The sequence below is a fragment of the Spinacia oleracea genome, chromosome 5, assembly GCF_020520425.1.
Source record: "Spinacia oleracea cultivar Varoflay chromosome 5, BTI_SOV_V1, whole genome shotgun sequence".
Taxonomy (NCBI): domain Eukaryota; kingdom Viridiplantae; phylum Streptophyta; class Magnoliopsida; order Caryophyllales; family Amaranthaceae; genus Spinacia; species Spinacia oleracea.
The window spans coordinates 109,134,793-109,206,881 of NC_079491.1; the positions used below are offsets into that span (position 1 = coordinate 109,134,793).

General features: G+C 40.0%; 1 protein-coding gene and 1 long non-coding RNA gene across 3 annotated transcripts; both read right to left on the bottom strand.

Moving 5' to 3' along the window:
- Positions 1 to 33,538: 33,538 nt before the first annotated feature.
- LOC110783806 (uncharacterized) lies at positions 33,539 to 53,721 on the bottom strand. Of its 2 annotated transcripts, XR_008920664.1 has the most exons (8): positions 53,395 to 53,721; positions 52,148 to 52,237; positions 51,929 to 52,009; positions 51,659 to 51,790; positions 51,329 to 51,547; positions 49,468 to 49,560; positions 47,799 to 48,174; positions 33,539 to 33,671 (listed from the first exon to the last, which is right to left on the bottom strand). XR_008920664.1 is itself a non-coding variant. In XM_021988185.2 (7 exons), exons 1-7 carry the CDS (start codon positions 53,602 to 53,604, stop codon positions 48,013 to 48,015), a joined length of 987 nt encoding a protein of 328 aa, XP_021843877.1. In that variant the 5' UTR covers positions 53,605 to 53,721; the 3' UTR covers positions 47,797 to 48,012. The 2 variants fall into 2 exon arrangements, 1 of the variants encoding a protein (XP_021843877.1); XM_021988185.2 differs by lacking the exon at positions 33,539 to 33,671 and having other exon boundaries at positions 47,797 to 48,174.
- A 5,718-nt stretch (positions 53,722 to 59,439) lies between these two features.
- LOC110783800 (uncharacterized) lies at positions 59,440 to 61,904 on the bottom strand. The gene is made up of 2 exons (XR_002532177.2): positions 61,591 to 61,904; positions 59,440 to 60,213 (listed from the first exon to the last, which is right to left on the bottom strand). It is a non-coding gene; the product is annotated as an uncharacterized lncRNA (long non-coding RNA).
- Between the last annotated feature and the right edge of the window lie 10,185 nt (positions 61,905 to 72,089).

Below are 72,089 nucleotides of genomic sequence, written 5' to 3' on the forward strand. Positions count from 1 at the left end.
TGATGAGGATTGGAAGAGGAGAGCAGCGCAGCGAAGGAGGGGTAGCAAGAAAAAGACGAAAAGGAGAGGAGGAAGGGGGTCTGAATGTCTGATCCTCCGTATTTATTTTTACTTAGTTATTTTTTTTTTATGTTTTTATCTTTTTCTCTTTTTCTCTTTTTCTTTTACTCTTTTTCTTTTCTTTTCTCTTATCTCTATTTTCATTTTACTTTATTTTCTTTATTTTATTTTTCTGATTTATCTTACTATAAATACCTCATTTTGAGATTTTAGAAAGGAGGATGTAAATATTTTAGTTTTCTCTCAATTTTTTAGGGTTTAGGGTTTAACTTTTAGAGAGATAAAAATTAATGGAAAATTGGGGCTTTTGAATTCAAGTGTGGCAATTTTGTTCAAGATTTCCACAATCAATCAATGAGCATTTCTATCTCTCTCTTCATTTATTTGTTCATTTATTGCTTTATTTATTTATTGTTTTGATTAGTTTAATTATTTTTGTTTAGTTTAATGATTCATGTTTAGATTAGTTGTTGTTATTGTTTAGAATCATGTTTTTAGTTGTTAATTTCTTTAAATTTCTAATTTTTTTGATTATGGAGTAGTTTATTGATTAGGGTTTGGTGAAAACTAAACATTGAATGGTTTGGGTGTTTGTGATTGGAAATTAGGGATTTTCATGATTAAATTATTGCATCACTTCCGATACATGTTGCATTTAACTTGATCAATTAAGTATTCCATGATTGCTTGGAGTAGTCTAGTTGGGTTGGAAAGGGATTAAAGACCTAAGCTTGGCTATGTTGTTGAATTGGAATTTTGATTTACCCCGGGTGTGATAGGGTAGAACGGGAGTTCATCCTTGATGCTTAGGGAAATTGTTCGCGCATCGGGAGATGGTTGGAACTATTTGTGAATTCAACGCTTATTCATGTAGTGCTTGTGAATCTTCCCCGGTTTCAATTGTCTTATGTCCATTCCATGATTTGTTGGTGTTTGACCCATTCCCTAATCTCGTTTACTTTTGATTTCTTAGTTTAGTTCATTTAGTTTTAGTTGGTTAGTTGACTTTTCAAAACCTCATTCCGACCTAGCTTATCGATTGATTAGCTTAAATTAGCGCACCTTAGTCCTTGTGGATTCCGACCCTTGCTTACCGCTTTACTTATGTTTAGTGGTTAGTTTAGGTTATTTGTTTGATTAGGAGAGACTAGTAAACGACCTAGTTTTTTCCCTATATCAATAAGAATTTCAATCCTAGCAGGGTTGGTAATTCTTTTCCTAGTAAGACTCAAATTCCTTATTTCCTACCCTATATGAGGCTAGGCCCTCATAATTTTATACATTGAAAATCATATTCTTTACTTCCATTGTGTTCAAGGGAGAACATAGAACCTAACCCGAATACATAAAACCTTAAGTAAAATCCTAGTTGGTTAAACCTAAGGCGGATCCAAACGTGATGTGGACTTTCTACGGAGGGGCAACGTTTGGGGCTCTAAAGACTTGTTCTTGTTCGGTTTGGGAGCAGTTAGGGAAGGCACGCATCACATTGTTTGAACTGATTTGAAGTATGCCCATTCATTAGAACTTTGTAGGACACCGTCGAAATGCATTGATGTATCAACTGGATCCAATGTTGCGGAAATCCATATGCTCTTAGAATTCAGAGAAGGAAATCACAATGCACTCTATCATAGGCCTTGCTCATATCAATTTTTAGAGATGCAAGTGACAGGCTAAATCGCACTCCTATCAAAGATAAACCGAACGTTCACCAACTTAAAATATAGCAAGGGAAGCAGAGATCGTATCCCATCGTATCCACAGGGAAACAATGTTCTTTCTACTATCAATCGACAAGTCTAGACTATTGGTAACAAGGGATTAGGTTTGGTTTTAAATTAAAACTAAGGCAATAATCAAATTGGAAAATATAAATATTAAAGGAATCTAGGGCAACGGTTCACCACAAATGCAGACCGGGATTGGACAACGGACAACAACAATCTATCAACAATCATAACTAGGAAAACATGCATCTCTCAAATCTTATGAATTCCTTAGGAAAATATAACTAGCAGGCTCTCGCTATGTACTAGAAACAATTCTTATCTAATAGCCACAGACAAAAAACATCAGATTTATACATCTCGGCGCATAATCTAAGGTTAATCAAACTCAATCAAAATAGTCCGGCCGAACAGAATTGACGAACAATTAAAATAAGCTATAGAAATCACAATCAATTAATCAATAATCAAGTCCACATTCAATCCCAATCATGCATTCATGGATCCCCTAAACCCTAGAAATTAAACTACTCACTCATATTAATAATAAACATAACAATTAATATTATTGAAAACATGATTAAAAATAATAATAAAGCAAAGTAAGAATTAATACCTAAATGAAGAACGGAAGAATGAATGAAAAATTGAAGCTTTGATAAAAAAAAATAAAACTCAGTGTTTAACAATTTGAGAGCATAAACTAAGCTAAGAATAAAACTAAGTGCTGAAAATAAGATGTCCACTAAAAATAATAGGGCTTAGTATTTATAGTTTGTCCAAAATAACACTCAAAACAGGAAATAAACTCGCGAAAAAGCGCAGGAGGTTGACATCGCCCGATCAGGCGCTGCTCGACAAACAGGTCGATCGGGGGGAATTCCGCCCGATCGGGCGGATGAGAAATGCTCAATATAGCTTCCAGGATGGCCGCTCGATCCGGATCGGGCGAAGCCCTCCCGATCAGGCACGCGTTGAAACTTGCAGAACTCTTTTTCTTCGCTCGGTTTTCTCATTCCGCCCTCCACTCACAGGGCGATTTGCAAAATGCATCGTCCTTCACTCAAAGCACCAAGTTTAACTCTCGGGGCTCGAACATAGGCATTCTAGGCTCCCAAGGGTCGACCATAATCATCCCGAACCTACTCGGGATCTGTGTAGTGGCCTATATCACCGAGAAACGAGCCTAAAAAGGCAAATTTCTCATCAAACAGTCCTGAAACTCAAGGCACACTTACAACACATATTAGTACTAAAAACGGCTCCTAAGAGCTCATTTGATGCAGAAAAGTACTAAGGGACGGGGGTGAAAACTCTATATAAAATACACATATCAGCAAGGTAGCTTCCACCCCTACGATGACCATTGTAGACACCTACTTTTGTCCCCATTCCCGAAAGGGAAAGGTTCGATGATGAAAACATAAATATCCACTTGACAACGCATCTCCTATAAAATAAACGAATCTCAATTCCCCTTTTCATTTCACCCGAAACCTGATATTTATAGAAAATTGCTATTTATGGAAACCTGCTAAAAATAGTAACTGCCGTAAAGGGTAGCTTCTAAAAGTGGCAAGTCATAAAAGATAGAAACCTGTCAGAATTAGGTGTTGCACTCCAACATAAATCCTAAATGAGATAGAAAACTGCGAGAATCCTATTCCTAATATGATTCGGAAATAAGAGTTACGTATTAATTAAAATCCTAACGAGCCTAGAGTTCGTAACGGGCCCAGACGCATTCCGTCATGAAATTGATACGCACTAAAAGACTCGATTAAGTCTCAAACACTACGTATTTCAGGAATCCGAATCTGACTAAGAAAACAGCCCAGACCCTATTTTCAACGCCTGGCTCTGGGCGCCAAAATCTTCGGCGCCCAGGCCTGGGCGCTGAAAATACCTGGGAACGTGTTTTTTCCTAATTCTTTGTGGATTAGAACTCTGCAATTCTATCTTTCCACGAACTCTTCCCTATAAATACAGCCCCAAATTCGACGTGAAAAGAACACACACAACACACAATTATATTCTGAGTATTGACTCCAACCCTTAGCCTAAGCCTCACGCTGCGAAATTGTTCACGCGTTCTGTCGCAATCGATCCATAAATCGAACAGAACGTATCCTCTCCCATAATTGAGATTCGTTAAATAAAAAGGAGAAATAGAAAAGTCAAAGTGGTTAGTTTTCTGAGAACCGTGACGCACCTCTCAAGGGTGCGTCGTAATGTGCCCCTTTTCGATGATTTAACTGCTTTCCTCGCCCTTTTTATGAACTGTTAAACTAAGTAAATCTGATTGTTCTATCACGCCTAACAAATATAATATTTTTGGGAAATTGGATTATCATGCTAGGTCCCTTAATGCAATCTAAAATAGATAATCGCGATCGATCTAGTATTATATGTTGCATATTGCTAAAATCAACTCAGATTAGTTTAATAGTTAACGCATGTCCCTTCAATTATTTATGCTGAGCTAGTAAGGATATCCTGCCTCTGGAGATATCGACGAGCGAAGTACTCCTCTCGGTAGTTACAGTCCCCCGAACCCTCAATCTCTACCTTGCGGGTGTATGTTGAGAGATCCCCACACCAGGGATCACAAGGGAACCTACGGCCGTCGTGGTCAAACATAATTGCACTCCCTTTATGTCACGATAACCGGGTTTTGTCAGTTTTTCTCATTGTCGTTAAAAACTGAATGTCGACTCCTATATTACTAGTCAATTGGGTGTAAACTCACAGGAAATCCAATTACACTTGATTGAATAAAAAGAATCGTCACACCCACGAGGGATGAGGTCACGCATTAGCCTTGTGCTTTTTCGACCCCCTCACAGTGGCGACTCCACTGGGGATAGTGAAGGAAATACTCGTGCTTGTAGGTAATCAAAATAGCCGAAGGGTGAAACGATCCTACCCCGCGTTTATTTCCCTATCAAGTTGGGACGAACTGAAAATCAGCATATTAATGTGAACGGGCAGAACCGCATAACGAATCTCGGCTCCCTCGGGAGTTGGGACTAAGGATACCTTTTTCCGCCAATAGGGGGTGCATACGCCGCGCATGTTGCCCGCTCGGTACTTGTGCAGGTAGTACACCTATCCCGAACCCAATCGCTCGTTCATTAGGCCCCTCTCGCCTGCATGCCCCCTTGGCTTGCACTTGCGGGTTGGCCTCTTGGGCGAAATTCGTCTGTTGAAGACACTACCTCGACCGGGGCATGTGTTGGATCTACGATAGAAGCGGTACCAAGCCAGGCGCAAATAAACTACCCATAGAAGCCTATCATAAACTACGTGACATATTCAAATCCTTGTTTGTAATGTAGTTATGTGTAGCGAAATATGTGATTGTGTGTGACAAACTATCCTAGAAAACCAACGACCTTAAAAATTGCCCAAACATTCATAGACTAATTTGCCAAAGAATTATACTGAAACACGTGTTCCGCAAACCCGAATGATCGCCACAAAAATAAGCGACGCTCGGGATGGCCTGTAACGAATCCCACAAACGCTGCTACCCGTAAAGGACGTTATTAGGCAAGCACGCAAATCGAAGTCGCATAAACAGAAGACAGAAAACGAGAACTAGCCAGGGACGCATTTTCAACGCCCCTGGCTGGGCGCCAGAATTTCTCACGCCCTTCGCTGGGCGCTGAAGTTGCTGCTTGGCCTTCTGGTCAGGCGCAACAGCCTCGGTGCCCGTGCGAAAGGAAAATACGTAGCGCAAAAAATGTTCATGAAAAGAATTGCTACGAGGGCGTAAGAAAGCACTCGATTTCAATAGCGACTCGTGAAAAAATTAATAACTCTTTGCGTCGTTGTTAGGCCTCCTACGACGGCAATGCTCGACACTAAAAGTCGACCATGCAAATAGTTATGAATGTCACACGGGCATAGATTTTCGAAAATATAAAGAGTTCAAAGTGCACACATAGCAGTCCAAATATACTAGTCCGACTTAAGGGTAGTCATAGAATGTCTAAAAAACCGACTCACGAAACAAACTAATGTGTCTCCTACTCCACAACAATAATGCAGGGCCCCTGAGTACTTAGCCGTGATAGCCATCAAGGAACGCGATGGAAGAAGCATATCCCGAACATCTATACCTAGAGGTCGCACAAACCCAAGAGATGCATGCTCTGGGACACGACCCTTTACGTTCTCAAAGGCCACTCGCCCCAAAGAATCATGCTATGCCAAAAACGCTCCCCAACTCACATGCTTTCGGGCTATTGTTTGGGTTAGAAAAGAAAAGAGCGAAGAAAGAAACAGAAATTATGGCATTAGCTCTCCAAGATGAAGTGTTCGATCCTACTAAATTGATCGCTCCATCACCCTCAAAAGATGACCAAATCCAACGAGGGTGGCGCAAGACTTTCAAATGGACTAATGCTCGTGGGATGAAGTTCAAGATATCTGCGGGAGAGGGTCCGATGTACGAAGAATTAGAGTCTGAATCCGAGTCTGACTCCGAGTCCGAACCTAGAAAAATTGTAACCCCTCCCAAAAATAGTTTAGACCCGGAAATCTCTACTCCGGGAGATCTTTTTGATGTAATGCTTCATGACTTTAATAAGATAAACAAAACTTTTGAGTATGTGCCGCTTAAAAATCTGAGTAATAATGCAGAATGTCTCGCCACTAATAAGCACGAAAAAGAGCCAGAAGAGGAATATACCGAACTAATAAAAGCTGTAAGTGAACAAGAACTCAAAACTCCTATAATTGAGGACACAGAATCGGTAAATATTGGAACAGAAGAAAATCCTAAAATTATTAAAACTGGCCTCACCTTAACTCCCACTGAAAAGGCCGATCTAATCTCCACTTTGCGGGAATTCGAGGGTGTCTTTGCTTGGTCCTACAAAGACATGCCAGGAATAGATCGAGAAATCGCTGAGCATAAAATTCCGCTAGATCCCAAAATGACGCCAGTAAAAAAAAAGCTACGGCGGCTCAAACCAGAGATAGCCTTGAAAATAAAAGAAGAAGTCACTAAACAATTAGACGCCGGCTTTATAAAGGTCTCCAACTACCCAGAATGGGTGGCCAATATTGTCCCCGTAGCTAAAAAAGATGGACGAGTGCGAATGTGCGTAGACTTTCGAGACCTCAACAAAGCCAGTCCTAAAGATGACTTCCCTCTACCTCACATTGACATACTAGTAGACAACACCGCAGAGCACGCGCTCCTCTCCTTTATGGACGGGTACGCCGGATATAATCAAATACTTATGGCAGAAGAAGACATGGAAAAAACAACTTTCATTACCCCTTGGGGTACATATTGTTACACTGTAATGCCTTTTGGTTTGAAAAACGCGGGGGCCACCTATCAAAGAACAGCCACCACGTTACTCCATGACATGATACACAAAGAAATCGAGGTCTATGTGGACGACATGATCGTCAAATCTAAAGACCGGCATGGTCACCTCCCGGCACTTAAAAAGTTCTTCACCCGAATCTTGAAATATAACATGAGACTAAATCCACAAAAATGTGTGTTCGGGGTAACCTCGGGAAAATTGCTAGGATATGTTGTTAGTACGCGAGGAATCGAGATTGACCCATCTAAGATCAAAGCCATTACCGAAATGCCCCCACCAAAAACTGAAAAACAGATAAGGGGCTTCCTAGGAAAGCTTCAATACATTAGTAGGTTCATTTCCAAGCTTACTATGACTTGTGAGCCAATATTCAAAAAATTAAGAAAAGAAGAAAAGGTCGAATGGGATGAACAATGCCAAACTGCCTTCGATAAAATCAAAGAATACCTAAGCAAACCACCCGTCCTCTCCCCGCCTTTGCCTGGAATCCCTTTACGCCTATACCTAACCGTCACGGATACTGCAGCGGGAGCTACGCTCTCACAGTGTGTACATGGATCCGAGCGAGCCATTTACTACTTGAGAAAACCTGCCTCGCCCTCGTCTGGGCATCCAAAAAACTCAGACATTACCTATTGGCCCACACTGTTCATATAGTGTCACAACTAGACCCCTTAAAATACATGTTCGAAAAGACCGCCCTAAATGGTCGCCTATCCAGGTGGCTAGTCATGCTCTCAGAATTCGACCTAAAATTCATGCCAGAAAAAACAATCAAAGGAAGAGCGGTAGTCGAATTCCTGGCCGAGCATGCCACGAATGAGGAAACCACGGAAGCTTACCTCCTCCCCGACGAGGAACTTCTGATGATACGAGGCGACTATTGGACACTATACTTCGATGGCGCGTCCAACCGGAAAGGATGCGGCATCAGAGTTCTCCTAGTCAGTCCCGAAGGGGCCCATATACCAATTTCCGTCAAACTTGACTTCGAGGCCACAAACAACGCCGCCGAATACGAGGCCTGCATAGTTGGGCTAGAGGCCGCAGTTAGCCTCGAAGTCAAACATCTACAAGTCTTCGGGGATTCTTCCCTAATAATCAACCATATATCCAAAAGATGGAAGGTCCGAAGCACTAGTCTCTCAAAATATCAAGCTCACTTAGACCAAATAGTCGAGCAATTTGAAAAAATCGAGTATACGTACTTGCCAAGAGACGACAACCAATTCGCGGATGCACTAGCGAAGCTAGCTTCAATGCTCAACATCCCGAATGAATGGGACGGAATGACCCTTCGGGTCGAGCGAAGGAAAGAGCCGGCTTATTGCTGTGCCATAGAATCCGAACTTGAAAACACCGAAGAAGAACCATGGTACACGGACATCCTTCGTTACAAAACAAGTGGGGAATTCCCCCCAAACACCTCCCCGCGAGCACAAAAGGCCCTACGCCTCCTCGCTTCACAATATAGCATAATTCTGGGAGAACTGTACAAATACACGCCGAATAAAATCAAGTTACTTTGTGTCCACCAAAACCAAGCCCAAAGACTAATGGAAGAATACCATAACGGCGTGTGCGGACCCCATATGAACGGAAAAATGCTATCCCAAAAAATATCCCGCTCAGGGTACTATTGGACCACTATGGAAACCGATTGCCATCACTTTGTAAAAACTTGCCCAAAATGCCAAATCTTCAGTAACCTTAACCATTTGCCTCCCTCAGAACCATACACCTTCACTTTTCCATGGCCCTTTTCCACCTGGGGTATAGATATAATCGGCAAAGTAACACCAACAGGCGTAGGGGGACACGAGTACGTTTTAGTCGCAATTGATTACTTCACTAAATGGGTAGAGGCAGTCTCCTATGCAAAATTAACGGCCAAACATGTCGCTCGATTCCTAGAAAAGAACATATTCTGTCGATACGGGGTTCCACGTGAAATCATAAGTGACCAAGGTTCCCACTTTAGGGCTGAAGTCCAAGACCTGCTCGAAAAAATATCATGTCAAACACCATAAATCCTCTCCCTACAGGCCGCAAATGAACGGCGCGGTAGAGGCGGCCAACAAAAATATTAAAGTCATAATCGAAAAAATGGCCGAAAATTATAAGGATTGGCCCAACAAATTACACTTCGCATTATGGGGCTATCGAACCTCAATCCGCACCTCCATTGGAGTAACACCCTACTCCTTGGTATACGGAATGGAAGCAGTTCAACCGATCGAGTTGGAAATTCCCTCCCTCCGGATCGTCCTAGAAAGCAAGCTACCCGAAGCTGATTGGGTTCAAGCTAGGTACGACGAGCTCGTCCTTTTAGACGAACGGAGGTTGAGAGCTTTACATCACGTGCAAGTGTATCAAAAGCGCATCGCAAGGCAATTCAACAAAAGAGTCAAACCTCGAAATATCTAAGAAGGCGATTTTGTATTAAAAGAAGTCCGCGCACCTACTACGGACCCTCGAGGAAAATTCCGGCCTAACTGGACAGGACCATATTTTGTAAAGACCATCCTACCTGGCGGAGCAGTCCAACTAGCTGACATAGATGGAGCGGAATTCGCTAACCTCACGAACTTAGACCAATTGAAAAAGTACTATATTTAAAGTCCAGTCCGGAGTTAAGGCATCTAAAAAACACGTTAAGACTCATAAGCAAGCATTCTGTACATTACTCTAAGCAAACGGCATAAAACTCGATAAAGTAGGAAAAGTGAAGGACAAAACTTCAACGCCCAGGTCTGGGTGCTGTTATTTTTCACGCCCAGGCCTGGGCGCCGATATTTCTTTCGCACTTGAACGCGCGTCATTCTCTCTTGCCACCTATCCTCCCGATTCTGCAAGTGTTCGTACTCCTTTTTCGAACCATCAAAAGAACCACGAACACTTGGGGGGGGGGGGGGAAGCAGACGTGTAATGAACACCCTTTCAAATTATTTTTTTCAAAAGCTAGAACTACGCGCGACCTGATTCTGACAAGATACGTAGGCAATCCTTATCAAGGATTCGGTCCAATAAAAATTAAAAAATAATAAAGTCATGCAACGCATCAAGAAGAAAAGATATTGCAAGGGGCACTATACCCTAACCCATGCACGGGCAAGACCAAATAGAATGAAAAAAAAAGCCACAAGAATTTTCAGGAACAAGCCCAACAAAGGAGTATGGCACGAGTCGGCAAAAAACAAAAAATAGTGAACATGCATATGTAGTACCCCAAGTAGTCGGTTAGTCTAAAAATATGTGTGCACTCTTGTATGAACTCATTATTTTTACAAAAGTCTTTCCCTTTTCAAAATTTGTCGTTGGTTTAGAAAGCTAATATTACTATAATATGTTAAAACAAAGCCCACGGAAGGCTCAAAACATTCTTGCACCAAAAAACGCAAAAAAATATATATACATGCGGAATACAAGAATGAATATGCACAAAACAGGAGGTAAGCCTAAGACTCGTCATCGGCTCCATGTCTCCAAGCCTCGCCGATCCATCCACTCCACTCCCCGTGGTATGAGGGCCCCCAGCCAAAATCACCCCAAAAATGAGGCTGTGACTGCAACTCGGGGCTAGGCTCTCGGGCCACCGACACGGAACGTCGCCTACGCTCCGGCTCGGACCTCTCCCCGGAAGAACTCACCCCCGCGTCGGAACGGCGATGCCGTAGGGGCGAGTGCCGTGCCCTCTCTCTCTCACGACCGTGTCCCCCGCCCGAGGGACCCGCGTCGTCGGCCCCGGCACATCCAGCACCCGTCTACAAGAAAAGACAAAAAAAGGGAGTGAGTAACAGAAAGCCAAACAAAAGGTACAGATCAAAAGAAAAAAGATGGCACATTACCCGAGTAGAGTGGGGGCTCCTGCAAGAAAGTGCAGATCGGGCTCGAACCAACGCGGACTTCAACCGGTTGATCACCCCCACCATCGCATTGGCCGTACGGGCCGGAACCTGAAACAGGAATGTGAGTAACAAAAAAAGAAAAAAATATAAGAAGAGTGCACAAATAAAGGGTGCATACCGCCTGTACTCCCTCGGGGAGCGGAGCATGGAAAACCCGGTCTTCCGGGAAAGTCTCCACAATCTCGGATCCACTCTCTCCGGTATACGAGATCCGAGCATCGGGAAGCACCCATCCCCCCAACGAAGGGTCAGGACACTCCTGCACAAAACACAGTAGACATAAACACATGGGCACGAGCATGAAAACACTAAAATCATTACGAAAAGAGAGGGAAACTTACAGCGCCAGGCTCCGGGAGACGAAGAGAATCCTGGATAAACTGGTAATTGCTAGCTCCCTCTATCACCAACTCCGTCGCCGGCACGCCAGTCCTCGAGTGGACCCTCCACGACTCGCCTATCGAGCGATTAGACAGCATGGTCGCAGGCGGAGGCCTAGGCACCGAAAAAGCCCCGACCGTCTGCATACGTACCCGCTCTCCCAGGTACCAGACAGGGTCCCGGCGGCCAACGAACAAGACCCGCATCTGGCTCAGGGCATAACTATCCCTGACCGAAGCGTGAGTACCCCTAAAAGAGAGCCATGGGGTCCAAACCACCTGTTTTTGTACAAACACGGTCAGATCTCGCACATAGAAAATAAAAGAATGACGAAATACAAGATAGAGGATAAGATTCTGCACATGCTCAGGGTTCCCGTCCCGAATGAGATCCCACACGGCATCGGGCGGTGGACGCACTGTCAGCTTCTTCTTCCAACCCCAACGACGACCGGCAGGGTACTCCAAAGGCCTCTGCCCCTTTCGGGGAGCCAGCCAAGGTAAGTGCTCAAAGGCCCACAGCTGCAAAAAAAGAAAAGACAATAAAACATCAAGAAAAGAGGCCCGGTAAAAGCGAGAAAACAAAAGAAAGTCTAGGCACATACCTCGATCAAACGCGGCACTCCCGCTAATGTAATCACAAAGTGACGTCTACTCGGGTCCGAGTCGCGCACCGACAAACTCATCTGGCCGACAAGCGTCGCATAGCCCAAATCGCCCAAGCGATAGTCACCCAGTGTAGACACGTCCTCCACCATGCCTATCCACCTCGGGTCAAAGGTGTCAGTCGGACCCGATAGAAAAGTGGAAGTAATAAAATGGAGGTAGAACAGCAGAGCCTGTCTCAAAGGCGACTCCTCTACCCCATGATCTAAGGCCCACATCAGGTCAGCGAAAGGTATCCCACGGGGCTGGTACGAAGGTAATCTCCTACCCATCCACGAGCCCAGGAGCCTGGTACCCTCAGCAACAGTCGGCGATGGGCCATCCGACCTCAGACGAACGGGGTTCCCTGTAAAGGTCAAGCCCGTCAAAGCCGTGTAGTCCTCAGGAGTGATCGTCATCTCGCCCCAAGGAAAATGGAAGGTGTTGGTGGTATCCCACCACCACCTCATGAACTACCGCAGAAAGGACAGGGAGATGTTAAGCCGCAGTATCTCCCAGAAGGTCTCGACCACCGGAAACAGTGAGCTCGCCCTCACCAAGGCCTGGGCTTCCGAGCTCAGGAAGCTAAAAACGGTCTCACTCGTCGCTGCGCCATAGCCGCGAACCGTAGTCTCTCTCCTCGCGTGAAGGCGGGAAGTCACGTGGTGCTCTAGGTCGTAGTGTAGATCACGACCGTCGTAGAGCTCAGGGCCCACCCATAGGGGACCCGCGCCAGTAGACTGACGCGTCATGCCACGCTCCTCGTGGCCACCAGGAGGAGGTGACGACTCGTCAGGCATGTTGATCAATAATACAATAAGGCATTATACCTTTAACAAAACTGGCACTCACACCAATCACTAAGGGAGTGCATTCCGCTCATAAAATGGAGTCATACAATTTTTGTTCCCTAAGACATGATACTAAGTTCATATCGAGCAAAAAATTCCTTAAGTGAAATTTTTTAATTAACTCCAACAAGTATATAAATTATGACCCTAGGCACCTATTTATAGAGGTATGGAAAAGGAATTATAATCATACTAGGATTTGGATTTATTAATTAGAATCCAACTTGAACTCTAAACAATAAATTTAATCTATTAGGATTGGGATTTAATCAATACACGAATTCTGATAGGATTACGATTCGTTACGAACATGAGCATCGCACCACCCGCGCAGGCCTTGCGGCCCACACGAGCAGTCGCTGCTCGCAGCCCAACAGCAGGCTTAGCGTGCGCGCGCCAAGGCCTTGCTGGGCCTGGCGAGGCTGTGGCAGCTCCAAGTTGGGCGCTCGGCTTGCTGGGCGCGGGCCTGGCTTCGTGCTGGGCCTTCATCTAGCAAGCCTCATCCGATGCTAATTCGTACGATGCGCTTCCGATTAAATTCCCGGTTCCGGAATTCATTTCCGATACGAACAATATTTAATATTTCCGATTCCGGAATTAATTTCTGTTTCGAACAAATATTTAATATTTCCGTTTCCGGAATTATTTTCCGATTCCGATAATATTTCCGATTCCGACAATATTTCCGTTTCCGGCAATATTTCTGATTCCGGCAATATTTCCATTTCCAATAATATTTTCCGATACGTACTATGTTTCCGTTTCCGGCAACATCTACGACTTGGATAATATTTATATTTCTGATACGATCCATATTTCCGTTTCCGGTAATATCATCGTTTCCGGAGTATTCATTTCTTGCTTGTGACGATCTCAGCTCCCACTGAAACCAAGATCCGTCGATTCCGAATATCCATAGATGGAATATTTAATGCCATTAAATACTTGATCCGTTTACGTACTATTTGTGTGACCCTACGGGTTCAGTCAAGAGTAAGCTGTGGATTAATATCATTAATTCCACTTGAACTGAAGCGGCCTCTAGCTAGGCATTCAGCTCACTTGATCTCACTGAATTATTAACTTGTTAATTAATACTGAACCTCATTTATTAGACTTAATATTATGTGCATACTTGGACCAAGGGCATTATTTCCTTCAGTCTCCCACTTGTCCTTAGGGACAAGTGTGCATTTCCTAATTCCTTTGTCGCTCGATGCTTGCTCTTGAACATAAGGTAAGAGTTGTCATCCTTATTATGTCCAGAGGTGTTTCTCGGTTTCAGAGTTCAACTGATCAAATAAAACAGATAATCATAGCCTATGATTCATCTTAGCACGGCCATGCATTTCACAGTTTCTAGCTCTCCGAGTGGCCTTGTACAACTTTTAAGCATCTCATCCCGATTTATGGGAGGACAATCCCAATCTTGTGATCTTGAGATTAGACTTCGTTTGATAGGTGATTACCTGAGCGTTGCCTTTATAGCCTCCTTTTACGGTGCGACGGTTGGTCAACGTCAAAGCAACCAGTTCTCAAACAAGTAATTTCAAATCACTCAGGTATTGAGGATTTAGTGTCTAATAATTTTAATGAAATTTACTTATGACAGATTTTCATCTCTTACAGTAAAGTTTCATAGGTCTGTCCGATACTAGTCTTCCCAAAGTAAGTATCTATGCAAATGATTATGACATTGCCATGTCCACATAGTTCAAGAAACAGAACTACTAGTCATCTTGCATTCTAGTCGTCTAACGTTTTCTATGCGTCCAAGTTTATAGAAAACTCCGACCAGGGACCATTTTCAACCTTTGACATTCAAGTTCACTTGATAGACATTTCCTAGTCACAGGACTGGTCCTGACAGTCTATATTGAATATTTTGTCAAATTGAAGGGAATCATCATTTAATAAACCACAAATTAAATGGGAAAAATGAATTCTATTCATTTATGGTGAATGATTAACCAATAATGTTTTACAAAGAATTAAACTCTAAAACTTTAAAACATTAAATAAGGACATCAAAGCCATTCTCCAATATGCTTGATTCCCATAGCTGCAGTGTGCGAGTTGTGCTTCGCCTGCGGCAGAGGTTTAGTCAATGGATCTGATATGTTGTCATCAGTTCCAATCTTGCTTATCTCGAGTTCTTTTCTTTCAACGAACTCTCGTAGAAGGTGAAATCTACGAAGTACATGCTTGACTCTTTGGTGGTGTCTAGGCTCCTTTTCCTGTGCAATAGCTCCGTTATTATCACAATACAGGGCTATTGGTCCTTTAATGGAGGGGACTACACCAAGTTCACCTATGAACTTCCTTAGCCATATAGCTTCCTTTGCTGCTTCATGTGCAGCAATGTACTCCGCTTCAGTTGTAGAATCTGCAATGGTGCTTTGCTTAGCACTTTTCCAGCTTACTACACCTCTGTTGAGGCAGAAGACAAACCCAGATTGTGATCTGAAATCATCTTTGTCGGTTTGGAAACTTGCGTCCGTATAGCCTTTAACAATTAATTCATCATCTCCACTATAGACCAGGAAGTCATCTTTGTGCCTTTTCAGGTACTTCAGAATGTTCTTGGCAGCAGTCCAATGTGCCTCTCCTGGGTCTGACTGGTATCTGCTCGTAGCACTGAGTGCGTACGCAACATCCAGGCGTATACATATCATAGCATACATTATTGAACCAATGCATATGGAATCCTATGCATTCGTCTACGCTCATCAAGTGTTTTTGGGCACTGAGTCTTGCTTAGAGTCATTCCATGAGACATGGGTAGGTAGCCTCGCTTGGAGTCTGCCATCTTGAACCTATCAAGCACCTTATTGATATAAGTGCTTTGACTAAGTCCAATCATCTTTTTAGATCTGTCTCTGTAAATCTTGATTCCCAATATGTACTGTGCTTCTCCTAGATCCTTCATCGAAAAACATTTCCCAAGCCAAATCTTGACAGAGTTTAACATAGGAATGTCATTTCCGATAAGTAATATGTCATCGACATATAATACTAGGAAAGCAATTTTGCTCCCACTGACCTTCTTGTATACACAAGATTCGTCTGCGTTCTTGATGAAACCTAAGTCACTGACTGCTTCATCAAAACGTATATTCCAGCTCCTGGATGCCTGCTTCAATCCGTAGATTGATTTCTTTAGCTTGCATACCTTTTTAGCATTCTTTGGATCCTCAAAACCTTCAGGCTGTGTCATAAACACAGTTTCTGTTAAAACGCCGTTTAAGAAAGCGGTTTTGACATCCATCTTCCATATTTCGTAATCGTAATATGCAGCGATTGCTAACATTATCCGAATAGACTTTAGCATTGCAACTGGTGAAAAGGTTTCATCGTAATCCACACCGTGGACTTGCCTGTAACCTTTTGCAACCAATCTAGCTTTGAAAACTTCAAGTTTCCCATCATTGTCCTTTTTCAGTTTGAAAACCCATTTGCTTCCAATGGCTTGGTAGCCATCTGGCAAATCGACCAAATCCCATACTTGGTTTTTAGACATGGAGTCTAATTCAGATTGCATGGCTTCTTGCCATTGCTTGGAGCTAGGGCTCGTCATAGCTTGCTTGTAAGTCGCAGGTTCATCACTTTCAAGTAATAGAACATCATAGCTCTCGTTCGTCAAAATACCTAAGTACCTTTCCGGTTGAGATCTATATCTCTGCGATCTACGCGGGGTTACATCTCTAGATTGACCATGATTCTCACCAGATACTTCTAAAGATCTCTGAGTTTCATCCTGAATTTCATCTTGAGCATTCTCTAGAGTTTGTTGTTCGACTCGAATTTCTTCGAGGTCTACTTTTCTCCCACTTGTCATTTTGGAAATGTGATTCTTTTCCAAAAAGATACCATCTCGAGCAACAAACACTTTGTTCTCAGATGTATTGTAGAAGTAATACCCCTTTGTTTCCTTTGGATAGCCCACAAGGATACATTTGTCAGATTTCGGATGAAGTTTGTCTGAAATTAATCGCTTGACGTATACTTCACATCCCCAAATCTTAAGAAAAGACACATTTGGAGGATTTCCAAACCATAACTCATATGGAGTCTTTTCAACAGCTTTAGACGGAGCTCTATTTATATTGAGTGCAGATGTATTTAGTGCATGTCCCCAAAATTCTATTGGAAGTTCGGCATGACCCATCATTGACCTAACCATGTCTAGCAAGGTTCTGTTCCTCCGTTCCGACACACCGTTCCATTGTGGTGTTCCAGGAGGAGTCAATTCTGATAGAATTCCACATTCTTTCAGATGGTCATCAAATTCATAGCTCAGATATTCACCACCTCTATCAGACCGTAGTTCTTTAATCTTCTTGCCTAATTGATTCTCTACTTCACTCTGAAATTCCTTGAATTTGTCAAAGGATTCAGACTTATGCTTCATTAGGTAGACATAACCATATCTACTGAAGTCATCAGTGAAAGTGATAAAGTAGTTGAAACCACCTCTAGCATTTGTACTCATTGGTCCACATACATCTGTATGGATGAAACCCAATAGTTCAGCTGCTCTTTCTCCAACTTTAGAGAAAGGTTTCTTTGTCATTTTGCCAAGTAAACATGATTCGTACTTTCCATAATCCTCTAAGTCAAATGGTTCTAGAATTCCTTCCTTTTGAAGTCTTTCCATGCGTTTCAAGTTAATATGGCCTAATCGACAATGCCACAGATAGGTGAGATCTGAATCATCCTTTTTGGCCTTTTTGGTATTTATGTTATAAACTTGTTTGTCGTGATCTAATAAATAAAGTCCATTGACTAATCTAGCAGATCCATAAAACATCTCTTTAAAATAAAACGAACAACTATTGTCTTTTATTAAAAAGGAAAATCCCTTAGCATCTAAGAAAGAAACAGAAATGATGTTTTTAGTAAGGCTTGGAACATGGAAACACTCTTCCAGTTCCAAAACTAGCCTAGAGGGCAACGACAAATAATAAGTTCCTACAGCTAATGTAGCAATCCTTGCTCCATTTCCCACTCGTAGGTCGACTTCACCCTTGCTTAACTTTCTACTTCTTCTTAGTCCCTGAGAATTGGAACATAAAGGTGAGCCACAACCTGTATCTAATACCCAAGAAGTTGAATTAACAAGTGTACAGTCTATAACGAAAATACCTGAAGATGGAACGACTGTTCCGTTCTTCTGATCTTCCTTTAGCTTCAAGCAATCTCTCTTCCAATGCCCCTTCTTCTTGCAGTAGAAGCATTCAGATTCAGAAGTGGGTTGACTGACCTTCCTCTTTTTCAGACTTGGCGCCAGTTTGCTTAGTTGGGCTGGCCTTGTTGCCACCTTTCTTAGCATTCCTCTTTTTTCCAGATTTCTTGAACTTGCCCCCACGCACCATAAGCACATCCTGCTTATCACTTTTGAGCGTCTTTTCAGCGGTCTTCAGCATACCGTGAAGGTCAGTGAGCGTTTTTTCCAGACTATTCATACTGTAGTTCAGTTTGAACTGATCATACCCGTTATGAAGAGAATGGAGGATGGTGTCTACAGCCATTTCCTGAGAGAATTGCTGATCCAGCCGACTCATATTCTCAATGAGTCCAATCATTTTGAGAACATGTGGACTTACGGGCTCGCCTTTCTTGAGCTTGGTCTCAAGAATTTGCCTATGAGTCTCGAATCTTTCGACCCGAGCCAGATCTTGGAACATGTTCTTTAACTCACTGATGATCGTGAAAGCATCTGAGTTGATGAACGTTTTCTGTAGATCTGCACTCATGGTTGCAAGCATTAGACATTTCACATCCTTGTTGGCATCAATCCAACGATTGAGGGCTGCCTGAGTGACCCCTTCGCCTGCGGCTTCGAGCATCGCCTCTTCCAAGACATACTCCTTTTCTTCCTGCATAAGAACTATTTGCAAGTTCCTTTGCCAGTCAAGGAAGTTTTTCCCGCTCAACTTCTCCTTTTCGAGAATTGATCGAATGTTGAATGAATTGTTGTTTGCCATAATTAAAACTACAATTGAAAAAGAATAAACAAATAAATAACCATTCACAGTTTCTCTTAATAAACTTAAATTCTAGCATACATGCATAATTCAGTGTTCATTAAGCATTTTATTCAAGTTATGTGTTCTGGCAGGTGTGAATAAAATGATTCCAAGACCCTAAAATCCATTGAAGAATTAAGCACATTATGTATTTAGACTCAATTCTAAAATCTTTTAGGTAAGCAAAAGCCTTTTGCTAATAGTCTAGAAACTACTCTTGGTTGATAGGTACGTCTAAGAACTTATTAGGTAAACCTATCGATTTTGCCACGACATAAAAGGACTCCTTACTTATATCGTTGAGTTTCACCAAAACTAACATGTACTCACAATTATTTGTGTACCTTACCCCTTTAGTATCGATAAGTAACACCTCGCTATGGCGGAAAACTATTACTAAGATCGATGAAAAAAGGATATCCAAGTAAGTGTTATTTTGGCATGGCACCTTTTAACTCAATTTTTAAGTTTGGAACTCAAGGCTCTTACTATGTTGGTTAGATTTTAAGTGAACTAAAATCCTTAATCATGCAACATAATCAAGCTTCGATCTCATGCATATTTAAGACATATTTAAAAGCAATAAATAACTTAAAACATGCATAAGATAAATGTGATCTAGTATGGCCCGACTTCATCTTGAAGCTTCAACTTCAAAGTTCGTCTTGAAAATCTCCGTGGGAGGCGCCATTTTCTTCAAATAGGATAAGCTATAATTAAACTAATTACAACTATTTGATGGTACGCAGACCATATTTGAATTGAAAAACAATTTTGGTACTTTAGACCAATTATATTCAAATTAATGGTACGCAGACCATATTTTCTATCTTATTTGGGCCATACTAGTCACTTCATAACCTGCAAAACAGTACATATACAATATATACCATTGACCCATTCATTATCATGAATGGCCCACATAGCTGGTTAGTAAAACACGTTATGCATCACATAAATATTTGCAGCAATTAATTAAGGGCACCAATAATCTACCAATTATTCAGTCCTTATTAATTCTAATCAAGTTGTTTAACCTTAAAGGATTTGTAGACCTAATCAAGAGTTTATGACTAAAATTGCTCCCACTTAAACCAATAAATTCATATGCTTTACTAATTTTAAACATAAAAATGTATTTCTAGTCTAACCGGAAACATACAAATTTAATTAAAATTTAAAGATCATATAAATTTATAATTGAATCCACTTATTTAATTTATTTTCAGTCGAATTTAAATTAATTCAAGGTTTAATTTTAGTAAAATAATTAGTATAAATAAAATTTATAATAATTATAATATTCAAAATTAAATCCGAGAAAACAATTTAAATAATTAATTTTAAATTTAATTAAAATTATTTCCGAACTGAAAATTTAAAATTAAAACGAAACGCATCAATACTTTGCAAGACGAGGCACTTGGGCTTGCGCCAAAGCCCCATCGAACTACGAGGCCCATGCCCCGTGAGAATTGATCGTCGCACATCCCTAGCACAACCACACACTCCTACGCACAAGGCCACGCACACACGCACCCCTTGCGGGCTACGCTGCACGCAGCATTGCTGCGTCGTGGCTGCTGTTAGGTTATGATACATATGACAATACATAAATCATGCGGAAAAACCATAAAGCCAGGAAAGCATATTATTTACACATAATCATTTAGCATAGTATAGATGCATACACTTTGTAGCGTGCCTTCCCTAGCTGCGCCCGAACCGAACAAGAACAAGTCTTTAGGACTCCAAGTGTCGTCCCTCCGTAGATAGTCCACAGTACGTCCGGATCCGCCTCAAGATTGACCAACTAGAATCGCCCTTAAGGTGCTTAGGAATTTTCGGCTATTAGTGCAAGAGTGTGGCTGAATTTTCTTTCAAAAAACTTACCCTTTGAATACTTCAATCGTGCGTATAAATTATGACCCTAGGCCCTTATTTATAGAGGTTGAAATTGGAATCCTAGTAGGATACGATTTAATTAAACTTAGAATCCTACAAGGACTCTAATTAATTAAATAATCCTAATAGGAATAGGAATTTAATCATACATCAAATCCTAATAGTTTTAGGAATTATGCATGGACACAAACACACACACGAGCATGACCCGCAAGCATGCAGGCCATGCCTGCGCACAGCCCACACGCCCACGAAGCCCATGCGTGCTACCGCAGCCCACGAGGCTGCCATGGCCTTAGCTGCGCGCTGGGCCTGCCTTGCGGTAGGCCTGCCGCAGCCTTGGGCTGTGTGGTGGCGCGCCATTGCTTGCTGGGCGATGGCCTGGCTTCGTGCTGGGCCTTCGTCCGGCAGGCCTCGTCCGATGCTTATTCGTACGATACGTTTCCGATAAAATTCCCGGTTTCGGAATTCATTTCCGATACGAACAATATTTAATATTTCCGATTCCTTCCGGAATTAATTTCCGTTTCGAACAAATATTTAATGTTTCCGTTTCCGGAATTATTTTCCGATTCCGATAATATTTCCGATTCTGACAATATTTCCGTTTCCGGCAATATTTCCGATTCCGGCAATATTTCCATTTCCGATAATATTTTCCGATACGTACCATGTTTCCGTTTCCGGCAACATCTACGACTTGGATAATATTTATATTTCCGATACGATCCATATTTCCGTTTCCGGCAATATCATCGTTTCCGGAGTATTCATTTCTTGCTTGTGACGATCTCAGCTCCACTGAAACCAAGATCCGTCGATTCCGAATATCCATAGATAGAGTATTTAATGCCATTAAATACTTGATCCGTTTACGTACTATTTGTGTGACCCTACGGGTTCAGTCAAGAGTAAGCTGTGGATTAATATCATTAATTCCACTTGAACTGAAGCGGTCTCTAGCTAGGCATTCAGCTCACTTGATCTCACTGAATTATTAACTTGTAATTAATACTGAACCGCATTTATTACACTTAACATTGAATGCATATTTGGACCAAGGGCATTATTTCCTTCAGTCTCCCACTTGTCCTTAGGGACAAGTGTGCATTTCCTAATTCCTTTGTCGCTCGATGCTTGCTCTTGAACATAAGGTAAGAGTTGTCATCCTTATTATGTCCAGAGGTGTTTCTCGGTTTCAGAGTTCAACTGATCAAATAAACAGATAATCATAGCCTATGATTCATCCGAGCACGGCCATGCATTTCACAGTTTCTAGCTCTCCGAGTGGCCTTGTACAACTTTTAAGCATCTCATCCCGATTTATGGGAGGAAAATCCCAATCTTGCGATCTTGAGATTAGACTTCGTTTGATAGGTGATTACCTGAGCGTTGCCTTTATAGCCTCCTTTTACGGTGCGACGGTTGGTCAACGTCAAAGCAACCAGTTCTCAAACAAGTAATCTCAAATCACTCAGGTATTGAGGATTTAGTGTCTAATAATTTTAATGAAATTTACTTATGACAGATTTTCATTTCTTACAGTAAAGTTTCATAGGTCTGTCCGATACTAGTCTTCCCAAAGTAAGTATCTATGCAAATGATTATGACATTTCCATGTCCACATAGTTCAAGAAACAGAACTACTAGTCATCTTGCATTCTAGTCGTCTAACGTTTTCTATGCGTCCAATTTTATAGAAAACTCCGACCAGGGACCATTTTCAACTTTTGACATTCAAGTTCACTTGATAGACATTTCTTAGTCACAGGACTGGTCCTGACAGTCTATCTTGAATATCTCGTCAAATTGAAGGGACTCATCATTTAATACTAAACCAAGATTAAATGGAATATGAAAATACATTTCATATATGATAAATGTTCAACCCCTAATGTTTTACAAACATGGGCCTCAAACCCATCTTTAAAACAGTTCATGGAATTCAAAGCTATGCTTGATTTCCAGTGCTACAACGTGAGTGTTGCTTCTCACTTGTTGCATAGGTTTAGTTATCATGCTTCGCCAATCTTAATATCCTTTTCATCGAATGTTCTTCGAGATAGATGATAAGATCTTTTGAGTATGTTTACTTTGTGATCTAGTCTTTTCTTGCTTCAAGAGTGGTTCTACGCATTTTTCAATGAAGAACCATCAAGCCAGCAGACATGTGATCTACCCAAGTTCAGTGAAGAACTCTTTAACATAAACAACCCAGTTTTATTGCTTCTTAGGCAATAAGTATTTTTACTTCAACTTTATAGGTTGCTAGTGATGCTTTGTTTGGAATTACTTATCCAAGCAGTTCACAGATATTTGGAATACTTTCCAACTGTATCTTAGAACATAGAAATTAATATTTTAATATCCCACGCAACAACTCATGGTCTCTAATCCATGTTGCCATTTCAAAACACGATGCTCTATAGCTCGTCCTTATCAATGGTTAACTCCTAAGGGTCTTGCTTGATCCTTTGCCAGTGTTTATGCGTGTAGCATCAATATTTAGCATATCTTTATTTCCTTGAATCAAGAACTATTCCTATGTACCTTTTCAAGTACCATAAGTATTCTTGATCTCAATCTAGTTGATCTTCACTTAGATCAATAGAGATTGATATATGTTCGTTATGCCTAAAGCCATACGATACGTTTTGGCGATCCTCAGATTATATCATACATGATAAATTCTTTTGCAGAATAATTCCCAATTGAATTCTATTCATGTAACTTTAGCTCATTTAGTTTCAGTTGATACTAAATCCAGCTAAATTCTTTGACATATAATATAGGTTAAGAATCTTACTTAGATTCTTTGATGTTTAACTTAGTAAATGCTTATACATAGTTCAAACATCCTTTACTTAGATTTATTCATATGGGTCGAATATCTCCAATGGAGTCTTTCGTGTTTGATTTAGTAAATGCCATTACTTAATCCAAAACAATATCATAAGATCTTTGTAAATAGATCTTAATACCCAGTATGTACTAAGTTTCGCCATGGTCCATCATTGATGAATAATTTCAAATCTAAGTCATTAGCATTTGAATGTTATTTCACAATAGAGAGATATGTGTGATACACATAGGACCAATTAAGTTTTACGTACTCCTACTAAACTTCTTATATATCTATAAGAATCATGTACATTTTATGAAACTAAAATGCTTATTAGCTTCACTAAAATACAGTTCCAATTCCCAATTGCTTGCTTAAATCTGTACTTAGATTTCATAAGTTAGCATTCCTTTTCAAGCATTTATTTGGATCCACAAATCCTATGACATGCCATGTACATAGTTTTCTTCCAACATTTGATTGAGGAATACGTTTTGTCATCCAATTGTCATATGTACCAATATGCAATCATTGCTTGAATTATAGACTTGAGCATTACGATTATGCATGAGGTTTCAACACAATCCATGCCATGAATTTGCTTGTAACCTTTAGCAACTAATCTAGCTTTGTGTGTGAACACAATTCCATGTTTGATGGGTTTTATCCTTAAAACAAACTTGCAACCAATAGGTGTGAAACTATTCTTGCAAATCAACCAAATTTCAATTTTGTCATCAAAACATTGGTTATGTTTTATGGCCTTTAACCATCTAAAACATTTGAGTCTATATATGGCCTCTAACCATTTTAGGGAATCTGGGTTTCGTCATAGCTTTCTTACAGGTCACAAACTCATTAATAGTTTGACTGCAAGTTGTAGGTTTCTTCACTATTAATAGAAGAATCTCATAGTTTCATTGACCTGAACTCTATGCCTACTTGGGTATAGAACATCAAACAATAGAATATCAACAGGCACTTTGAGAGTCCTTTGAACATTCTGTTCTCCTTGAAGCACTTGTAAAGTCTTCTAAGAGATGTCTATTCTTTAAAGCCACTTCTAAAGTCCTTAAAGAATACGTGTTCGGATTTTCTAAAGAACTTCGAAAAGCCTCCGGAATGTCCGTCTATGTTTGTTGTTCGCCTCGAAGACTTTCGAGGTCTATTTTCTCCCACTTGTCATTTTGGAAACGAATCTCCAAAAGGACATTATTTCGAGCAAACAAACATTATGTTCTCAAAAATTCATGGTAGAAACAATACCCTTGTGTCTCATTTGAATAAATCACAATGAAACATATATCTAGACATGGGCCTTAGTTTGTTGAATAACAAACACTAAGCTCCCACTGAGTTTAGCAACTCTTTAGATATATATTTATGAAAAGATATTCTGAAATTACTTTTCAATAGCTTTGACGAATTTGGTTTAGTTTGGTGGTAGTTGAGCATTTTGTTTTAGAAATTATAGGAAAAGTCTTTATGATTCATCATTGATCGAATCAAGTACTAATTGACTTCGATTATTCCAACGTAGATATGCCATATCTTATGGAGCTAGATCGTGAATTTACAACACACAATCATTGATGATCATTCTTGACTTAAGTAATCATCAACATGATCTGACCTAGATCTTTATGATTCCTTGCCAAGTGGATTTTATACTTCTGAATCTTTGAACTAGCCAAACAGATTCAACTTATATCACATTTGAGTAAATAAACCTATATTCACTCAAGTCCATGTGAAATAATAAAGTCATAAAATCTTTAGATTTGATTCTATTGTCTAGGCGTTCTAACAATAGTTCATATCTTTTGTTACTCTCAACAAGTAAGACTAGTTGTCTTAAATTGATCTAGAAATCAATCAACTTTCAAAAGTCCATCAAAATAGAGCTTTTGAATGTTAACTTGTTGATATGGTTTAAGCAACAATGCCAAAGATTAGTGGAACTCAAATCAAGGGGTTGATTTGAACCTAGTAAAGTTCTTTAAAGAGTTGTTTGTTTTAATCAAGCATATTGACTCAACCCGTAATTGACCATTTCATTCAAATAAACAAACAAACATTGTTTTTGTTTTTCTTGAATGTGAGTCTTTCTGTGTTTGAAAACAGAAATTTAGGTATGCTGATTATGGAACAAAATAGCCATTAAGTTCCAGCCTTTGAAAGGACTTAAAACAAACTAGATGACCCTACAACTAATGTAGCATTGCCATGCTTCATTTCCCACTTGTAGGCCATTAGTGTAGCCTAGCTTCCATTGTTTGAGCTATTACCGAAGTAAGAACCTCAAGCGGTATATGATACCAAGGAAGTTTGATTGCTAGGTCACTTCTCTTTAAACATAAACTTATAGGTAGAAACGGAATCGTAAATTCCTTTCATTTGTTCCTTGTTTTCCTATTTCTTGTACCCTTTCTTATAGTCTTAAGAATTGAATTCTTTAGTGTTGACTTTAATACTTTGTTAGACATGTCCAATGTCACTCCAACAAGGTTTTTACCATTTAATTTATGTTGAATAATTTGTTTCAACTAGATGATCTTACCAGAAGCTTCTAAAGTTCTCTAAGCATCGATCTATTTGAATGTCTAGGGACTAGACTCATTCGAGAATTAAATGGACAAAGATATTAGGTTGTTAACCATTGGTAAAGCTGAGCGTTTTAAACTCAATGCTTTATGATCTCAAACTACAGTGTATTTTGAATTCACAAGCACCAATTGGTTTGCCATTCGATTTTGATATTCGAAAACAACCATAAAAGTCGATATAAGAAACGTATATTTTAAATTGCTCACTTTCTCTCATTTTCGTGAATCGTTCTTGGACTCATTACCAATCGAGGAAATTTACTGTTACCTTTCTAAAAGGATTTACTGCAGTGCAAGATATTTAATTATAAACAATAATTAAAACATACAGTGAAGCATGCAAAGTCTAAACATTTATCATGAGTAATAACTTGAAAATTAAAGCAACCATGCAATTTAAACAAGTTATTGGCATTTTATTCGATTTTATTGTTCCGGCAGGTGTGAATAAAATGATTCCAAGATCCTAAAACCATTGAAGAATTAAGCACAGTTTGTCGACTCAATCCTAAAATATCTTAGGTAAGCAAAAACCTTTTGCTAATAGTCTAGAAACTATTCTTGGTTGATAGGCACGTCTAAGAACTTATTAGGTAAACCTATCGATTTTGCCACGACATAAAAGGACTCCTTACTTATATCGTTGAGTTTCACCAAAACTAACATGTACTCACAATTATTTGTGTACCTTGCCCCTTTAGGAACAATAAGTAACACCTCGCTGAGCGAAAACTATTACTAGATTGATGTAAAGGATATCCAAGCAAGTGTATATTTTGGCATGGCACCTTTTAACTCAATTTTAAAGTTTGGAACTTAAGGCTTTTACTATGTTGGTTAGATTTTAAGTGAACTAAAATCCTTAATCATGCAACATAATCAAGCTTTGATCTCATGCATATTTAAGACATATTTAAAAGCAATAAATAACTTAAAACATGCATAAGATAAATGTGATCTAGTATGGCCCGACTTCATCTTGAAGCTTCTACTTCAAAGTCCGTCTTGAAAATCTCCGTGGGAGGCACCATTTTCTTCAAATAGGATAAGCTATAATTAAAACTAATTACAACTATTTGATGGTACGCATACCATATTTGAATTGAAAAACAATTTTGGTACTTTAGACCAATTACATTCAAATTAATGGTACCCAGACCATATTTGCTATCCTATTTGGGCCATACTAGTCACTTCATAACCTGCAAAACAGTACATATACAATATATACCATTCACCCATTCATTATCATGAATGGCCCACATAGCTGGTTAGTAAAACACATTATGCATCACATAAACATTTGCAGCAATTAATCAAGGGCACCAATAATCTACAAATTATTCAGTCCTTATTAATTCTAATCAAGTTGTTTTAACCTTAAGGATTTGTAGACCTAATCAAGAGTTTATGACTAAAAGGGCTCCCACTTAAACCAATAAATTCATATGCTTTACTAATTTTAAACATAAAAATGTATTTCTAGTCTAACCGGAAACATACAAATTTAATTAAAATTTAAAGCTCATATAAATTTATAATTGAATCCGCTTATTTAATTTATTTTTCAGTCGTATTTAAATTAATTCATGATTTTAATTTTAGTAAAATAATTAGAATAAATAAAATTTATTATAATTAAAATATTCAAAATTAAAATCCAAGAAAACAATTTAAATTATTAATTTTAAAATTATTTAAAATTACGAAAACTGAAAATTTCAAATTAAAATTTTAAAACGATCTAATCGTAACGCAACAACCCCACGCAACACACAACCATGGGCCACACGCACACAGCCATCGCTGGCCATGTGCGCGCAGCCCATGCGCTACGTCGCATCGCTGCTGCATTCCATCGCAAGGCGCGCGCCAGCGCTGATCACAACAAGCACGCTGCTCACCATCGCTGGGCGCAGAGCTCGTCGCACGCGCACGCTGCTCACCATCGCTGGGCGCAGCGCTCGTCGCACGCTTGCGCGAGGCAGTGCGCGCTGTGGCGCAGCTCGCTTGCTGCCCACACGCGACTGCTCGTGCCTTGCTCTCTCCCTTGCCCATGCGCCCATCGCACACAGCCCACGACACAAGGCAGGGCTGTTGCCTTGTGCTCGTGCACCATGCCCTTGCTCGCTGCATTCGTACCGCATGGGCGACGAGCTCCCTTGCTCGTCGTCGCATGCCCGCACTACCCTTAAGGGTAACACGTAGCATCCATTGCTTTGTGCGTGCAAGTTATATGAGCGAATCGCATATAAATTAAAAATTTTATTTTCAAAATTAATGACAAATTAATAAATCATATTAATTTCATAATTTTAGGGCGAAAAATCGAAAATTTATTAATCAATTAATTTCCGATTAACATGGATTCAAATCTAGGTCATAAAAATTAAAAATTTAACATAAATTAACAATTTTTATGGTGGATTTTAATCATGGATACCTAATTAAATTATTAATTAATTATGAAAATCAAATTAATTCTAAATTATTCGAATTTCAACAAATTAATCATAATTACAAATTAGGTTGTATAATTAACAAGGCTAGGCATTCAAACTTGTTAAACATATACTGTAGGTCAATCAAAAATTCAAGATTTATCAACAAGAATCGCAAATATTTAATTTAACATCTTAAATTTACAAACTTTTGCGTTCAAAAAACTAAAACCTCCGAAAAGTCATAGTTAGGCTTCGAATTTGGGAATTCTAGGTTCGGCCGAAAATTAATATTTTTGTCAAAACTTTAGAATGCCTTTTACATGCGGAATTGACAAAAAAATCACTCGATTTGGATGAGTAACGAAGAAACTGCCGAAAAACTGCGTACATATAATTAAATAAACGCAATTTGCAATTAATTAACAATTACGAAAATTAATCACCCCTTTTAATTCGTTGCAAATTTGTAAAATTTAACCATGTTTATGCAATTTAGATTATGAAAATAATAAGAGGCTCGTGATACCACTGTTAGGTTATGATTCATATGACAAAACATAAATCATGCGGAAAAACCATAAAGCCAGGAAAACATATTATTTACACATAATCATTTAGCATAATTCAGATGCATACAATTTGTTGCGTGCCCTCCCTAGCTGCGCCCGAACCGAACAAGAACAAGTCTTTAGGACTCCAAGTGTCGTCCCTCCGTAGATAGTCCACAGCACGTCCGGATCCGCCTTAAGCTTGACCAACTAGAATCGCCCTTAAGGTTGCTTAGGAATTTCGGCTATTTAGGTGCAAGTGTATGGCTGATTTTTTCTTCAAAATCTTACCTTTAGAATACTTCAATTGTGTATATAAATTATGACCCTAGGCACCTATTTATAGAGGTATGGAAAAAGAATTATAATCATACTAGGATTTGGATTTATTAATTAGAATCCAACTTGAACTCTAGCTAAATAATAAATTTAATCTATTAGGATTAGGATTTAATCAATACACGAATTCCGATAGGATTAGGATTCGTTACGAACATGAGCATCGTATGGCCACGAGCATCGCACCACCCGCGCAGGCCTTGCAGCCCACACGAGCAGTCGCTGCTCGCAACCCAACAACACGCTTAGCGTGCGCGCGCCAAGGCCTTGCTGGGCCTGGCCTTGCGCTGGGCCTGGCGAGGCTGTGGCAGCTCCATGTTGGGCGCTCGGCTTGCTGGGCGCGGGCCTGGCTTCGTGCTAGGCCTTCGTCTAGCATGCCTCGTCCGATGCTAATTCGTACGATGCGCTTCCGATTAAATTCCCGGTTCCGGAATTCATTTCCGATACGAACAATATTTAATATTTCCGATTCCGGAATTAATTTCCGTTTCGGACAAATATTTAATATTTCCGTTTCCGGAATTATTTTCCGATTCCGATAATATTTCCGATTCCGACAATATTTCCGTTTCCGACAATATTTCCGATTCCTGCAATATTTCCATTTCCAATAATATTTTCCGATACGTACCATGTTTCCGTTTCCGGCAACATCTACGACTTGGATAATATTTATATTTCCGATACGATCCATATTTCCGTTTCCGGTAATATCATCGTTTCCGGAGTATTCATTTCTTGCTTGTGACGATCTCAGCTCCCACTGAAACCAAGATCCGTCGATTCCGAATATCCATAGATGGAGTATTTAATGCCATTAAATACTTGATCCGTTTACGTACTATTTGTGTGACCCTACGGGTTCAGTCAAGAGTAAGCTGTGGATTAATATCATTAATTCCACTTGAACTGAAGCGGTCTCTAGCTAGGCATTCAGCTCACTTGATCTTACTGAATTATTAACTTGTTAATTAATACTGAACCGCATTTATTAGACTTAATATTATATGCATAGGTGGACCAAGGGCATTATTTCCTTCACCATTTTGATCTTTAAGAGTTAAAATTTCATTCTTCTTCCGACTCACCTTAACTCTGAAATAAAGAAAAGATGTCGGTAAATCCCCATCTACCTCCCAACGCTCCTTCTTTCTTTAATTTGTCTCCAAAATTGAACTAACTCGTACTTGATTGTCCAATCTAAATCATTCTCGTACATATTGATTTATAATAAATTAGTCAATCGACAATTGACCAGAATAAATTGATAGAGACGATAATATACCAGATGACGCATCACATGTTTATATGAACCGAACCAAATCTAATTCGAATGTCCTATTTCCTGTTTCAATTCACTCCCCCCTTTATTTCAAGGATTTTTTCAAAATTACCCCTTATAAAGTCTACTTTTTCAAACTTACCACCTTATAAAATTTTATTTAAAAATTAACACATTATAAAACCACAAACCTATAAAATTACCACCATTTAGCGAAAACAGATAAGTTTTCCGTGAATGGGGCCCACTTTTTATTTTCTTTTGTTTTCCCTCTATTTTTTCCACGATTCTTCTTTCTTCCTCCTTCCTTATTCATCCTTATTTTTCATCTTTCACCCAATCATTTACACAACCGAATAAGGAAGAATCACTTTGGAAGAAAAAGCCAGATTGGGTTTAACCGTTTAAGCATCGAAATTGTTGTGAATCATCACTCACCCAATTACTCTTTTATCGGACAATCATTTTTTCAATGCAATATTTACCGTTGCCAATACAATTTTAGTTATACTGACCATATGTCCCGTGCCAAATATAATTTTTTTCCTATGTTGTTGATAATATTCGCGGTTGTTAATATATTTAATAAGACTAAGAGCGCCAAGTATTCATTTGCAATCTATTTCAAATCAAGTTTAAAAAGGTTAACCATATCATAAAGAGGCAAAAGATAATGATAATGAATGGATAATTATCGTTTTGATGCATTATGATTCTGATTTCCGAAAAAACAAAATTGTTCCAACAACTATTTTTGTCAATTTTAGTGCATTATGCATAGCTTGAGCAAACGAAAATAAAAAATACTCTTACAAGACAAAAAGTTTCCATCATTTTTCAATATATAAGCTATTTGATTGCATTACACTATGTTTGTGAAGGAGGAGGAAGAATGGAGGAAGAATCATGGGAAAAATGAAGTAAAAACTAAAGCAAACAAAAAAATGAGCCCCACTTACTGAAAACTTAACATTTTCCATTAAATAGTGGTAACTTTGAAAATTTATACTCCCTCCGTCCCAAAATATAGTGTTCGGGGAATTAAGGAAAAGGATATCAATGATAATAAAACAATAATTATTTGTACTTTCAAAATAAAGTACATGTTAGGTGGCTTTTATGGAGAGAGAAATTAGAGATTAAATGTGTGTACATAATAAATGAGTCACAAAAAGACAAAATCAAACACATGAGTTGAATTAAAGTCTGAAAGTATAATTTTCAACATAAAAATTCAGACTTTTTTAGGACATTATTGGAATTACGTGTAACCACATCATCCAGGGTAGGGATGGAAATATCAGTGGATGATCCATTAACCCGATCATCCGCTATAATTAAACGGGTGAACACCCGAATTAAATGGATGAAAAGCGGGTGATGGGTCAGGCGGGTGATGGATGCGGGTCGGATACGGGTGATGTGTTTTTATCCATCACCCGACCCATCACCCGTTTATCACCCGATCCGCCACCCATTTATTTTAAATATATTATTTATATTAATATTTAAACATAAAATGTGTTGATAAGTCCATTATTTACTAAAGTTAGTGCTTATTTAATTTTCTTTTTTGGTTATAAGTTATGCGTGATAAGAACTAATTATATGTTTTGGAAATAAGTGAATGTATGTAACCTTTTTATTTTCGTAATTATTATGCATATTATTAGATGGTGAATTTCTAATAGTTAATAATTTTCACCCGAATATCACCCGATCCACCCGGTTCACCCGCGGGTGATGGATGGACGAAATACGGGTGATGAGTAAAGCGGGTGACGGATGGACAAAGTGAAACGGATGGAAGCGGGTGATAGATGCGGGTGATGCTCCACCCGACCCAAATCCCACCCATTTCCATCCCTAATCCAGGGACACCATATTAGAAACACAGACACTATATTTTAAAATGAATAAGTAATTTTATAAAGTGGTAATTTTTAAATAAAATTTAATAAAGTGAACTTTATAAGATGGTAATTTTAAAAAAGTCTTTATTTCGATTAAAAAGATAAAACTGTACGTTACACTTTAGAGAATGTAAGATGCTTCCACTTTCCCCCCTTGAAATGAATGCACTCCTCAGTCCATTGCACGTGAGTCATGATTTACAGAGTAATGTTATCATTATCCTATACGGCTATACATAATTGAGATCTGAGAACTACGGAGTAGAAATCATACTTCCTAAACACTTAGACTCCGTTTGATAGGGTGTAAAACATTTTTAACGTAAAATGATTTTCCATGTAAAATAATTTTCAAGGGAAAATACAATTCAAAATTAGTTTTCCTTTGTTTGGTAACTTAAAGGAAAATGAGAGAAAATGATGAAGATTGAGGGGAAGAAAGGAGAGGGGGTAGGGAGGAAAAAAGCAAAAGTAGTTTCCCTCCCTTTCAAATGGAAAAGGGTTTTCCACATTTGAGGGAGCCATGTAAAATTATTTTACATCCCTTACCCAACCAAACAACGTAAAATGATTGAAAAGGGAAAAATCGTCTTCCATGAAAACGTTTTACGCCCTACCAAACGAAGCCTTAAACAACTATGTTTACCAGCTGCAGCATTATCAAATATTACTTCTGCCAAATAACATCATTTCCTAACAACGAAGAAACGCATCGATATTATGTTTTCTTTATGGAACATTATCACATATAACAATGCTTCATTGCTTCTACTCTTGTTATAATATCCCAAAATGGAAAATAGGGAAAACACATGAGGGAGGCAAAACACAAGTGTGTAACCTTGTGTTCCGGCGGCGGACTCGGAACAGGAAAAGGATGACTGACTCCCGGCTGAGGTTGCTGACTGGATCCTGCACAGTGAAGCCGTTAACTAGCCTCTGGAGTGATCCGAGAATTACCCCTCCGATGCTTAAGTCAGATTATGCTGATAGCTCTGTAATAAATGCTCATAAGAATGATTGGATTGGAATTGCGTACCTTTGGCATTGATGGGGGTCCGTATATATAGACGGGTTATTTGTACGGAGGACCCGGGTTATTACCCGTTGGTTCCGGATCCTCCCTTTCGGCTTTGATAGGCAGATGATGTCAGAGAACTGCCGACTGGGTTTGTAAACCCCGGATGCCGACTGCACCTTTGGTGCTTCTTGTGAGTATATGTCTATGTTACAGCTGTTATGGGTTGTCCTACCGGCATACCGGTAGGGCTACCCGTACAACTAGCCCCCTCAGAGTGACTACAGCTGGTTTTTACGGTCTGTAGTTGCTCTGATAAAAAGAAAAAAGCGAAAGCTGGGGTAAGCCCCCTATACAACTAGCCCCCTCGGGGACGATCAACACCCCACGGGTGTGATTGTTCTGTAGATGGTTGTTTTACAGTGCGGTTTTTAGCTCAATACTTGTTCTGATGTCACGACTAGCCCCCATTAGGACAAGGATTGATTGCTTTAAGTGGAAGGTTTTTTGTATGCCGGCTGCCCATGTTTGTGTTTGATTCTCTTGGCTGACTGTTATCCTTGATTTCTTTGAATGACTAGTCCCCTTGAGTTTCTAGGCTGACTAGCCCCCTTGACTTTTTAGGCTGACTAGCCCCCTTGAGTTTCTAGGCTGACTAGCCCCCTTGACTTTATTAGGCTGACTAGCCCCCTTGACTTTATTAGGCTGACTAGCCCCCTTGACTTTTTAGGCTGACTAGCCCCCTTGACTTTTTAGGCTGACTAGCCCCCTTAACTTTTTAGGCTGACTAGCCCCCTTGACTGACACGTGGTGACGGTTCATTTTTCTTTATGCGCGTGGCGGGAGATTTTGAAAAGTGTTTTGGACACGTGTCGGCCATCCGGCAAGTGTGGGGAGTTGTGATATTTTCAACCGCCCAGATCTGCTTCTTGTCGTTTCAACTTCCTTTCGTTCTTTTAAATAACCGTTTCTTCTTTTTTTTCTTCATTTCCGCTCTTTCTTATTTTCCTTTGCCAATTTTCGCGCTGCCAATTTGCTCTCTTTCTCTCTCTTGTTTTTCCTCTTAGTTTTTGTCCGTTTCTTCCTGCCGTACTTTTCCGTTGGGGTTTGGTTGTCTCTCTTGGTAAGTTTTGAACTTAGTCTGGTTTTTTTTTTTTTAGGTTGTCTGCTGTTTTGTTAAGGTTTGGCTGTCTGATTTTCTCGTGTTGCTCTTTCAGTTGGGTTGTTTGAGGGACTTTGCAGCTGTTTGAGAGTGAATTTCCAGAATTAGGTACGGTTTCTGGTCTTACTTTCTCTTTTTGTCGGGTGTTTATGTTCTTTGCTTGCATGCGTTTTGAGTGGGGGTAGCCAAAACATGACTGGTAGGGTTGGGGTTAGTAACGTGATAGATCTGTCAGACACAAGTAGCGATTCTGGTATAGAACTAAATATGGACGGGAATACGGCCGGTAGTAATGCTAAGAATGCTGGGTGGGGGGTAAAATCGAACACGCCACCTCCTTTTGCAGAGTTTATGGGTGGGAATCCTGTTACCGGCCCTTTTATACCCATGACTGCGGCTCAGTTTACTCGCTCACAACAGCTACATGACCTGCGGGCACGAATGGAGAGAGAGCTTAGGCCGAATGAGCATAACGTGCCGGCTGGGGAGCCGATATTAGACGTAGATCCGATTTCGGTTAGGTACCATTTGCGGGATTATCGGGAATTTACTTAGCCTGGCGGCTCTGGTCTTGGGGAGTACGGTACTAACATCGGCAATATATATGTTTCTAGGGTCATGCCGTCAGACGCCGAACCGTCTACAAGTAATCGACGGGCCGGGAAGGATCCTGCCGTCCATGATGCGGGTGAGGTTGATGCCGCCGTTAGTGGTGATGTGCCTTCCACCCCTGGCGACTCCATACTGGAGTCTTCTGAGTCTGGGACTCCCGGGCTAAGGGCGCCGCCCATTGCCGACTCTGATGAAGATGAGGAGGATGCTGCGATTTTGCAGCAAGTGTTTGAAGAAGAGGCCTTGGACGCCGATGTGAATTTCGAAGGTGAGGCTGCCGCGTTCTTGGTTCCGGCCCCTCCCCGTAATGATTCTGCTGCCCTCACCACTGAGATAGATAGTGACTTTGTAAAAGAGGCCGTTGCCAACCGGCATTCTGAGGTTGGTGGTCGCTTTTTGGGTTTACCTGAGGGCTACAAGTTGACTGTGCCGAAAGAAGAGCAAACGTTGGCCGACTGTCCCGTAGGTCATGTTGTTGTATACACGAAGATGTTCGACTATGGGTTGCGCTTTCCCTTGCACCCGTTCATTGAGAAGGTTCTGCGGGCCTGGAATGTCGGCCTCGTTCAATTATCGCCCATAGTTATTCGCAATCTGGTTGCGTACACTTGGTTATTTTCATTCAAACAGTGGCCCTTGACCCTCAACCTTTTCAAAAAACTGCACTGGCTGAAGCGTGATGGGAAAGATACCGGCTGGTGGACGATCTTTACCAAGAGTCAGCGTCAGACTGTGAGCCCCCGGCTCTCCAGCTGCAAAGACTGGAAGGACCACTTCTATTTCATGGCTGTTCCCGAAGATTACCCCCTTCGGCGTACATTCTACCAGCCTAAACCTAGGATGGAACAATTTGACCAAGCCGACCTTGGGCCCCGAGAGCAACGTGCGTACGACAGGCTGCTGGTTGACTATGTTGACGTTGGGCTGTCTAAGCCTAAAACCTTGCCGGCTTTTTGGCTTCCTCCTGCCGGTTATATTCTTAGTCCTGCCGCTTTGGGCGCAGTCGGTCTTGCACCTACACATCCCCTTGGTAAATGCAGTTGTTTGCCTGCACTCGTTATCTGCTGTATTTGTTTATATTTCTTGGATCTCTGTTGTGTCGTGTTGCGTTTGTTAAAAAAATTTTCTGACTTCCTCGTTCATTTATTTATTTATTTATATTATTTTTCTTAGGGCACCATCTTTTAAACAAGGCTTCACTCGGCCTTGACAAGAATTGGAGGGTTGCTGAACAGTGTCCGGCGGGTCCTGCTGAGAAATATTACACTGTTTCTACTTTCTGCGCGAAAGCTTGTCGTGGTCGGTCAGCCAGCTTTGTGACTCCTTCTGCCGTTGTGGACCGAGGTGTTGTTCCTCGCGTTGTTCGAACAAAGGTTCCGGCAGCTGACCAGGCTACATCCTCAGCCCAAGACGAAATGACTACTGGCAGGTTTGCTTCTCTTCCTACCGGTCGGGGGGGACATGCTACTCGGAAGAGGTCTTCCAGCCAGGCGAAGGCCAGTTCTCCCAAACGGTCAAAAAATGACGCTGCGAAGACAGCGCAGGAGAAGGTGAAAGACGTCTACGCCAGCGTCGACAAACCCTTGCAGACATCTGGCGCTGGAAAGAAGATTGCTGAACAGCCTGCTCAGTCGGTTGAGATTTTGGATGCTGACCTTTTGTCCAAATTGAACCGGAAGCAGGTGTTGAGCGACTTGATTAGCGATCCGATCCATCCTGTGCCTGTGTCGAGGCATAGCCCTTCCATGAACCGGTCTGCCAGCTCGGCCTCTAAGTATGGGGTTATAGTTCGTTCTGGGGGGTTCATCGAGGACAAAACTGTTGTGCTATCTCCGGATATTCTTGCCGGTCTAGCCGCTGCTCCCGGTCATGCTGAAGAGCACTGGCAGCCGCAGAATGATGTTCTGAGGGGTGAGTCTATCCTTTTTGACCGTCCTAAAGACGGAGGTACACTGGGCTACCGGTCTCTGCGCCAAGTTGTTACACCCGCCGACGGTACGCCCCAGGAGATTGAGACGCCGGCTGCACAGTTGATGCATGACCTGTACTCGGTATTTTACTTCCCTCTTTGACTTGCTTGTTTTTTATACTTGTTTTTATTTTCGGCTCTGAGCGATTTTACTTTCCTCAGGTGACGCAATCTGCTACCGAGCTTGTGGAGTGCTATCGGAGCTATCAGCGTCGTTTAAAACGATCGCAAGCTGAGAAAGAGAAGCTTTAGACGGACCTTGCTGAATCGGTCAGGACTGAAGGTGACTGCCGGAAGGAGATTGCGAGACTTGAGCTGGATGTTATTGCCGCAGGCAATAGGAAGGTTGAACTAGAGCTTCTTCCAGCCAAGTTGACGGCCGAAGAGCAGAAGACGGCTGAGCTGCAGACCAAGCTGGATGCGGCGCTGCAGGCGGCCCAAGATGCTGAGAGAGCTGCTAAGGATGATCGCAAGGCTGTGGCGCTGAAGGCTGTGCAGAAGTTTATGAAGTCTGACTTCTACTGCGAGGAGATGAAGGGGCGCTACAATGGTGGGTGGACTGCAGCTCATCGTTGTGCCGTCAAAGCCTTGACGCTGACTGAGGATGCCTGGGGTAAGGTGGAGGGATCCTATGAAGAGGGTGGCTATATTGATCCGACTGGCATGGAGACCCAGACCTTCCCAGACATCGTCATTCAGAATGCTGACCCTCGCCTTCTGCCCGACAGGGAGATTCCCGAGTCTGCTTACTGGAGTGATGCAGACTACTCAGCTTGACGGTCTTGGCAGTCATCACCAGGCTCTTCCTGTGGTTCTTCCAACAGTTTTTTCCGGCCTCATACTTGTTAATGTCTGTTGGTAGCTTTTGAATATCATTTAGCGGATGTAACTTATAAACAATTTCCTTTTTTGGTACCTTTTAGCTGTTTGTGGCACTTTGTCTTTTGCCGTGTGTTAACTGTTTCAAGAACGTTATTGTCGTCTTGGCTGCGCCGTCTGAGGCGTATGTTTGTGCCTTTTAGCAGCTACTCACTCCGCATTTAGTTATTTTTGGGTGGTGGCTGTCGTCCCTGTATTTGTTTAAACGGATTTTTCATGAAATACCCCCGAATTTTGGCGTAATTCACCAAATGCCCCTCGATTTTCAGAAATTCACCAAATGCCCCTCACAAATGACTTAATACCCAAAATACCCTTACTAATGATGCGCAGTTAGTCCTCCGTTAACCTAATTTTCAAATTCACCAAATACCCCTATTTTAATACTTATTTCACCAAATACCCTTATTCAGAAACTTAATTCACCAAATACCAATAACTTAAAATTACTCATTTTGATGCTCAACGGCTAGTTTTTGTGTTTGAAAATTAGCCGTTGCTTATTGTTTGCTTATAAATACTCTTTTTCTGACGGTTTATTGTAGTTTTCCTATTATTTTGTTAATTTCATATCATTTTTGTCATGAGTTTTCTTTCAAAATCATCATCCACACCCAATGAGTCCACATATGTAAGAGTTCCAAATAAATTTTGTTATCATGGGAGAAAATTTGACATCCGAATATCTGATACAACACTCAATCTGAAGCTCCGGTACAACACTAAAACATAAAACACTCCTAAAAACACCTCAAAACGTCGCAACTCTTCAAGAAAATAGCTACTTCTTTTGTACCTTATTCTTTATGTGACCAATTAATTATATTTACCATGCAATCGGAAGGTATTCCTTTTTCAATATGGGAAATATCTTTAACATATGCAAACAGATTAAAAATAAAGCTCTTATTAATTTTATTCTAACGCATATGTTCCAGCTACCTCGGCTTCTATTGCTTCCATGCCACATATTTAACGTTAACTCCCTTTTGTCTCCTGTCTCTACTGCCTCCAAACATCTTTCTTCAATCTCCTAACTTTCTCTCAACCTTACAGTCGAGGCATAAAGGTTTTCCCACTTTTCTTTTGAGCTAGGTCCTATTGACATGGTCAGATTTATGGACAAATGTCTATTTTTGGATTTGAGGGAACAAGAAAAAAAAAATGAAACTAAGGTATGTTCCAAAGCTCATGAACCAGTGAAAAAACATGAATCTTGGCACAAAGATTTGCCTCCAAACTCAAGATATTCACATCATGAATCCAAGTTGAAATCGAGGTTGTGATAAAAATGTATGTGTTATTGAACTTGATTTCTTAGTTTCTTTACCATTCGGACAATAAGAAAATTAAGGTGTTAGCTTTAGATTGAATTACTTTAGCTTCACTTACATAAGATCCCTTTGAAAATGGGGTTTTTTGGCCTTTTGCTCAGCTAAAGTGCATTGTCTTTACTGGATGAGGCCTGAACTTATTGGATCATAATTGAAACTTACTGAGTGTTGTATCGGAGCCTCAGATGAAAATTTCCTCCCATAATATTAGAAATTGTTTGGGACTCTTACATATGTGGATTCATGGGTGTGGATGATGATTTTGAAAGAAAACTCATGACAAAAATGATATGAAATTAACAAAACAATAGAAAAACTACAATAAATAGTCAGAAAAGGGGTTTTTATAAGCAAACAATAAGCAACGGCTAATTTTCAAACATAAAAACTAGCCGCTGAGCATCAAAATGGGTAATTTTAAGTTATGTGTATTTGGTGAATTAAGTTTCAGAATAGAGGTATTATATGAAATAAGTTATAAAATAGGGGTATTTGGTGAATTTAAAAATTAGGCTAACGGAGGACTAACGGCGCGTCATTAGTAAGGGTATTTTGGGTATTAAGTCATTTGTGAGGGGCATTTGGTGAATTTCTGAAAGTCGAGGGGCATTTGGTGAATTACGCCATAATTCGGGGGTATTTCATGAAAAATCCGTTGTTTAAAACCTATGTGATGCACTTGATGGATTATCCGTTTGTTTTTATTCAATTTGTCATGTAATGGCGTCGTTTTGCCTTTGATTTTATTATATATTGCATCTTGCCTCTTGTCGACTGGGCCAATGTGTTCAACCCTTGCATATGCTTATGTCGTATTTTGCCTCGTTGCTGACTAAGCCAATGTGCTCACCCTTAGATTTTAATTTTTACCGTATCTTGCATCATTGCTGACTGAGCCAATGTGCTCAAATTTAGATTTTAACTTTTACCGTATGGTAATCTTTGCTGACTGAGCCAATGTGCTCAACCTTTGATTTCGTTTTGTTGTATCTTGCAACATTGCTGACTGAGCCAATGTGCTCAACCTTTTATGTCGTTTTGTCGTATCTTGCAACATTGCTGACTGAGCCAATGTGCTCAACCTTTTATTTCGTTTTGTCGTATCTTGCAACATTGCTGACTGAGCCAATGTGCTCAACCTTTTATTTCGTTTTGTCGTATCTTGCAACATTGCTGACTGAGCCAATGTGCTCAACCTTTTATTTCGTTTTGTCGTATCTTGCAACATTGCTGACTGAGCCAATGTGCTCAACCTTTTATTTCGCTTTGTCGTATCTTGCAACATTGCTGACTGAGCCAATGTGCTCAACCTTTTATTTCGTTTTGTCGTATCTTGCAACATTGCTGACTGAGCCAATGTGCTCAACTTTTTATTTCGTTTTGTCGTATCTTGCAACATTGCTGACTGAGCCAATGTGCTCAACCTTTTATTTCGTTTTGTCGTATCTTGCAACATTGCTGACTGAGCCAATGTGCTCAACCTTTTATTTCGCTTTGTCGTATCTTGCAACATTGCTGATTGAGCCAATGTGCTCAACCTTTTATTTCGTTTTGTTTATGCCGTATAGTTTACCTGGAATATAGTTGTAGCTCATATATTAGATTTCAAAATATGGCACTGTCGGCCCTACTACATCATGTTTTCATACAACTTCACACATGGAATTTTCTTAAAGTATCTGCGTTCCATGAGTTCTTCAGCGGTGTTCCATTCATCTCCATTAGTCTGTATGATCCAGCTACCACTTCTTCCCATATCTGGTAGGGCCCTTCCCAATTTGCAGTCAGTTTTCCTTGTTTTTGAGCTTTGCCGGTTGCTGCCGTCCGGCGGAGTACAAGGTCGCCTACCTCCAGCTTCCTATGTTTTACTCGCTTGTTGTAGGCCCTGCTCATTCTGTTTTTGTATGCGGCCGACCTAATTTCCGCCTGCAGTCTGACCTCTGGTAGGAAATCAAGCTGGTGTCTGAGTAAGCTGTCGTTTCCCTGTTCTTCATAATGCTGGATGCGAAAGGTGGGTAGTGCTACTTCAGCCGGTATGACTGCTTCTGATCCGAAACACAGTTTGAAAGGACTCTCTCCTGTTGCTTCTTTAACCGTCGTTCTGTTACCCCATAGAACCTCTGGGACTGTGTCTGCCCACTTGCCCTTGAACTCATCCAACTTTTTCTTAAGGGCTACGAGTATTTGTTTGTTTGCAGCCTCGGCTTGCCCGTTGCTCTGCGGGTGGCAGACTGAGGCATATGCGAATTTGATCCGGTAGTCTGCCAAGAATGCTCGTATAGGTTCGCAGTCGAACTGGCATCCGTGGTCGAATACTATTGCTGTCGGTATTCCAAATCTTGTTATGATGTTTTTCCAGATGAACTTCCGTACCTGGTTGGCTGTTATTTTTGCTACCGGCTCGGCCTCAATCCATTTTGTGAAGTAATCGACGGCAACAATCAAGAACTTCCTGCCTCCTGAGGCTGTTGTGAAGGGTCCCACGATATCCATTCCCCACTGGGCGAATGGGATTGGATTCAAAATGGGCATCAAGTCGTTTGCTGGCATACGTATTACTGGGGCAAATAGCTGGCATTTTTCGCATTTCTTGACGTAGCTCTGTGCGTCCTCCAGCATGGTTGGCCAGTAGTAACCTTGTCTTTGGCAGATCAAAGCAAGTGTTTTTCCTCCTACATGGTTTCCGCATATTCCTTCATGCATTTCTTCGATTAACCTTGCGGATTCGTATGCCGTCAAACACCGCAGCAGGGGGAGGCTGAAGGCTCTTTTATAGATTTGCCCCTGATATATGACGTACCAGCAGATGTCTTTTTTGATTTTCTTTGCCTCCCTGATATCGGCCGGGAGAACTCCAGTCGTCTTGTACGCCCAGATATCATCGTACCACTCTTTGTTTGCCGTGATGACCATTATTTCCTTTCCTTTTTCCTCCGTACTCCTTCTGTGCATGATTTCTATCATTACTGATCGACTGAGCTCGATTGTTTTCGAACTGGCCAGTTTTGCTAGGTTGTCTGCGGCAGTGTTCAACGCTCTGGGGACCAATTCGATGTCAAAAGCTTCTAATTTCGCTGTCAGCGTCTTCAGTTTTTCTTGATACCGCCGCATTGACGGCTCTTTTGTTTCATACTCTCCCGAAAACTGATTTGCCACCAACAAGCATAGCTGTACCCCTGCAATGGCTGCTTCATATTCTGCTTCGTTGTTCGAAGCTGCGAAAGTGAATCTGATTGCGTATTCGAACTTATCTCCTGTCGGAGAGATCATGACAACGCCGGCTCCCGCTCCCGACTGAGCGGCTGAACCGTCTACTGATACTTTCCAGGATTCTGCTTTGGTTTCCTCTTCTTGATAGGATGCTTCAACTACGAAGTCAGCCAAAGCTTGTGCTTTTATTGCATTGCGCGGGTGAAACTCAAGATCGTACTCCGACAGCTCTATTGCCCATCGCAACAGTCTGCCGGCTGTATCCATTTTTTGCAAAGCCTTCTCTAGTGGAAAGTTCGTCAGAATTTGTATGGTATGTGCGTCAAAATATGGTCTGAGCTTTCTGGCGGCTATCAGGACTGCATAGGCCACTTTCTCTATCAGCGAGTATCTTGCTTCTGCCGGATTCAAAATGTGGCTGACAAAGTATATCGGCTGCTGGACTTTGTCTCTTTCACTGATTAGTACAGCAGCAACGGTTTGGGCTGAAGCGAACACATATAATTGTAGCTTGTCGCCCTCTTCCGGCCTGGCTATCGTCGGTAAAGCACGAAGATGTTCTTTTACCTTCTCGAAGGCCCTTTCCTCGGTTTCCCCCCACCGGAATTATCCGTTCTGCTTAAGAGTGTTAAAAAATGGAATCGACCTGTCGGCTGATTTGCTAACAAATCTTGTCAGAGCCGCCATTCTTCCTGTCAGCCTTTGTACATCTTTGATGCTTTTTGGTTGAGGCAGACTGAGTATCGCTTCTACCTTATCTGGGTTTGCGTCTATGCCTCTCTCGCTGACAAGGAAACCCAAGAACTTCCCCGATTTCACTCCGAACACACATTTCTTGGGGTTTAGTTTCATTTGGTAACGGCGCAGAGTTTCAAACGTTTCCCTGAGGTCATCTAAATGATCGGTCTCCAATTTGCTTTTCACTATGGAGTCGTCGACGTATACTTCAATGTTGCGGCCTTTTTGGTTTGCGAACACTCTGTCGACCAGTTTTTGGTACGTTGCCCCAGCGTTCTTTAACCCAAACGGCATAGCCTTGTAACAGAATACTCCCCCCTCAGTGATGAATGCTGCTTTTTTCCTGTCGGCCTTTGCGAGGCTGACTTGGTGGTACCCGGAGAATGCGTCAAGGAAACTGAGCAGCGCGTGGCCAGATGTGGAGTCGACTAGCCTGTCGATTCTTGGCAGTGGGTAGCAGTCTTTTGGGCATGCTCTATTAAGGTTTGTGAAATCTACGCACATTCTCCACGAGCCGTTTGACTTCTTAACCATTACGACGTTGGCCAACCACTCTGGGTAGTCGCATGGTTCAATAAATCCTGCTGCTAACAACTTTTCTACCTCTTCCTGTATTGCTTGATTTTTTTATGTTGAGAAGTTTCTTTTCTTTTGCTTTACCGGCCTGACTGCTCTGTCGACATTCAGTCGGTGCTCGATTACCTCCGAGCTTATACCGGGCATTTCGTCTGCGGAAAATGCGAACACATCCGCATGTTCTCTCAACAGACCGATCATGTTTACCCGCAACTGGGGGTCAATGTCGGTTCCTAATTTTACTGTTCTGCCAGTTTCTCCTTCTACCAGCTCGACTTCTTCTGACCTTCCTCCGGCCTCTACCCTAGGTAGAGAAGTCCCCTTTTCGATGCTTTCGATTGTGGGTGACTCCATTTTCTGCCTTTTCTCCTTCTTGGGCAAAAGAGATGACTCGCCCCCCAATCTTGGGGCTTGACCCTTTGCCGGTCTTTTCGTTGCTGCCTCTCTCGCTATATTCCTGGATGGGGTCAGTCGGCCTGGTGTTTTTAATGCCGTCAAGTAGCATGATCTTGCTGAATCTTGACTGCCTCGGATTCTTTCAGCCTTCTCAAAGTTAGACATGTATATCATAGTTAGATGGTATGTTGATACCACTGCTTGTGCATCGTGGATGAATGGCCGACCCACTATTACGTTGTATGCAGCAGGCACTTTGATTACTAAGAAGTCTACCATTAGGTCCCTTGCGGCTCTACCTTCTCCAATCTGCACTGGTAGCCTGATGCTACCTTCCGGGAAGACTGTGGCTCCGGAGAATCCTATCACAGGATAGTTGACTCGTGTGAGTTCTGTCTCGTCTATTTTCAGCTGAACGAAGGCTTCCCAAAAGATAATGTTCGCTGAACTCCCTCCATCCACCAGTATTCGTTTCACTGGGAAGTTTGCTATTTCGAGGCCCAAAACCAGTGGATCGTCGTGAGGGTATATAATTCCGCGACAGTCGTCTGGGGTGAATGAAATATTTGGCATGACTTGGGTTGCCGGCCATTTTATGGTGCTGTGGTAGTTTACCAGGTGGCGGTGTTCGCCCAGACTTCTGCCGGCTCCACTGATTGTTCCTCCATGGCACGGTCCTCCAGATATGACCCATACTGTCGGCCCCTTCTGGCCACTGTTTCTAGCCTCCCCATTCCGACTGGTTTCTGGTGCTTTCTGCTCTATTCGGAGCGGTGTTTGGGTGGATGGTAATCTGTTGTTTGTGTTATTGCTTTGCCAATTGCTATTCTGTTGGTTGTTGTTGTTCTGTCGGGCTTTATATTGTGTCAGATAGCCTCTCCTGATCATATCCTCGATGTTATCCTTCAAATCTCTGCAGTTTTCCGTATAGTGTCCACAGTCATCATGGAATGCGCAGTACTTCGACTGTGGTCGGGGTTTGTCGCTCATTGGTGGAGGCCTCTTCCAGTTTTCGTTCTTGTTGACATTGTAAATTGCGGCTCTTGGGGCGTTCAATGGAGTGTATTCGTGGAATGTGGGGTATATGCTGGTTGATTGTTTCTGGTAATCCCTCCCTCTTGGGTCTTTCCTCTGTTCATCCTTTCTGAACCCCTGTTCTGATTCTGCTGCGCCGGCTGAACCGGCCTTGGTGCGGCATTTCTGGTCTGTGCCGACTGATAGTGATTTGGGATTGTCGTCAGCTCGTCGCTTTTGATGTATTCGTGGGCCTTTATCAGTGCGCTTCCCAAATCGGTGAAGGATTTTCTTCCCAAGTATTTTTTGAACTCGCAGTGGTTCATTCCTCTCATCAGGGCCACCACAGCTATCTCTTGCTGCAAGTTTGGTATGCTGGTGGACTCGTTGTTGAATCTGGTGAGGTAATCTCTTAAGGATTCTCCGCTTCTCTGGGTGACTGCCATCAGCTCTCCCGACGTTTTCTTTCTCTGCTGCCGGCTGATGAACCGTAGCATGAACTCTGTTTCTAACTGTCGGTAATTATATACCGACCCCTTTGGTAGTCCCTTATACCAGCCGGATGCCACTCCCAGCAGCGTTGAGGGAAATATCTTGCATCACATGGCGTCGGAATCTGTATACAACATCATATGTTGCTCAAATGTGTTGCAGCCCTACTACAGGGCTTCGCTAACTCGAAGCGCGAGACTGGCTCTTTATCTTCAGCTTCAATTACAGAGCATTCTGCTTCCCGGCGAAAAAAGCAACAGGAAAAAAAAAAAAAAAATGGAGCAGTTCGGACCTCCGGATCTGTGGATCCGTCGTACTTGCAGAGTGGGAACTTCAATTTCTCCATTGGTTCCTCCAGAATGTCCGCGCACAGGGGGGAGTTTGCAGGTTGGATGGTGTAACGGCGCGACGCGTATCTCTGGGGTGCTTCTCTTGTCTCTTCGATGACCATGGGTTCCGGCCGACTGCGCAGAGCAATCGCCTGGTTTGTATTTGGGTGTTGTTCTTGTTGCACTAGGATCTGTTCTCCGAATAGGTTTCTTATCGGCAATCTCTTCCGTTTTTCGCCGACTGGTGTTTCTGCAGTCTGGTGTATGACTGTCCTGGGTACAGGTTCTGTGTTTGCCTTTCTTGCTGGCTTCAAGGCCGACAACGCGGCCATCACCGCTCTTGCTGTAGCCAACTGTTCCTCCGAGAACTGACCGGCGAGTTCAGACGGCATTTGCGTATCGTCCTGGGCTGGGCTTTTGGGCTCTCCTTCTGAGTCGTCGTCCTCGACTGAGTATCCCAGAACATGCAAGGGTGTTGCTGCAGTCGTAGTTTTGCTGACGACCGACTGGCTCCCTAGCTGGGGGGTGGGTTGGTCATTGACGGGTGTTATTATTGGTTCTGCCGAGAATAGCGTGGGTTTCAATGGGGTTGTTGTTTTTGTCGTCTGCGTACTCTGTGGGGTTGCTTTCGAGGCCTGCTTTTTGCTTCTCTTATACGAATCTGACTGCGTACTCTCCATTTTCAAGGGTGATGATTATGATTGATTTCTTTTTTTTTTTTTTTTTTTTTTTTTTTTTTTGTTTTGTTTTGCCTGGCTGTGGGTTCTGCTTACAAGTGGGGGTCCCCTCCTTCTAGCGCCAATTGTTCCGGCGGCGGACTCGGAACAGGAAAAGGATGACTGACTCCCGACTGAGGTTGCTGACTGGATCCTGCACAGTGAAGCCGTTAACTAGCCTCGGGAGTGATCCGAGAATTACCCCTCCGATGCTTAAGTCAGATTATGCTGATAGCTCTGTAATAAATGCTCATAAGAATGATTGGATTGGAATTGCGTACCTTTGGCATTGATGGGGGTCCGTATATATAGACGGGTTATTTGTACGGAGGACCCGGGTTATTACCCGTTGGTTCCGGATCCTCCCTTTCGGCTCTGATAGGCAGATGATGTCAGAGAACTGCCGACTGGGTTTGTAAACCCTGGATGCCGACTGCACCTTTGGTGCTTCTTGTGAGTATATGTCTATGTTACAGCTGTTATGGGTTGTCCTACCGGCATACCGGTAGGGCTACCCGTACACCTTGCATTAAACATAATTAAATTCTCAACTTCTACAGCGAAAGAAAGAGGAGTTGCTGAACATTCATATCTCATCTCATCTCATCTTATCTTATAACCTACTCTATGAAATATAAACCTAACCTCTATTAAGCTGCAGTTGGACATTTATAAATCATGTCAAAAGCAGCTGTATAAATAATGGAGAACATACAGAGGCAGTTTTTCAGCAGAGCCTAAATGATTTCCCCGGGAGGCAACTCGGCAAGCTTGGCTGGAGTTCCAAGTACCCTTTCCATATCAAAACGGACTTCAATATTTCGGATACCATACCCGACAACCATTAGCCAATACAATAGCTTGCCAAGTTCTGTTGCACTCGTCTCCGAAACACTAGTCTGCAATAGTTATCCAAGAATATTAGCAAACTCCACACAAAGTAGCAACCAGCCAGTTTAAGTCACCCATTAAATATCATAAACTGTAAGTAACAACCGGCCAGTTTAAATAATTACAAAAAGGCAGCAAAAATTATTTATAAATTTGAAAAATGCAATCCGCAGCAAATTTCATTGAACATCCAAGGAGGACAAAACTGAAAGACCTTCTGGAGAGAGGATGAGATACCAGAATTTCATGGTTGCAGCATTTATTGAACTCTGGGAAAAGAAAAAAAGAAAAAAATTCTGGCAACTATACCACTATACCAGATCTGAAAAGAGCCTAGGAGAAACTCGGAGGTGGTGTAAATCTGGAAGGAACGAATCAAAATTGCAATAAAAATCTAAGAAATTAGGGCTGAAGCACATGAACTGTTAGGGTTTCTATGGGGGATTTCTAGAGAGGGATGCTGTCTACCTCTTTCATTTTTACGGTTGAACTAAAGCTGGAAAGGGAGGAGGGATAATTGGGAAATATTCAATTAAATGAGAGATTAATTTGAAGGTTCAAGGAAATGAGAAATTGATGTTGAGTGATAAAGCCTTGAAGTGGAGAAGATGAAGGAAAGGAAAGAAAAAAACATAAAGATAAAAGAACGAAGCGACACATATCCTTAAAGGTTGGTGTTTGAAAATATACTAGGTTGATTTGAGCTTGTTCTTGACTTCAAATTTATGATGTTTACTAAATGATATTTAAAAAAAAAAAAAACCCTTTTCACCCTTTCTAGTTGGCACTCTAATGGTGTGCTGTACAAGAAGTAACTGACTTAGCAGAGGTCATTACTCATTAGAGGCCAATGTAGTTGGGAAAAACAGAAAGCATTTTCAGAAGCTTCATAATTTAGACAAGCAAAGTGTGATATATCAGAAAGAAAGACGAGTAGTACTAATTAGTCAAACAATTGGCCATCCAATGGGTCAAATGCATGTCCTAATGGCCTCGGTCAAAGCCAAATCAGAAGCTCTTCAAATACCTGAAAAGGTCCAGTATCTATATACTGTACTAAAAGGGAGTTACAACGGGAACCAAGTTTCCCTGATTCCCTACCTTAAACACACCTAAAACAGACAAAACTTGATACAAAATCATTATTGGCCATAGTTACTTAGGCATTCACACACATAAATAAATAACCAAAGTCAGGGTACATATGCTTCATAGCTCCAAGTTTATGCAGTTAAACGTGTAGGAAGATAATGGAAGTCCAAAAGAAAGTGAAAAAGATGGAAGTTAAAATAGCTCTACACCTTCATTTGAGCAGGATCAGAAACAGCCATCAGGCGCTTTATGAATGTGTTCATTGCCAGAATGACATCTTCTCCAGCAGTACTTGTCAACTCCTACACAAAGCACAATTTTCCAATTAGATTAGATCAATAATATAATCAACAAGTTGAATCTCAGGTTACACAAGAAAAGGAATTAGCTTATATGCATATCAGAACTAGGCAAATGATGTGTAAATAATTAAACTAATCTCTTTTATTAGCTCCTATGATGCTTGTACCCTTACACGATCATAGACTTCATGAGTGTTGGACTGAGAGTTGGACATGGGAGATTCTAAATTCAATAACACGAGGACACATTTAAAAAAAAAATCCAAATTTCGGATTGGACTTAGGGACCAAGATAATTTATATTATTTTTCTATTTATATAGGGGGGAAATCTTTCAAAAAATTCTATTATGTATCAAATTTTCTCTTAATGAATAATGTGCTTGCACGGTCTTATTTAAAGTAGAGCTAAAGTAAGATGTTAAAGCAAAGGAAAGGAAACAAATGTTGTACTGAAAAAGAAAAATAAAGGGAAAGAATTTCACTATTCAGTTCCTTCCCACAAAACGTTGAATACCTCCCCACTACTCTCTCCTGCCCATTTTTACCCTCCTAAGTCCGACACATATTACATGTTCACACCTTGTCGGGTTCCATAGTCAAATTAGTGTCCCCACCCAACCCAGATGAGTCTTAACACTTCAACGGCAGCCGTGGAAGGTTCAAACTGGTCCTACAAAGTTCATAGTGTGAGATGCAGAAGGTGCTAGCAGCCTAGCCTAGCCTTAAGTACCACCCGATAGCTTGTGTTCCCCCACTCCATCCTTCTTCTTCGTCCGACTCTTCCTTCTTTCACACAATTTTCTGTGCTACTGCTTTAAAAAAAACCTCTTAAAAAGTGAATGCATTGTTTACCCCAAACAAAGAAAATTGTAGAATCATATTCACGGAAAGGGGAAAAAAGTGTGCTTCAAGTGCTTGAAGACCATTGCTTAATTTGGGAACTCATTGCAGATAACACATTCTAAATCAAAATAAGAGAACCTCATGATACCTTAAAAGGAGCTTGTGGTGGTTGTGAGTAGAAATTGTCTTAGGAATCTACGAGTAACACCAACATATAATTAACACCTGCTCCAGAGTGGCATGCACCCATTAGCATTTAGGCCTCCTCTGCTAAAATTTTTGTACCATTGACTTCCGTCACTTCTTTGGTTTCTCCTGATGCCGATGTAACTACTACATACTTCCTCCATTTTATGGTATCGGGGGGGGGGGGGGGGGGGGGGAGGACACAATTGAGGGGAAAAAGCGAAAGGGGGACCATTTTCTTGGGGGTAATTTGGGAACAAGGAGGAGAGAAAGTGTGGAGCAATTAGTTAGATTTGAAAAAAGTACAGGTATCTTTGTCTTTTTAATTGGAAAAAACTACCACTTATACTAATGTGAAACTTTTAACAAGGAAAATGTAGCGACTAATATAGAACGGAGGGAGTAGTAATTTTATAATACTGCAAGACTGCCACTATCGTTTGCAGTAATTGAAAGATATTGACATCAATAAGTTGTATGATGGGTCGTGGCACTTTTGAGTTATCTTATGAACAAAAGTGGCATTTTTGTGTTGTATGGAAAACAATAGTTGAAAGAATAGATAAACAAAAAACTTAGGGCCTTTATAAAGAAGTGATGCCACAAATATATTTTAACTCTTGCATGCATCCATGAGCAATTGATACAGGTTCTCACAGTGTCTTGCTTGTTTATTTTGATTCTTATGAAACCATTCTGATGCAAAAAGAGTTTTGAGGGAAAGAACAATTCCTCACCTTCAAATTTTGGGGCTCGAGAGACTTCATATATTCTAACAATTCATTTTGACCATTTGTAGATTTTCTGGCAACTTGACGACTCAACTCCTCAAGTTCTGCTTCAAGCAGCTCTATGTACTTTACAGCGTCTATTCTCTCAGGTCCCGAGACATTGTTCCACCGAATAACTTCACCAGTCACCTTTTTCTGTGTACCTGGTGCAAAATCCGGAGCATCCTGCAAAAATCGCCTGACTTTTAAGTTACAAAGTCTGGATAGAGGACCAGTAGAAACTAAGAAGAATAATTTGAATTAGAAGAATGGCTTCATTACAATGAAAGTTGTTACCTTATTTTCTTGTGGTTCGGGAAGAGCAGCCTGCTCTATACTTTGTTGGAGTTCCAATCGGAACTGTGCATTCTTAAACATATAACCAGTCATCATTACACTATACATAAGTTGAGCAAGATTTTCAGCCACCTGAAAAAAGTGTTAGCAATTCCAATCAAACAAAAAGTTGTTAGTTTTGCTTACATGCAATTGTGAAACGCCAAGACACAAGGAGATGCATCTACATCTAACAAGGCATAAACAATCTGGTTAGGTAACAGGACTTACCGTAGTTACTGTTACGGAAAAAAACTGTGGGGGTAAACTGCCAATCATGTTTGTAACAGTTTGACGCATTGCATCGACCACCTAAGGAGAGACAAGGCGAACCCTTTCACTAGCAATTCAAATATGAATTTTAGGATGGATAAATAGTTATCAAATGATTCAAATCAGAACCATATATTCACAAATCTGAAGAAGATTATGATGTTGAAAAGTGCAAACCTGTGGAGATGCCCTTTTAACAAACAATTCCATAATTTCTGGTTGCACATTTTTCACATATTCCAGCAGAATATCTTTCCTGCCCTTGGGCTGGTAATGTAAAAAACATATATCATCGCGAGAACTCAGAAGGTATAACTACTCCCCTTCAGCAATAAGTAGGAATCAAACATAGAGAAGATGCACTAAAATAGGGATAGTGGGATGACAATGTTAAGTATGACTGCAGACAAGCCATAAAAGCTATGATCCAAAATATAAAACATGCAGAGTGCCACCAGAAACAGACAATTTATAGAAGCCATGGTTGAGGAGAGTGCTTTATTTTAATCTTCAGCGTACACCTGCAATCAAACCAACCTGACCCCACACCCCCCACCCCCACCCCCACCCCGGGTATAGTTGCAGGTCAATGTTTAGTTTATTTAGATTTGAAAAGCATATCCAGATAAGTAGATATATCTTCACATCATAAAGTCAAAATGTGGCTTATGAGTTAAAAAAACAAGTAACAAGGCTAAGGCAGCAAGGTCTGAAATTGCATGAGTTGTTCATTAAATAGCTTATGTTCTGAAAAAAAAAAATGAAGGAATTTATTTATAGAACATCTATAAGACTATAACACGCACAATGAATTGGTCATTTGTTACAGAAAACTGCTTGGAGAAATCTAATTCTGTGAAGTACATTATTTCTTTCTGCTAAGGCGTGCACCTAAGATGTGTTAGTTAGAAGAAACACAACATAAAAAGATCCTAAGACAGGATTACTCATAAAGTAAGTTGGGACACTTATTTACCGTGCCAACAAGCATAGCTATTTCATATGACATCATTCACTGATTCACTAAATTAGATAGAGATGTAGAAATTGAGAAAACCCAGAAATCATTCAAATCAATCTAATCAATTTTTAAGAATTCTTATGAATCTCAGTATGTGTAACCCATAACACTAGCCCGTTTTCCTTTTCCTCCCTAGGTATCCTCGATCAAATTGAAAGCTCTATGTTTATAGCATCTCAACACGAATCCACCGCGACCACGAAACAAACATTCAACAGGAACCCACGGAGAAAACGAAAATCTTAAATTGAATTAGACAAGTAAAGTAATACTGGAAATTGCAATCATCCGCAAACTCCAACAACATAATAATCAATTCAAGAATAAAATCAACAAAACATAACGCTTACTAAAATAAATGAAAGCACATTTGATAGAGCAAGAGAGAGAAAGAGAGCGAGACCGTGGAATTGCCAATGTTAGTATCTTTAGCATTACTTTCGGAGGATGGATTGTTTAAAGCACGAATACTGAGAGATAATCGCCGTCGGCTAGTTAAATTCCTCGGAAATCTCACCGAAGAAATTGAAACCCTTGAGCTTGCAGATAAAGCAAATAGTGATAGAGAAGAATGCGTGGATAGTGAGGAAGGTTTCAGTATTAGAGAAGACATGACGGATTTTGGTTCAATGGTTCCGTTTGTCCTGCAAAACCCTAATCCTCCATTAACGTCTGTTTTTGTCACTCAGAAAGTGAGAAGACGGATAAAATGTGAGGGATTAGACTTTACGAAATACGGAGTAGGGACTACCGACTACGTAGAGCGGGAGAGGTGTCAGAAGCTGATCCGACCCGAAAAAATTACCTGTTTCGAAATCTAATTGAATTGATTTGACCCGAAAAATTTAGGATCCAAACCAGATCTATAACCAACTTGACTCTACTCGACATTCGTTTCACCAAATCTGAACTCCACCTGTAACCAGTTTGATCCGATCCAAACTCCACCTGTTAATGGTTGAATTCGATCCAAACTCCACCCGATATCGGTTTAACCCGACCAGAACTCCACCGGACACCGAAGTATATGATTTGACCCGATTTGGTTTTACCGAACTGTTATTTAACCGATATCGATTTGACCCGATCTGGTTTGACCCGAATTATTATCTAAACGACCTAGTATTGAACCGGCTTGGTTTCAACCTGACCTATATCTGACTCCACTTAATTTTACCTTTAACTTTGTTTATTTTTACTTAAATTAATACTAACTTATTTTCCTTTTTTTTATCCAAAATGAAATATTGAACTGATAATCCAATTTTGTTAACCTCACTTTTCTTTACCTGTTAAGTATTTAGGTCATAATTACTTAATTATATTCTATGTTCACTCCTCGTAAATATAATTTTGCATATTTTATAATTACAAGTAATACATGATACTTTTTATTTGAATATAACAAGCAAACTTATTATTAAGTCGTCTATTAATATAAAAATATTAGGGGTTGTAACTTAATTTTATTGTGAATGATCGAAAACCTTTTATTTGTTAAAGTTTTATTACTTTATGAATATCACGTGTAATAGTCTAGACTTTCAAACTGTTTTAAAATTAGTATTATATATGTTTAATATCTAAATTGTATTTTAAATCATGGTTTCATAACAATTAGTACCGAGTATTGATAATTATGGTGTATAATAATCATATCAACAATGTTTTAGATGACAATGTGTGTCACTATGAGAAAATGCCAGCATTTCTAACCCTTGGATGTTGTCAACTTGTCAAGTACTTATCCACCAACCTATCTTCTCCCTTTGATTAATTCTTAAGCTTAATAACTCAAAAAAATAAGGAGGAAGTTCCTTCTGTTCTATTTCGGTGGGTTTGAGCCAACACCGCCTTTTTTATCCCTAAGAAACACCTCCAAAATTGCTAGGGGTGGCAATGGATCGGGTTTGGATCGGGTTAAGCTCAATCCGCATCCATCCATGACATTTCATCCGTCATCCAACCCATCCATTATCCGTAAAATTCTTCATCCACATCCGACCCATTCATCATCCACAAGTGATTCGGGTAGGTCGGGTGAGAATCGGGTGAAATAAATTTGAAGATATATAAAAACAACTTAAAGTGACACATATTGCAATTAGGAATAATTAGTCCACATATAGTCCACATGACTATTTTTCTTTTTGAAAAACCATTGCGTAACTTTTACAAAGCTTTAGATTTATCTTTGTGGTATCCTAGTAAGGGAGCGCAATATGTTGTGTTACACTTATGTCTAGTATAGTTTTATTTAAAATAATAAATATATTATAAAAGTAAATTATGATAAATTAAAGCATACAACTAATGTAATAGGTTGATGGATCGGGTGGTGGATGGCGTGGTGGGTTGGATGCACCTTCATCCATATCCGACCCACCCGTCATCCGATCCATCCATCATCCGTTAACCATCCGCTTATTTTTGGGTTTTCGTTCGTATAATCTGGATCGGGTGGATGGATATCCATCGGATTCGGTTGAAATTGCCAGCTCTAAAAATTGCTTCTCATCAAATTCATCAAAAGAATACTTGATTTCATCTCTTACGAATTGAAATTAGAGGAAGCCCAACAATCCGAGTCACCCACCCGATTCTCTCCTATGCTTGGCGTCGCGATGCTTCGTCGTCGACGACCCATCTTTGATTGTGGGTGGGTTGTTGTTGTTGTTGGTGCGGCAATTACAGGAAACCCAAAAGTCCGAGTCACCCACCCGATTGTTGGTGCGGAAATTTCAGATTTGGTTACCGGTTTGATTTTGTCTCTCCTCTCTTTCCTATATTCCGAAATGGGAGGATGGATACAATGATGGATGCTATATTTTTCTATTAGTGGTGGTTGCGGTGGTGGAATTTTTTTTCGGAAATCTCGTGATAGTGTTTTAATTTACAGATAGAGTGCTCCGTATGAGGGGAAAATAAGGGAAGATAGCTTGAAGAGGATGGGGTTTTTAGAGGGGGAAGGGACTAGGGAGACTTTGTAGGCTGTTGATTGTAGTATTATTGAATGGTTGAGATGGTGATCCGTGTGTGGTGTGTATGTGATGATTGAGACGTAGATCTTGTTTATTCGATGGCTATGATTGACTGATGTTTTATATATGGATTCTAATTAGTTTCCCTCCCAAAATTGTTACACTCTTTATATATATGTATGTGTATATGTATATGGGGCCGATTCTCATGAGAACCGCTCTTTTAATGAGAATTCTCACCCTCAATCCTTGGATTTTAATTGACGGTCAAGATTAACGCTTTAAATAGGATTCATTAGATTGCCTCTCTAACGTATAATTAAAAAAAATGTCGATCAATTTTTTCAACTATCCTGTTTCTTTATCACTCACGAATCTCTTTCTATCACTCACGATTCTCTTGGTAATCATCAACATTAGGAAATCAAAGTACAATCAAATACAATAAACCATCGCTTATCCGATATGGCCGTATGACCTAATGCTACGTTTTTGTCTTGTAAATGTTTATGTGATGTTACCCCTATTCAAAGTTTTTAAGAATCATTACCCAACATTCATTAACAATTTCAAGCTCTGGTAGATTTTATCTTAGTTGAAGTGTAGATCTTGAATTCCTGACTAAACGTATCAATCATCGTCGTCTTCTTTGTTATGGAGCAATCAAATACAACAAACCATCGCTTATCCGAAGGTTTAATCGTTTTTTTCCGATAACACCATTATATAGTTTTCCCACAACAATGTACGTACACATATGAAAATACTTTTTTTATGATGAATTAATCTTCTAGTTTACACCGTTAACATGAACGACATTATGAATGATGATTATTTTATGGTGTTTATTATCAATGGCGGATCTAAGTTAGCATTGGGGTCCCCCCCTCCCGCCAGAAATTTTGTAGTGTATTTTTAGTTACGCCCCCCTTAAAATTTGTGTATAATTGTATAATTATATAGTATATTGCTTTGAGTTGGTACGGGGCTCATGCTTCCTAAACGTCACGCATAGCGATTTGTAGACCAATAGCAAAAGCTGCAACGATTCGATATTTTTCTACGGTCTCCCCTCGTAAAACTGTTCAAGATCCGCCACTGTTTATTATGTTTGTAAACCTAACCTAATGTTGCTATGATATTTTAACAAGTAATTCAAATTCTCATAATAAACTATTTAACCATTTTGGACGAAAATTTTGTCAATGAAATATATTTTTCTGTATAGACAAATTGTATTGATGCATGTGTCTCAAAATTTGTATATTATTTTTGAAGGTTTTAATATGGATTAGATTCAACAAGAAGAAGGCGAATATGATCCTAACCATGACCAATTGCAATTTGAAAATGAAGAGCGCGTTGAACGTCAAGGAGGAGAAAATGAGACGCCTAACAAATGCAGAAGTCCTATGAGTATAATTAAGGAGTGGGTTCCTGTATGTGAAGATGATTTGAAACCAAAAGAAGGGATGGAGTTTGACAACTTGGAGGAATATGAGAAATTCTACAAAAAATATGCTCAACAGGTCGATTTTAGTGTCCGTAAATCATCTAGCAAAAAGGATAAAAAAAACTGGCTTATTGAAGTATAAAACTTGTGTTTGTGCAAAAGAGAGATTTAGAGAAGCTAAATACGCAGGTAAACAAAAAGTACGAAATGTGAAATTGAGTAGGGAAGGGTGCGAGGCTCTGGTTGGTTTTAAAAGGACGCCAGAAGGTAAATATGTAGTATACAAATTTCACGAAGGTCATACCCATTTACTTGCAACCCCTAGAAAGTGTCACATGCTAAAATCAAATAGGGGAATTACTAATGTCCATAGATTCTTGTATAAGGCATTTTCTCGTGCCAACGTTGGTGCAAGTAGAGCGCATCGTTACATAAAGGAACAAGTGGGTGGGTATCAAAATGTTGGATGTAGTAAGCAAGATTTGAAAAAATTCCAAAGAGATTTGAGCCTTCATAATAAAGATTATGATGTTGACATGTTTATTGAGAATTTCAAGAGAAAACAAAAAACCGATCGTTCATGCTATTTTGCATATGAGATAAACAAGGCCACACGCCAATTGAGACATGTATTTTGGGCAGATGGCATTTCTAGAAAGAATTATGCATTATATGGAGATGTTGTGTCATTTGATACTACTTATGATACTAACCGATATAAGGTGATCTTTGCTCCATTTACTGGTCTTGATAACCACGGACTTTGTATTACATTTGGAGTAGCCTTTTTAGGGGATGAGAAAGCTAAATCTTTTTCTTGGTTATTTGAAAAGTTCTTAGATGCAATGGGGGGTCATAAACCTGTTTGTATCATCACTGATCAAGATCCTGCAATGAAAGTAGCCATCAAAAATATTTTGACACGTCTACTCACAGGTTTTGCATATGGCATATAATGAGAAAACTTTTAGAAAAGGTGGGAAGCACTTTAAGTAGTAATGAAGATTTTATGAACCAATTTAAGTCTTGTGTATATAATTCTGAGACAAGGGAGGAATTTGAATCATCTTGGAAATCGGTTATCAATGAATTTGAGTTACAAACTAATGATTGGCTATCTCAGATGTTTTCGATTAGGGACTTATGGATACCAGCTTATTTCAGAGATGTGTTCTTAGGAGCTGTATTACGGACAACTTCGAGGTCTGAAAGTGAGAATAGTTTTTTTTTTGTAGTTTCACAAATCCGCATTTGAGTCTAGTGGAGTTTTGGATGCGATTTGAGAGTGCTGTAGAATCACAAAGACAACCTCAATCAATGTCAGATAATGATAACTTTTCTTTAATTCCCGAACTAAAAACAAATAGGGATTTGGAGAAACATACAAGTCAAGTCTACACTTTCACTAACTTTTACAAGTTTCAAGAGCAGTTGTGGCTTGCTTGTATGGATTGTGAAGTTGAGAAAAAGAAAGAAACAGAAGAGGGACTGGTTCTAACTATTTCTAATCATGCTCGAAAAAATGGGAAGATGCGTCAGGTTGTATATAACCCTCTCAGTCATGTGGCACATTGTTCATGCAAAATGTTCCAATGTGAGGGCATTCCATGCGGACATATACTATGCATTCTGAAGGGAAAAGGTTTGTCTGAAGTTCCAAGTAACTATATATTGAACATATGGACCAAGATGGCAGCAAGCAAGTCGATTTTTAATGTGTCTAGTAACCTTTTGGAAAGTTATTCCAAAATAGATAATGAGGATAAGCTCATTACTAGTAATTGGTTGGAATTCTTGAACTGCATGAATTTGGCAGGAAGAGACCCTAAAAAACTAACTCTTATCTCAAATGAATTTCAAAATGTATTAAAACAATTAACAGAGTTCAAGAGTAATCCCACTGAGAGCAAGACACAAGAGTTGACATCTTTTATCGGATCAAGTGTACCGAAAGAAGTTGAGATTCTTCCACCAAAACAATCGAATACCAAAGGATCTGGTAAACGCATGAAAGGGGGAAAAGAGAAGGCAATGGAACAACAAGAAAAGAAACAGAGACAGTGTAAAAGTTATGGTCATTTGGCATACCATGATAGCCATAATTGCCCTGCAAAGATATCTACTTAACTAAGGTACCATTTTTCTATTTAACGTGTTTAAATTAAGTTTTTCTTCTATCGTACTAATGTCTTTATTTTCCTAGGGCGTTCTGTTGCTGTGATGGTTACTATTTTGGTTCTAGCTGGTGGTGGTGGTGGTGGTGTTGCTGATGTTGATGTGGAGGTGGTGTTGTTGATGTTGATGTGGTGGGTTGTTGCTGATGTTGATGTGGTGGTGGTGCGGCTGATGTTGATGTGGTGGTGGTGCTGCTGATGTTGAATTGTTGATGTGGTCTTGCTGCACCTGTTTATTTTCTACTACTTGGTGTGCCATCTGTTGTTGTTCTTTTTTTTTCGTACGCTAGTTTTTGTGCCTCCATTGACTCTACAAACTTTGCATTTGGGAAAGTTTTTAACACGAAAAATTCTAATGTAAAGAGTTATCCTTGAAAGTAAGTGTTTGTTCACCATCATCTACTGTTAATCTTTTGGTGTATATACACTAATTGAGTCTACATTACAGGCCTAGGAAGTAATCATCCAGAAACATACACTAATTGAGTTCCATTACAGAAGTCAGAAAAAAATATGAAGTTAGAATAGTACTTTTAGTAATGCCCATATGCTGAAGTGAGAACGATACTCCTCTTCAGTCATCCCTCCATTACCAACTTCAAGCATGTCCGGATCTGCACACAATATTATTCCCTTTCACATTTATGGCTATCTAGAAGGACCAGAACAACATTGCGACTTGAAAAATAAAAATATCAGAAGATGAGATAATGTCTCCTATAGTTTTGTGTATGTATCAAATAAAACAAGTATAGTAAATTGAATAAGGTAATTAGCAATATTAGTTTTGTGTATCTATAAATCAAGTAATACTAAAATCAATAAGGTAATGTCATCTTAGGAATGGTTCTTGAAATGGCAAACTCGGATATTATAAGTTTTAAAGACAACCTATGTAGGAATCGAACCCAAGTCCCATATGCATATATAGTGCTCTACCATGTGAGCTAATAGGTTATATACAAACATAGGACCAAACCAAATTCAGTTGTCATAACTGCATAATTTATAATTTGAGCATTAAAATCCCTAGATATATCAATATTGATAGATCAAAAGACATTCTTGTACAAGTTTATCTCTCATGTGGAATCTCTTTCAATGTAAAACCAACAACAATCAAAATATATGCTCATAGTTTCTTACAGTCTTTCATGCTCATCTAAGATTACTCCACATAAATATAATTATAAAAGATAATCAGAAGTCCTACATTATTTTTAACCAAAATCATTTGAAAAAAAATAGACGAGGTCGACTTTCCTTACAAAATACGAACTCCATTTCAATTCAGATCACTTATCATATCACCTAGTTAAGAGCTTAATACTAGTTATCCACTGCAAACACAAATATATGATTCTTCAATTGTACAATGCAGTTTCACAACTAGAGTCAATGTCAGTCATGTTAAATCCAACTTGATCTTACCAAACACCAAGTAATCTTTCCATCGAATATACGGCTTGTGCCCCATTGTCAGGTCATTTCTATTCACTAAGTGATACACCGATGGATCACTTATGAGTTATGTCAAGCACACTATTCCCACTTGGATATATAGACAATCTCTTGCACATTAAGACCAAGAGTTAATTTAAATCTCACTCTCACACATTACCACTTCTCCATGTCCTTCCAATTTCAGATAACATAATATGTATAATATTTATCTTCTTCCCTTTCCACTTACTTGCAGGACAACTAGAATTCGACGCCCGTTAATCAATATTTTTGGGACAAAAACAACCGTACTTTCATATCTTTTGACTTAATAAACCAATTTTCTAGAATAACCCAATCTATATAAAATTAAACTATAAAGAACATATTGATTGGGAGAAAACTAAGTAGACTTGAGACTTTTAGTAATCTGTAATCAATTATGGAATAAGACCCTAAAAACTAGAATTTGAAGAAAAAAAATTTAAAAAATAAATAAATTAGAGAAGCATACTTATCTCATGAATCACAAGGATGGATTCGTTTACCTAAACAAGAGGGAGGGAAGGAGAGGAAATTAATCATTACTAGTTTCTTGTTATCATTGATTCGTGGATCGGAGGAGTCGCGAAAAAAATCGTACTTTTATCGGCTTTCATGGGTTGCTCAAATTGCTTTACTTCTCTTGATGGAATGATTACTTTCGCTGATTTTATTTGTCGATTGTTGTCAATGCACAAGATGCATAATTACCCATAGTTTTTTAGTTTAGTTTTCTAGGTAATTTGTAGGGAGGTGGGAACTGGGAAGGATTTCAAGGGAAGGAGGAGGGTCATGAAACGATAGGAGAGAGAGTATTAGAGAGATTTTAATTTTAGAAATTTATATTTTATGTAGCTTTTAAAATTAAGGAAAATTTAATTCTAATAATCCAACCTTTTCTCGGTAATCCATTAACAGTCCCACCTATGAGATATTCCTAGCTGATCCAATCTTTCACACCTATTTTCTTTAAATATACCCTTTTACCGGTTACTTGAAAGAAAAGCCAGCGAATTTAAAATTGACTTAATTTAGCTTGCGTGGCATTTGTTTATTGTTTTTTTTAATATTATATGTTGACTGGGACATAAACCCTTCATTTCCCTCCCTCTCCCTCTCATTTCACGAACCGTTCATCTTACTTGAACCTGGCATCAGGTCATCACCACCGCCGTAGATCTCAGGCGACCCATTCCTAGAACTCTGCGCACTCTGTACTTAAATAAACCCATTCCTAACATATATAACCATCTTCCATTGGTTTAAACTTCATCTGCGATACCTTAAACATCGGAGGAGGCTGCGGTGTAGGTATTCCGTTAATCGAAGATTCGTTTTCACTTTCTCCCCTCAATGGAAGTACGTGGCGGTTTTATGGAGGAATTCCTATTCTTCTCTTCCCGTCCACGTCGCGGCAGGGACGATGGTGGAGGAGGAGACGGAGATGGTGGAACTTGCTCCCTCTACAGAATTGTCTGAAAAGTCTCGGCGGTGGTGCCGCTGGTGGATTCAAGGTGATGTTTTCGGCGGAGAAATTGTCGGCGAAGGTAATTCTCCTCTATTTTCAATTACAAAAGTATCAACCTCAATGTCCTTCACCGTCGAAATTTCAACTTCATCCATTTCCTCCACCACCGCCGCCACAACCTCATCAGATTGAAGTTCATCATTACAAATGCGATTCTCCTTTGGATAAAACTTGCTAATATCGACATCATCAAAGAATTGTCGTTTCTTTTGGAGAAAATGCCGCATGAAATGGCATAGAGAACGAGGATTATGTTGATGGTGTCCCAGCTCTTCTTCAATGATATAGCTTTCTGGTTTTGTGGAGGATTAATTAGTTGTTGTTGTAATGAGGGAGGATTTTGGGAATGGAAAGGATAATGATGAAGATGACGAAAGGAAGAGAGATAGAAGGAAGGAGAATGATTAGCAAAGACGAGGTTAGCCAAAATAGAGAAGGAAATGAGAGGGAGGAACTTTAAAGGAAGGAAACCTGCAAAAATCGCAAAGGTCATTGCCACGTAGGACAAGTGACCTGATTTTGCAGGTCGCCATTTCAAAGGGTCTGTTTAAAGAAAATAGGTGTGAAAGGTTTGATCAACTTGGAATATTGCATAGTTGGGGCTGTTAATGAATTACCGGCCGGGTAAAGGTTGGATATTATAATTAAATTTTCCTAAAATTAATGAGTTATAAAAGTGTCAAGGGTTGAGGGCTAGAGTTCCCATTAAAAGAGAGGTTCTCATTATAAGAAGGGTTCTCATGAGAACTGGCCCCTATATATATATATATATATATATATATATATATATATATGTATATATATATATAAAGAGTGTAACAATTGCCGAGTTCGAATTCAATTGCTTTAGTATGATATTGTGCCGATTATAAACACTCTTTATATATAATTGCTGAGTTTGAATTCAATTGCTTTATTATGATATCGTGTCGATCATAAACTTACGTAATAAATCATAACTAATTGTACCATTCATCTATTTTATGATATTGTGCCGATTATAAACGTATATAATCATAACTTATTGTCGGCTTTATCCTTACACACCTGATACTTGCGAAGTCACGTATTGTCCTTGTTCTATACTTATATAATGGAGATACACCAATAGAAAATTTTGATTGTTAACTAACACTAGAGATATTTCCAGGTCATGTTTGGTTACATGTCGACTAAAAAAAATACAGTATCGTAGTTTTATCGTTCATACCTTAATGTATATGTTGTCTCAATATAACATTATCAGTTCTATTCAGCTACTTATGTTAAGTACTTGTATAAGGAGTACCAGTAATAATCAATACGTGTCATGATATAATCCAATTCATGATATGTTATTTATTGTTCGGCTAGTTATTATACATTCAATTTTTATACTTGTAGAGTACACTATTATCTTCTGGATTTATGTTCTTATACACCATATTATGATCGTTTAACACTTGACATATTGGCCGTGTTTGGTTTACTGTTGAATGAATGAAAGCGATACAATATGATAGATTTATTGTTTCATACTTTAGTGCTTATGTTATCTCGATATAACGTTATCAGTTTCAATTAGCCATTTCCTGATAATTAAGTACTTGTATATTATACATGCAATAATCATTAAATGTCTAATGATATGATCCAATTCATGATATAAAAATGAATATTAAGTTCTTTAAACTTGTTAGGACCACTAGCAAATTGAAGAAAATTGTTATGATATGTTATACAGAGTAGTTGTTTAGCTGTATTTAGAGTATATTTATGATGTATGTTCTTATACACTATTATCGTTATTATATATTCTTAGTTTCTTATAGATTTATATACATTGTGTAGTCTAGTGTTTACATATTCTTATCTTTATATAATTATTAATCATCTTATAACTTACAACAAACTCTAATTGATATAATGATGTTGTAGTTCAGTAAATTAAAACTACTCGTAAAAACGTAGATTAATAACTTGTTTAATTAGAAATAGAATGAAAACATTAATCGATAATGACTTGAAAAGATCTAGACTTAAATCGAACCAACCCGAGACCTAACTGAAATGACCCGAACCGAAATCAAACTGGTACTGAATTGACCCGAACTGAAATGTCTCGAGTCAATGTCTACCCTGTTAGGTTATGATACATATAAAGCATATATATTTCATGCGGAAAAACCATAAAGCCAGGAATCCAAATTAATTGCCACATAACAATTAGCATAATTTAGGATACATACTTATGTAGCGTACCCTCCCTAGCTGCTCCCGAACCGAACAAGAACAAGTTTAGGACTCCAAGTGTCGTCCCTCCGTAGATAGTCCACAGCACGTTCGGATCCGCCTTAGATTTAATTAACTAGAATTCAACCTAAGGTTTTAAGTTTATTCGAATATAATTGTGACAAATTATTATCTTAGTTTTAACTTAAAACTATATGAATACTTGAATTGGAGTGAGTATAAATTGTGAATGCCATCACCTATTTATAGGGTTGGAATAATGGAATTAGAAGTCTACTACGTTTCAATTAATCTGATCCTATTAGAATTAGACATTAGTTAAAACTAATAAGTTATTGTTTAATTAAACAACTAACTCTAGTAACTTTAGGTAAATTAATCTTTATCCAATCCTAATCGCTTAAGGATTCGATGCTTGCACGAACTCAACGCACACACGCACGCACAGCCCACGAGGGGCGTTGGGCATGCCGCGCGCGGAGCAGGCTCGGCCCACAGCGCTGCTCGCAGCCCATTGCTTGGGCGCGCCAATTGCCTTGCGCGCTGGGCCTGGCCTTGCGTGCTGCTTGGCTGGCCTGCGTACCTTGGCGGGCTGCTGTGTTGCCTTGCGCGCATGGGCTTGCTAGGCGCAGGCCTGGATTCGTGCTGGGCCTTGCGTCTAGCAAGCTCGTCCGATGTTTATTTCGTACGACGCGCTTCCGATTAATTTTCCGATTTCGGAATTCATTTCCGATTCGAATAATATTTAATGTTTCCGATTCCGGAATTAATTTCCGTTTCGAACGAATATTTAATATTTCCGATTCCGGAATTATTTTCCGAATCCGATAATATTTCCGATTCCGACAATATTTCCGTTTCCGGCAATATTTCCGATTCCGGCAATATTTCCATTTCCGATAATATTTTCCGATACGTACCATGTTTCTGTTTCCGGCAACATCTACGACTTGGATAATATTTATATTTCCGATACGATCCATATTTCGGTTTCCGGCAATATCATCGTTTCCGTAGTATTCATAATTTGCCTTTGACGATTTCAGCTCCCACTGGAACCGAGATCCGTTGATTCCGAATATCCATAAATGGAGTATTTAATTCATTTAAATACTTGATCCATTCAAGTACTATTTGTGTGACCCTACGGGTTCAGCCAAGAGTAAGATGTGGATTAATATTATTAATTCCACTTGAACTGAAGCGGCCTCTAGCTAGGCATACAGTTCACTTGATCTCACTGAATTTATTAACATGTATAATTAATTAATACTGAACCGCATTTATTAGACTTATTGAAAGCATACTTGGACCAAGGGCATTATTTCCTTCAGTCTCCCACTTGTCCTTAGGGACAAGTGTGCATTGCCTAATTCCTTTGTCGCTTGATGCTTGCTCATGAACATAAGGTAAGAGTTGTCATCCTTATTATGTCCAGAGGTGTTTCTCGGTTTCAGAGTTCAACTGATCAAATAAACAGATAAACGTAGCCTATGAGCACAGCCATGCATTTTACAGTTTCTAGCTCTCCGAGTGGCCTTGTACAACTTTCAGCATCTCATCCCGATTTATGGGAGGACAATCCCAATCTTGCGATCTTGAGATTAGACTTAGTTTGATAGGTGATTACCCGAGCGTTGCCTTTATAGCCTCCTTTTACGGTGCGACGGTTGACAACGTCAAAGTAACCAGTTCTCAAACAAGTAATCTCAAATCACTCAGGTATTGAGGATTAGTGTCTAATAATTTTAATGAAATTTACTTATGACAAATTTTCATCTCTTACAGTAAAGTTTAATAGGTCTGTCCGATATTAGTCTTCCCAAAGTAAGTATTGTAGACACCTACTTTTGTCCCCATTCCCGAAAGGGAAAGGTTCGATGACGAAAACATAAATCTCCACTTGACAACGCATCTCCTATAAAATAACGAATCTCAATTCCCCTTTCCATTTCACCCGAAACCTGCTATTTATAGAAACCTGCTATTTATGGAAACCTGCTAAAATAGTAACTGCCGTAAAGGGTAGCTTCTAAAAGTGGCAAGTCATGAAAGATAGAAACCTGTCAGAATTAAGTGTTGCACTCCAACATAAATCCTAAATGAGATAGAAAACTGCGAGAATCCTATTCCTAATATGATTCGGAAATAAGAGTTACGTATTAATTAAAATCCTAACGAGCCTAGAGTTCGTAATGGGCCCAGACGCATCCCGTCACAAGGTTAATACGCACTAAAAGACTCAATTAAGTCTCATACACTCCGGATTCTAAGAGTCCGAATCTGACAAAGAAACGGCCCAAACAGCAATTTCAACGCCCAGCCGTGGGCGCTCAAATTGCCTGGATCCTATTTTCAACGCCCAGAGCTGGGCGCCGAAATCTTTGACGCCCAGCACTGGGCGCTGAAAATACCTGGGTACGTGTTTTTTCCTAATTCTTTGTGGATTAGAACTCTGCAATTCTATCTTTCCACAAACTCTTCCCTATAAATACAACCCCAAATTCGACGTGAAAGGAACACAACACACACAATTCATATTCTGAGTATCCGCCTCACGCTGCGAAATTGTTCACGCGTTCTGTCGCAATCGATCCATAAATCGAACAGAACGTATCCTGTCCCATAATTGAGATTCGTTAAATAAAAAGAAGAAATAGCAAAGTCAAAGTGGTTAGTTTTCTGAGAACCGTGACGCACCTCTCAAGGGTGCGTCGTAATGTGTCCCTTTTCGATGATTTAATTGCTTTCCTCGCCCTTTTTATGAACTGTTAAACTAACTAAATCTGATTGTTCTACCACGCCTAACAAATATAATATTTTTGGGAAATTGGATTATCATGCTAGGTCCCTTAATGCTATTTAAATCAGATAGTCGCGATCGATCTAGTATTATATGTTGCATATTGCTAAAATCAACTCAGATTAGTTTAATAGTTAACGCATGTCCCTTCAATTATTTATGCTGAGCTAGTAAGGATATCCTTCCTCTGGAGTTATCGACGAGCGAAGTACTCCTCTCGGTAGTTACAGTCCCCCGAACCCTCAATCTCTACCTTGCGGGTGTATGTTGAGAGATCCCCACACCAGGGATCACAAGGGAACCTACGGCCGTCGTGGTCAAACATAATTGCACTCCCTTTATGTCACGATAACCGGGTTTTGTCAGTTTTTCTCATTGTTGTTAAAAAGTAAATGGCGACTCCTATATAACTAGTCAATTGGGTGTAAAATCACAGGAAATCCAATTACACTTGATTGAATAAAAAGAATCGTCACACCCACGAGGGACGAGGTCACGCACTAGCCTCATGCTTTTTCGACCCCCTCACAGTGGCGACTCCACTGGGGATAGTGAAGGAAATACTCGTGCTTGTAGGTAATCAAAATAGCCGAAGGGTGAAACGATTCCCCATCAAGTTGGGACGACCTAAAAATCAGCATATTAATGTGAACGGGCAGAACAACATAATGAATCTCGTCTCCCTCGGGAGTTGGGACTAAGGATACCTTTTTTCGCCAATAGGGGGGTGCATACGCCGCGCATGTTGCCCACTCGGTACTTGTGCATGTAGTACACCTATCCCGAACCCAATCGCTCGCTCATTAGGTCCCTCTCGCCTGCATGCCCCCTTGGCTTGCACTTGCGGGTTGGCCTCTTGAGCGAAATTCGTCTGCTGAAGACACTACCTCGACCGGGGCATGTGTTGGATCTACGATAGAAGCGGTACCAAGCCAGGCGCAAATACTACCCATAGAAGCCTATCATAAACTACGTGACATATTTAATTTTCAAATCCATGTTTGTAATGTAGTTATGTGTAGCGAACTATGTGACTATGTTATGATTGTGCGTACGAATAATGCTAGACAAATAATGCTAGAAAACCAACGACCTTAAAAATTGCCCAAACATTCATGAACCAATTGGCCAAAGAGTTATACCAAAATACGTGTTCCGCAAGCCCGAACGATCTCCACAAAAATAAGCGACGCTCGGGATGGCCCGTAACGTATCCCACAAACGCTGCACAACGCGTAAAGGACGTTATAAGGCAAGCACGCAAAATTAAAGTCTCAAAAACAAAAGTAGACGAAAGCAGAAAACGAGAACCTGCCAGGAACGCATTTTCAACGCCCCTGGCTGGGCGCCGATATTTCTCACGCCCCACGCTGGGCGTTGAAGTTGCTGCCTGGCCTTTTGGTCAGGCACAACAGCCTCGGTGCCCACGCATGAAGAAAATACGTAGCAAAAAAAAACTTTTCGTGATTTTTTTTTGCTATGAGGGCGTATGAAAGGCACTCGATTCTAAAAGCGACTTATAAAAAAATAAATAACTCTTTGTGTCGTTGTTAGGCCTCCTACGACGACGATGTTCGGCACCAAAACCAAGCATGCTAATTAAACCTTGAATGTCACATGGGCAAAGTATTCAAAAAATAATGTTCGAATAAAGTCTTCAAGGAAAAAATAAATGTTCAAATAAAAAATAAATAAATCCGAGTCTAGACTAGGCTATGCCAAAGTACAATCTAAATCCTAAGTCTTAGTTGTCTTATCCATAGAATCGGTCCTAATGCTTGGTGTCGTTCTGCAAGTTAAAAGGTTAAACCATATTGAGTCTCCCTTACTAACATTTAAATCAATGAGCACCCATATGTAATTGTCATCCCTTGCTAAGAATCCACGGCCTCAATACTCTCTCTCACCAATAAAAAGATATACTATAGTATTTGCAAAATGGAAACAATCACATTCTGAAAATCATTCCTCATGGTCGCACAACCCCCAAAGTGAACCTAAGGTATCAATACCATTGGCAAAAATTATTAATGGCCTCAAGGCTTATAATCACATTGGGTCACGACTATCATAGTCCTCTCGAGCCACTCGCTCCTTGAAATACTACTAAGTACGGACTAAAAGATTTTCCATGAATGCAACATGAACAACCATGAAAATACCCAAATCTGCATGCCATAGGGCTACCATTGGGGTAAAGCAATACGCACTAAGAGAGAAGCCGCACTAATGATTCTAGCCTTGTAAAAATGGAAATTCGATCTCCCCAATTAACTACCTTGCCAACATTAAGCAAAATGGCGCATGACAAATGAACACCCAAGGGTTAAAATCTAAAGTGTCAACCAACGAAAGGTATGGTCCAATTAGCCTAAGTCTGAGAGTCGCTTGGTCAAGTATTATAGGCTTACGCCATGTCATTATTTTGAGTCTAGGCTACCTCCTTGTATTCATACACGGGTTATAATTAGAAAATTAATGAAAGTTCGAGTCTAAATCACGACTTCCAATTAAATCCCAGAAACTGGAGTCTGAAAAGAAACAAAAATATTTTCGATGTAATTCTTTCGTTAAATTTCAATAAGGTAAAAACAACATTTTGAATCTACGCTATTTGCACATTTTAAGAAACGACTAAATACGCTTGCAAAGTAAGACAAAATTAAAGGTCCGCCCTAGGCCTACTAAAATTAAAGGTCCACTATAGTCCTACTAAACGAGGGTCACTCAGTCTCGCCTCGTGACTCAAAGACCACAACCATCTACCTTTCAGCCCAAATAAAAAGGGGGAGAAATCCCAAGCAAAAAAGAGAAAAAAGAGAAAAAGAAAAGGGAGAGCGAAAAGAGCGAGCCATGGCATACTTAGCCCGTACCTCCCCAAAGTGCGAAATCTACCCAAGTAAACGAAGGGAAAGAATTGAGTTAGCTCGTACCTCCCAAAGTGCGAAATCTACCCAAGTAAACGAAGGAAAAGAATTGAGTCAACCAATCCAAATCATAAAATTCTACGATGTCTACCCTTTCCAATCCTTATGCTCTTAGACGCCTTCGCTCTGGGGTCCCTGTTCAGCTCATTTAACCCATCCATGTTCTCATTGCCATAACCCAAGAAACCATTACCTCAACTCTTGTTTTTGAACTTGTTATCAACCGCAAACCACGCACGACCATTGACACGTGCGTCATACCCATTATTTCCAAAACCTGCTCTTACACCACCATTAGAATAATGACCATATAACTTGTTTGGATACATCCTGTTGATATACCCTTGAGCCGTCCCCATGCTACTCATTGGCCTTGGTTGATGTAAAGTCATGACACTAGTTTGAGACTGCAAATTGTGAGTCCTAACAGATGTAATCCTCATGCTTGACTAAATACCTATACAAATTATCCTATCTCATTCAACCCATCTTTCAAGCCGTCTTGAGTCACAAATAAAAAAAGAGACAAATGAAAAGTACAAAAAGATAATAAATAATAAAAAAGCAAACTTTGCAAAGCGCCTCTAAAGTTAGTCTAAAAAGAAAAAGAAGCATTTAGCGCACCAAAAAAATCCTCCCAGAAGTCATTTTCAGCGCCCATAGCTGGGCGCCGAAATCTTTAGCGCCCCAGCCTGGGCGCTGAATCTCTCTGCTTGCTAAAATTTGTCCAGAAGTGCTCGTCATTTTATCCGCACATGCACGGAAAAATAACGAACACTTGGAGGGGTACAACACGTATTCAGATATACGTACCATCAAAAAATACATGTACTCAAAAAAAATATAAAACAAATTTTTGGCAGCAGATTAAAATAATAATAAACCTCACTTATTCTACCGTTTCAAATAATATGTTTCCACCTCAGAACATACTTGTTTAAAATCGGCATTCTATGAAACCATTTTCTAGGCTAAGAACTACGCAAGACCTGATTCCAAATTAAATCTATTTAAGGCGGATACGTAGGCAATCCATGATTCGGTCCAACCAGTTTGCAAAAATATTAAAGCCTATAGAAAAACAAGAATAAGAAATAGAGTCCCTTATTGAAATTTAGTTACTTGCAATCCAAGTTGAAAGAAAAATTTAAGTCAAAGGAAGAATCCAAGTCATCAAGATGCCAAAATTAATGAGCACACATCGAAAAATAATAAGGGCACGTACCCTCGCCAGAAGGAGCACTCACACTCCTGGGCCTTAGCTAAGACTCAAAAGATCGCTTTGCCTCAATTGAATGGGGGCTAGCGCAAGCGTCCATGACCTCTAAAGTACTCGACTTGACCCTCCCTAAAGCGAACTAACTCACTTAAAGACTTTCTTTCACCACTAGACATAGTCGTTCGCTTAAAGACCTTCTTTCACCCCTAGACACAGTCATAGTCGCCGACAAGTAGTAAAGGCAGTAAGCTTGCAATAAAGAGGATTGTTCTACGGCATCACCCCATCGTTTCTTC

Bases quoted from the DNA above. Each gene is read 5' to 3' on its own strand.
- LOC110783806 (XM_021988185.2), bottom strand. From the start codon at position 53,604: ATGTCTTCTCTAATACTGAAACCTTCCTCACTATCCACGCATTCTTCT. The intron at 52,010-52,147 runs GTTTGCACTTTT...GTCTCTCCTTAG, and splicing joins TTAAAAGGGCATCTCCACAG to GTGGTCGATGCAATGCGTCA. The intron at 48,175-49,467 runs GTGTAGAGCTAT...TAACTATTGCAG, and splicing joins CTGATCCTGCTCAAATGAAG to ACTAGTGTTTCGGAGACGAG.